We start from the raw sequence: 72,089 nt of genomic DNA, 5'->3' as shown, positions 1-72,089 counted from the left end.
CCTCACCAGCTCCCGCCCCCGGCTCCGGTTCAACCCTTACCAGATCCCCGTGTCTATGGCCCAGAGCACAAGTCTATTCACCACCGGCCTGCCAGGTGGCCTAAACCCCAGCTCCGAGTCGTCCAAATCGGGCAGCAGGGAGACGAGTCCCGTGCCTGAGCTCCACAACCACAAAGCGGGGTCGAGTCATAGGACCAGCTCCCCCAAATCGATGAAGGACTCTATCAATGAGCTCCAAAACATCCAGAGACTAGTGAGCGGGCCTGGAGAGCCAGAGAGAGACGTACCCCCCGAGAGACTCTCCTAAGTGATCTCACTAATGGAATAATATATTCCACCACGACTTGGCTTGAAATATCAGAGGACTTTATTAGAAATTTTGTACAGCACATTACGCGAGGAAATGTCAATACAGGCCTACCTTTTCGCGCGCCTGGACTGAGAAAAGAGGCAGGGAATGAAGGAGAGAGAACCAGCGTCGTCACTTACTGTTTCTGTGTGGGGTACGCTTTCAATATTATAGGAAATTGAAGCATCGAAATAATATGAAAACCAAAAGTGGGCACTGAATTTTTAGGCGTCTGGCTAAAACTTGAGCACACTAAGAGGAGGAGGATTTCCTAAGGAGGAAAACCTACTAACAACATTCTTCATGTAGAGCATATTGATGTTAAACGAAAGGTGGCAACGTCGTGGCATTGTTTTTAGGGACTGAAGAGAGAACAGTTTCAAACTATAATCAATAGACGTGCTTTTTTTAATGATGAGAGCACTACAGCAGCATAAGTACTGAATGAACACTGGTGCGCGTTTTGCCCGCATTATGGAGAAGGTGCAACCTGTAAAAACGACAGGAAAACAAGCTACATCCCAAACGTTTTTAAAACATAGGCTATTATTTCTAAAGGGATGGATAAAATCAACGTTCCGTGAAAAATAATTGATAGAAGAACGCTTAGGCCTATCATTTCAGATTTTTGTTTGAATTATTTATGTGATTAAAATAAATTCTGTAAATAAGCTATAAAGGAATCCAAGAATATGCAATTGGTATTAATTTATTTAAGACTGTACATTGACGTGTATATAATATTTAGAGTTTAACTCGTTTGCTTTTTATTCTTTTTTATTTCACATGAACGTATTCTGTAAATGAAAGCTATTTAGCGCTTGTTGGTTTGAACCAGAAAGTCTTTATCTGTAATGCATAGCTGATTATCTGCCTGTGACACGTGAAGGAAACAATCATGTGTGCCATGTTTATCTGCAATCTCTGTCTGCAAAAACTAATATCAGAAAAGAGAGAAAATAGAGATAGATAAAAAGAAAGCTGCCTATTTGTCACATTACCTGACTATTATTCTGCAGGAGAGGCAGAGATATAGGAAAACCTCAGGTCATTTCTCTCCAACACAGGAGAGAATGATAACACTTCTCTTTAAATGGGGCATAATGCATATCTCTATATATATAAATATATTTACAATTGAAAGCATATCTCGCTTATGCTGGTTGTGATTTTTTGTTGAATTATCTCACCATTTCAATAAAAAAACTATGTGTTAAGTTGTGTTCACTCATATTTTGTATCTACTGGATACAGTTAAAGTACCTACTGGATACAGTTAAAGTACCTACTGGATACAGTTAAAGTACCTCCTGGATACAGTTAAAGTAGCTACTGGATACAGTTAAAGTATCTACTGGATACAGTTAAAGTACCTCCTGGATACAGTTAAAGTACCTCCTGGATACAGTTAAAGTATCTACTGGATACAGTTAAAGTACCTACTGGATACAGTTAAAGTATCTACTGGATACAGTTAAAGTATCTACTGGATTACAGTTAAAGTATCTACTGGATACAGTTAAAGTACCTACTGGATACAGTTAAAGTATCTACTGGATACAGTTAAAGTACCTACTGGATATAGTTAAAGTATCTACTGGATACAGTTAAAGTACCTCCTGGATACAGTTAAAGTATCTACTGGATACAGTTAAAGTACCTACTGGATACAGTTAAAGTATCTACTGGATACAGTTAAAGTATCTACTGGATACAGTTAAAGTATCTACTGGATACAGTTAAAGTACCTACTGGATACAGTTAAAGTATCTACTGGATACAGTTAAAGTACCTACTGGATACAGTTAAAGTACCTACTGGATATAGTTAAAGTACCTACTGGATACAGTTAAGTATCTGTTTCTGTGTGGGGTACCTACTGGATACGGTTAAGTATCTTTGAAATTCATAATAATAATACTTTAATTAATATTAATAATGTATATATGCTACCTATTATTATATTATAGCTTTATTATTATTATTATTATTATTATTATTATCTCCCAACATCAGATGAATGAGGCCTCTAAATGAATGATAATACCCCTAACAAATTGAAATAAGACCTGTTGTTCTCTGAGTGTATGGTGCCCCCTGTCGGCAGTATGTTTGAGGATAAATTAAAATTTTTCAGCCCAGTATTTCTCTAGTTCTTTGTCAGTGATTATTGTGTAACAAATTCAGACGAATTATTACATTATACCATCTTGAAAAGGCAAATTTATTTATTGTAGGTTTCTGTTCATAAGAACAATGTAGAATGTATAACTGTCATTAGTTACAAGTCAGTTTATTCTCATAACAATTAGGCCTATAATTGTCATATTTACATTGCGATGCCGTTGAATAGAGGAGCGTGAGTGATGACATTCAAGCCATCTCTTTTTAAACGGAGCTACTGTTCGTGTTTCTATCAGTGTTTCCTGTAGTATTGTCTGTATTCTACTATTAATAGAACTAATAGTAATATAGGAGTATTTATAGGAGGGCGCGACAAGGAACTTCCGTCTCCCCTTCTCCCCTTCAACCGTATATTTCCTCTGCACGTTCAGTAGCACTTGGCCTATAGACGCAGTTAACTGTTTGAGTGAATGAGAAAAACTGTATGACACACACATACAGTAGCCTAGGGTAGTCCATAGGTCTACTCAAATCAACAAGAATTGACATTTAAGGAGGGTCAAATGAATAATAATTTTCCTTAAGAAATTTGCCACAAATTAAATTTAACAGTAGCGCCCAACATGTCATAGGACTTATAAGCTTTTTTGTTGACGAATGGCTTACAGAAACTGAAGGCATAACTTTCCATAAATTACGCAAATATTGTCTTCACACGAGCTAGTACAGATGAACACTTTGTTATTGTATGGACATATTTTATGCGTGAGAGAGATGCCTTGGGTGGGGACAAATTGTCCCGTATCACCGTGAAAGGGTTAATTAAACACCACAGCTCAGGCTGGGAAGTTTGGGAGGATGGGTGCTTGGACGCCTAGTCCCTTTGGCAGCAGACATCCCTTTGTCCAGCAACCGGCGCCTGTCGCCTGCCTGCCGGCCACACAGCCTCCCCACACCCGCGCACAATGGCAGGGGGAGCAGGGGGAGCGGGGGAGCGGGGGGGAGCGGGGGGAGCAGGGAGCAGGGGGAGTAGGGGGAGCAGGGGGAAGGGGAGCAGGGGGAAGGGGAGGGGGGGGGGAGCAGGGGGAGGGGGGAGCGGGGGGAGCGGGGGGGAGCGGGGGAGCGGGGGGAGCGGGGAGGGGGGGAAGGGGAGGGGGGGAGCGGGGGGGAGGGGGGGGAGCAGGGGGAAGGGGGGGAGGGGGGGGGAGCGGGGGGGAGCAGGGGAAGGGGGGGGGGGAGCGGGGGGAGGGGGGGAGCAGGGGGAGCAGGGGGAAGGGGAGCAGGGGGAAGGGGAACAGGGGGAAGGGGAGCAGGGGGAAGGGGAGGGGAGCGGGGGGAGCAGGTGGGTAGCAGGGGGAAGGGGGGGCGGGGGAGCGGGGGGGAGCAGGGGGAAGGGGAGCAGGGGGAGCGGGGGGAGCGGGGGGAGCAGGGGGAGCAGGGGAAGGGGTGGGAGGCAGGGGGGCGCGGGGGAGCAGGGGGAGCGGTGGGGGCAGGGGCAGGAGGAGCAGGGGAGCAGGGGAGCAGGGGGTAGCAGGGGAGGGGGGAGATCCCACCAGCCACGGTTCTTCTAATTAGAGCACCCCTTCTGTTTCTTTTCTTTCTCTGCAGCAATAATCACAAAACTCTCATTCTATTATGGGGCCATTGTTGCCCACTCTGTTATCTTCAATTAAAAGAGTGAGCTACTCGACCTCGCACTCTCGGATAACAACTATTTGTCTAAAGCAATCAGTCAATGACTGATCAATAGGCTCCTTTAGCAGACCTCATGGATCGCAACTAATGATTGTTGGCAGTTCGGGGTTAAAAGGCCAAGACTATTCACAACTTTGTTCACTGATCAGTGTAGGCTACTATTTTTCTATTGTTTCTACAAAATACATGAACGGAATCTCTACCGGGCCTGGTGGAACGAAATCAAATAATATGTGTGCACGAGTTAATTAAAAGTGTGTGCATGATTCAAAAGAGCACAAGAGAAGCCTAAACCGAGATAACTCAAAATCTCTTGCTCATCTTAATTAGGGTACAATTATTTATACGGTCATATACGGTTATTCATGTAATGTTTTTGCTTTGTAAAAAAAACAAAAAAACAGCTACAGTAATTGAATATTGAGTTTTGACCACATTTTCACATGCATTCCATGGGTATGAGAAACTGTCGTTCTTCCTGATATCAACCAATCAACCCAGCATGACTCATGATGAGTAGACAGACTCCTTTCACTAAAAGCAGGGCCAGACAATGACATGATGATGCTAATCTATTTGTCCATCACAGTTGAGATATGTGTTCTGTGTGCTTCTGTAGATTCACTGATGTTTACCCACAGGCGGCTGGTGGCACCTTAATTGGGGAGGAGAGGCTCATAGTAATGGCTGGAACAGAATACATTGAATGGTATCCAACACATCAAACACATGGTTTCCATGGTTTTGATGCCATAGCCTATAGAATAGCTTTAGTGTATCAACAAAAAAATGCATTGGTCTCGTTCCCCGCTCAGACATTGCATGCATCAACCAATGTTTGCGTGGGATTGCTATAACAAAACGATGTGATTAGCAGATACTTAAAATACCTATCCAGGCGTTGTAAGATCTGGCATGTGTCAGCAACACCTGGGCATAGGAAAGCACCCATTATCTGTTGTCTGTTCTACTGAATAGCAGATAATTAGGGGAGACCGGTCACAAAGTAACATGTTCAGTCTTTAGCATAATTATGAAAAGATCATTTGAGTTAGATTAATAATATTTTTATACAAACAACATATACCATTTAACACTGTAACTGCAAGGTGCATGTGTAAACAACAGGCCATAGATATAGAGGACTAATCTTTGTATCTGTGCCATTATCGACAGCATGGACAGCGCCATTTTAAAGTAATACATCTTCTATTGCTGATTGCTCCCAACTCAACTTTCCACAACTGATATAATCTGAATTATATTATGTTACAGAACTAGTACTTCTAGCCACTGGTGATTAGCAGTCTGTGACACAGACAACAGACAAGTTATTGATTAACTTGCAAAAGTAAACTTAAAAACGTTCTTTTAACAAACATCAAGATTCCAATCAGTTTAAATTAAGTACACAAGCTGGTAATTATCTTGGGGGCAAGAGGAGTCCCTCCTCCATCCTATCTCGTGCCTCATGCCTTGGCTATCTCAGAACGTGAGCTGGGTGAGAAAAAGGACAACCCACCACTGGAGGAGTGGAGACAGATCTCCTGGCAGAGATAAAAAGCAAGGAAGCAGATATCAGCCCAGAATAGACCGGCAAGGAGGGAGAGAGCCTTCGCTGTAAGCTACTAAACATTTCCTTGGAAGCTCTCACCTACTCTGCGGTCTGAAAAGACACATGCCATGACCTTTCATTCCATATATATATATATATATATATATATATATATATATATATATATACACACAGTACCAGTCAACATTTTGGGCACACCTACTCATTCAAGGGGTTTTCATTATTTTTTGCTATTTTCTACATTGTAGAATAATAGTGAAGGCATCAAAACTATGAAATAACACATATGGAATCATGTAGTAAGCAAAAAAGTGTTTAACAAATCAAAATATCTTTTATTTTTGAGATTCTTCAATGTAGCCACCCTTTGCCTTGATGACGGCATTCACACTCTTGGCATTCTCTCAACCAGCTTCATGAGGTAGTCACCTGGAATGCATTTCAATTAACAGGTGGCCTTGTTAAAATTAATTTGTGGAATTTATTACCTTAATGTGTTTGAGTCAATCAGTTGTGTTGTGACAAGGTAGAGGTGGTATACAGAAGATAGCCCTATTTGGTAAAATACTAAGTCCATATTAGGACCTCTCTCCGGTCAGGAGACTGAAGCAGCACCTCATGGCAGAGGTGTAATGCCCATTCTGTGACTCATGGGATGTGGTATTTTGTATTGACCAGGGACAGCTCAAATAAGCAAAGACAAATGACAGTCCATCATTACTTTAAGAAATTAAGGTCAGTCAATCTGGAAAATTTCAAGAACTTTGACATTTTCTTCAAGTGCAGTCACAAAAACCATCAAGCACTTTGATGAAACTAGCTCTCATGAGGACCACGAAAGTAAAGGAAGACCCAGAGTTACTTCTGCTGCAGAGGATAAGTTCATTAGAGTTAACTGCACCTCCGATTGCAGCCCAAATGAATGCTTCACAGAGTTCAAGTAACAGACACATCTCAACATCAACTGTTTAGAGGAGACTGCGTGAATCAGTCCTTCATGGTCAAATTGCTGCAAAGAAACCACTACTAAAGGACACAAATAAGAAATAGAGACTTGCTTGGGCCAAGAAACACGAGCAATGGATATTAGACCGGTGGAAATCTGACCTTTGGTTTGATTTTTGGTTCTGACAGCCATGTCTTTGTGAGACGCAGAGTAGGTGAACGGATGATCTCCACATGTGTGGTTCCCACCGTGAAGCATGGAGGAGGAGGTGTGATGGTGTGGGGTGGTGACACTCTCTGTGATTTTTAGCTACCTCAGCATTCTGAAGCGATACACAATCCCATCTGGTTTGTGCTTAGTGGGATTATCATTTGTTTTTCAACAAGACAAATAGACAAGGGCTATTTGACCAAGGAGAGTGATGGAGTGCTGCGTCAGATGACCTGGCCTCCACAATCACCCGACCTCAGCCCAACTGAGATGGTTTGGGATGAGTTGGACCGCAGAGTTAAGGAAAAGCAGCCAACAGGTGCTCAGCATATGTGGGAACTCATTCAAGACTGTTGGAAAAGCATTCCTCATGAAGCTGGTTGAGAGAATGTCAAGGGTGTGCAAAGCTGTCATCAAGGCAAAGGGTGGCTACTTTGAAAAATCTCAAATATAAAATATATTTTGATTTGTTTAACACTTTTTTGGTTACTACATGATTCCATATGTGTTATTTCATAGTTTTGATGTCTTCACTAATATTCTACAATGTAGAAAATAGTAAAAATAAAGAAAAACACTTGAATGAGTAGGTGTGTCTAAAATGTTGACTGGTACTATATTTTTTCTCTAATTGATAATAGCATATATGCCTGCTATTTACGCATGGAACACATGCTATTTTACGCAAGGCAAATACTTTTTAAGCCTGGCACAAATGCTTGGATTTCAACGTTCTTGGTAGTACAGTACTTCATGCCTGCCTCACAGTCAGTAAAGTGTGTAGAGAATGAGGGAAGTAGAATTGTTTGACAGGCACTGTTTCACAATAGAAAGGTGCCTGTCTAAGTTACAACAACGGTTTTATTTCTGCTTCTAGGGCTTCACAGTTGAATAGAAAGCAAATAAGCCCCCATGGACAGTGCATTCGCAAGCCATCTCCCCCTCCTGGCCACAGATTTATGAAATTAAGTAAACTCCACAGAAACTTCAAAATGGAATTTGCTATATTTCTGTCCTTTGTAGGTCCCCTGTAATTCTTACACCATTACCACTATGTTATTGGCATAAAATATAATCACATCTTAATATAACCATAAATATCCTATACACTTCATTATTATCACCTGCGTACACATAATGTGGTCTGGAGCTGCCTCTGGCTCTGGCTTTCTGCTTGTTCTTGCCCTTCTGAGTGGACCTGCACAAAACACTTTTAAAGTACCACTATTCACCACTAGATGTCCCAACTACTTACCTTTGAAAAACAACCCGTTTTTGGGGGAAATATCAGTATGAGATCAAATAATTATTTTACCTCCTAGTGAAGCATTCTTCCGTGATATGTCTTAGGTACATGTTATAAATATTAATCAAAAGTTATGAATTCTAACACATTAGTGATGGGTCCAATTCATTCAAACTTTTCCAGTATTGAGAGTTAAAGCCTTGAAATTAAAGAAGAGTACATCGACCTAATATTGTGTGAGTGTGTGTGTGTGTGTGTGTGTGTGTGTGTGTGTGTGTAGGGAAAAGCAATTGGCTAGGTAGTGCTCTGTTTCAGCTGTCGTGGGCAGCCTATCTGTTTGGAGGAGGTGCTTTCCTTGAGTGCCATGCATACAGGGACCTTTGAAATGTTTGGATCCTTTTTTTGTAAATTGAATTGGTGGATTGAAATGTAAAATGTGTGTGTGTGCATGCACCCAACAGTATGTATAGCCATACTTATTGACAAGGATGCCTTAAGGAGGCCCTGAGCAAAGACTACCTGCCATGTTTTGTTATGTAACGCATGCTACATTGTTAATGTACAGACAACTATACTTGAAAAGGACAGTGGTGAAAAAAGTACTCAACTGTCATACTTGAGTAAAAGTAAAAGTCACCCAGTAAAATACTACCTGAGTAAAAGTCTAAAAGTATCTGGTATTAATGTAGTAAAAAGTACTAAATGTTCAAAGTTGAGTAAAAGTAAATTCCTTATATTAAGCAATCCATACCTCACACATTTTCTTTTACGGACAGAGGTGCACATCCCAACAGTCACATCATTTACAAACACAGTCGTTAGTGAGTCCGCCAGATAAGAGGCAGTAGGGATGACAATGCTTTATATTGATACCGTAATTCTGTCCTGCCTCAGCATTCAAAATGTAACAAGCACTTTTTGGTGTCAGGGAAAATGTATGGGAGTAAAAAGTACATATTTTCTATTACTAGGCAAGTCAGTTAAGAACAAATTCTTCTTTTCAATGTCAGCCTAGGAACAGTGCCTTGTTCAGGGGCAGAATGACAGATTTGTACCTTATCAGCTCAGGGATTTGATCTTGCAACCTTTTGGTTACTAGCCCAACACTCTAACCACTAGGCTACGCTGCCACCCCAAAGTAAAACAGTAAACTAAAGTACAGGAACCCAAACAAATGACTTATGTAGTACTTTAAAGTATTTTTACTTAAGTATTTTACACCACTGGAAAAATATGTGTATAAACTAAAATATTACAATAGGGAAACCAGTAAATCAATGATAAATCAAACAATGTTATAAAGATATGTGAGCTTTGAACCCAAGGTTTTGTCCCAAATGGCACCCTATTCCCTACATTGTGACTATGGGCCATGGTCAAAAGAAGTGCACTATATAGGGAATAGGGTGCCACTTGGGACGAAGGCCAACTCTCAGACACATGCTCCATGCATCCTGTAGGACCTGTAGGGTAGACAGAGTAGACGTCCAAAGCGTCCTTTGATCTCCTGGGTCCTCGAGGACATATTTAAGAAGACATAAAACACTGCAGAAGAGGGTTGAGGGATTTTCAGATCTGACCCGGGAGAAATCATTTGCTCCTAGCACGCAGCGCCCCTGGTCCTGACACAGAGATGAACATAGGAGATTCATTTAGACTAACAGAGTTTGTCATGATGAACGGAGGGAGCGCAGGGCCTAGCTGACTAAACCAGACAGCTCTTCTAAAAACATACAATCCTCTCACACAACCCCGGGTTAAGCAAAGAGAGAAACAGTCACAACGGCTGACGGGGAGATAGTGCACACACAGACACAGACATAGGGCTTGATTCAATCAGATTCACGCTAGCCGACACCCACATAGCTGGTGTTTTCACGGGTTAGAGGTGGAACCGCGTTGGAGCTGTCAAATCCTAGCCTAGCATAGCTATCGCGGACATTGGCTGCACGGTCGCATTAGTACACCCTTAGAACAAAAGGTGCTATCTAGAACCTAGAAGGATTCTTCGGCTATTCCCATTTTGAGAACCCTTTAAAGAACCCTTTTGGGTTCCATGTAGATCCCTTTCCCCAGAGGGTTCTACATGGAACCTAAACGACTTCTACCTGGAACCAAAAAGGGTTCTACCTGGAACTAAAAACAGTTCTCCTATGTGGACAGTCAAAGAACCCTTTTGGAACCCTTTTTTCAGAGGTGGAAAAAGTAGCCAATTGTCATACTAGAAAATGACTTAAGTATAAGTGAAAGTCACCCAGTAAAATACTACTTGAGAATAAGTCTAAAAGTATTTGGTTTTAAATATACTTAAGTATAAAAAATACATGTAATTGCTAAAATATACTTAAATATCAAAAGTAAAAGTGTAAATCATTTATAATTCCTTATATTAAGAACATTTACAGATAGCCAGGAGCACACTCCAAGACTCAGACATAATTTACAAATTAAGCATTTGTGCTTAGTGAGTCCGCCAGATCAGAGGCAGTAGGGAGGACCGGGGATGTTCTCTTGATAAGTGTGTGAATTGGACCATTTTCCTGTCCTGCTAAGCACTCAAAATGTAACAAGTTTTTGGGTGTCAGGGAAAATGTATTGAGTAAAAGCACATTATTTTCTTTTGGAATGCAGTAAAGTAAAAGTAAAAGTAGTCAAAAATATAAATAGTAAAGTACAGATACCCCCCAAAAAATGTTAAGAAGTACTTTAAAGTATTTTTACTAAAGTACTTTACACCACTGACTTTTTCCAAAAGTGTTGGAATTCCATGCAGCTGTGTTTAAAAGTTCGAACACTGGAATGTGTGATATAATCTAGGCCTACACCTTGATTAGGTTGATAGAAATCCTCATTATTTTGTTGAATGATTTTCAATTTGAGCATAATTATTTATATATAGCCTAGGCCTATTATTTATATGTATTATTCATATACATTATTTATATATAGCCTACACTTTATATATAGTCTAGGTCTCACCACGATAAATCCACGATAATTGATCATTTCAATAAGCATTTTTCTACGGCTGGCCATGCTTTCCACCTGGCTACCTCTACCCTGGTCAACAGCTCTGCACCCCCCACAGCAACTTGCCCAAGCCTCCCCCATTTCTCCTTCACCCAAATCCAGATAGCTGATGTTCGGAAACAGTTGCAAAATCTGGACCCCTACAAATCAGCTGGGCTAGACAATCTGGACCCTCTCTTTCTAAAATGATCTGCCGAAATTGTTGCAACCCCTATTACTAGCCTGTTCAACCTCTCTTTCGTATCGTCTGAGTTCCCCAAAGATTGGAAAGCTGCCGCAGTTATCCCCCTCTTCAAAGGGGGAGACACTCTAGACCCAAACTGTTACAGACCTATATCTATCCTACCCTGCCTTCCAAGATCTTCGAAAGCCAAGTTAACAAACAGATCACCGACCATTTCGAATCCCACCGTACCTTCTCCGACTCTGTCAATCACTGCATTCTTATCGGCAGACTCGACAGCCTTGGGTTCTCTAATGACTGCCTCGCCTGGTTCACCAACTACTTCTTAGACAGAGTTAAGTGTGTCAAATTGGAGGGCCTGTTGTCCGGACCTCTGGCAGTCTCTATGGGGGTGCCACAGGGTTCAATTCTCGGGCCGACTCTTTTCTCTGTATACATCAATGATGTCGCTCTTGCTGCTGGTGATTCCCTGATCCACCTCTACGCAGACGACACCCTTCTGCATACTTCTGGCCCTTCTTTGGACACTGTGTTAACAAACCTCCAGACAAACTTCAATGCCATTCAATACTCCTTCCGTGGCCTCCAACTGTTTTTAAATGCAAGTAAAACTAAATGCATGCTCCTCAACCGATCGCTGCCCGCACCTGCCTACCCGTCTAGCATCACTACTCTGGACGGTTCTGACTTAGAATATGTGGATAACTACAAATACCTAGGTGTCTGGTTAGACTCTAAACTCTCCTTCCAGACTCACATTAAGCATCTCCAATCCAAAATTAAATCTAGAATCAGCTTCCTATTTCGCAACAAAGCATCCTTCACTCATGCTGCCAAACATACCCTCGTAAAACTGACTATCCTACCGATCCTTGACTTCGGCGATGTCATTTACAAAATAGCCTCCAACACTCTACTCAGCAAATTGGATGCAGTCTATCACAGTGCCATCCATTTTGTCACCAAAGCCCCATATACTACCCACCACTGCGACCTGTATGCTCTCATTGGCTGGCCCTCGCTTCATATTCGTCGCCAAACCCACTGGCTCCAGGTCATCTATAAGTCTATGCTAGGTAAAGCCCCACCTTATCTCAGCTCACTGGTCACCATAGCAGCACCCAGCCGTAGCACGCGCTCCAGCAAGTATATCTCACTGGTCACCCCCAAAGCCAACTCCCCCTTTGGCCACCTTTCCTTCCAGTTCTCTGCTGCCAATGACTGGAACAAATTGCAAAAATCCCTGAAGCTGGAGACTCATATCTCCCTCACTAATTTTAAGCATCAGCTGTCAGAGCAGCTTACAGATCATTGCACCTGTACATAGCCCATCTGTAAATTTCCCACCCAACTACCTCATCCCCATATTGTTATTTTTTTGTTGCTCTTTTGCACCCCAGTATCTCTACTTGCACATTCATCTTCTGCAGATCTATCACTCCAGTGTTTAATTGCTCAATTGTAATTATTTCGCCACTATGGCCTATTTATTGCCTTACCTCCCTAATCTTACTTCATTTGCACACACTGCATATAGACTCTTCTATTGTGTTATTGACTGTACGTTTGTTTATTCCATGTGTAACTCTGTTTTGTTTGTGTTGCACTGCTTTGCTTTATCCTTTCCAGGTCGCAGTTGTAAATGAGAACTTGTTCTCAACTGGTCTATCTGGTTAAATAAAGGTGAAATAAAACAATTAAAATACTTTCTCGTTCTGAACTTCTAACGCAAGTGGAACTGGTGTTACTTCGTTACAATCACAAGAGCAGCTGCTCACCAATGTGACAGCTCCAATGCAGTTACACCTCTGACACCGCCAAAACATCAGCTCTGTGGGTGTTGGCTATCACCGGTTAATGCTTTATCTGATCGAATCCGGGCCATATACAGAACGACAGAAGTTTAAAAAGATATTGGTTCACTGTGTTAGTACATAAACATACGCACATAGTTCTATTCAATAGCTTGCATGTTGTCATGCACTTATATGCACCCATGCAAACGCACATTCACGTGTTCACACACATCTCACAACACGTCATCCCTGCACACTGATGGGGTATCAATGTCACCAGTACGCTTACAGTGTGGGCGTCCCATGTTGCTTTCTTCCCTGTCTAGTGTCTGTCTCCTCTAGTCCAGGTGTTTCTGTGTATCGACGACCCTCAACGCTTCTCTTCCCTCGAGAACAAAGGCTAAGTACCCGGGAAGTCTTTTGACATACATTTTAGATGACCACTGACAAGTTAATCGCACCTAATAAAAATGGAGGGAACCAGCTAAGTGTTGTATGACAAATGGCCTCCCTTATGCCATGTATATAGAGCAGAGAGCAACACAAAGAAGAGAGGGGTTAGGAAAGTAGTCCCATCACCCAAAGGCTAACCAGAACCAAACCATATTCAATTACTATACTAAAAGAAATGCAGGGTGCGTCCCAAATCACACCCAATTCCCTATTTAGCCCCCATAGAATGACAATGCCCCCATCCACAGGGCACGAGTGGTCACTGAATGGTTTGATGAGCATGAAAATGATGTAAACCATATGCCATGGCTGGCATATGGGAGATTCTCGAGCGATGCCTGAGACAGCGTTTTCCACCACCATCAACAAAACACCAAATGATGGAATTTCTGGTGGAAGAATGGTGTCACATCTCTCCAATAGAGTTCCAGACACTAGTAGAATTTATACCAAGGTGCATTGAAGCTGTTCTGGCTTGTGGTGGCCCAATGATGTTAAGGAAAAGGACAAGGAAGATGTGTGTTTTAAAAGGAGTCTAAGGAAGGGGCCGTCAAGTTAAAGGGGGATTCTGGGATGCTGGAGGCTCCCTGGGAGGTCCAAGCAGCACGGCATGCACACACAGCGTGTGGAGCTGGCCTAGCCCCACAGCTTCTGTAATGTTGGACGGCCAAACTAGGTCCCATGTCTCCCCTGTCACATGGCTGGGGATCAGAGAGCGGTGGACAGGAGGAGGTGTTACAGTGTGTGTGTGTGTGTGTGTGTGTGTGTGTGTGTGTGTGTCACAGTGTGTGTGTTGTGTAAGTAAGTGTGTGTGTCGTGTTAGTGAGACTATGGGGCTTGCTTGACCGGATCCTGAATGGGACAGCACTTGATGTCTACATACTGACCACGAGTGAGAGCCGAGAGAGCTACTAAACTGGACTAAACACACCAATTAACCCTGACACTAATGTTTCATAGCACTGCCATGAACTGAGCGCTAACAGTCCAAACCCCATCTCACGTCAAAGCTTGAAGGGCTTACCTCAGAAGAACAGAGGGCATGGCACTTTTGACTTTTCTAGTAATAACACTGGCTAAGGATCTTATGATGGTGATGTAATAGAGTACTGATGGCAATACCACCAAACGTGAATGGTTTCACAGAGACATGTACAGTTGTGCTTGTTTGTATAGCGGATTATATGAGTGGTTCTGTTGAGTGACCTTTCGCTTTTTCTCTCGTAGCTTAGATGTAGGCCTCTTTACACTTCAGAGACTAGCTAACTAAAATCAGCTTCATGAGTTACGTGATCAGTCTGCTCATTCGGTTCACAATCAACATTGAGCTGTTCCAACTAGAACAAACAAAGGATTGCAAGTAACAGGATACCAATATATTCAACATTTTCTCTCCCTACACAGATTGGCCATGATCAGAGCCATATATTTATTATTATAAACCGGGTGGCTTGAGCCCTGAATGCTGATTGGCTGAAAGCTATGGTATATTAGACCGTATACCACGAGTATGACCAAATATTACTTTTTACTGTTCGAATTCCGTGGGTAACCAGTTAATAGTAGCAATACGGAACCTCAGGGTTTGGGGTGTACGGCCAATATACCACGGCTGACTGCTGTATCTAGGCACTCCGCGTTGCATCGTGCGTAAGAACAGCCCTTAGTCGTGGTATATTGGCCATATACCACACCCTTCGTGTCTTATTGCTTAAATATATATTGAATGAAATACATTGCTCTGGCAGAGATGTAACGTGGTCATTTGTACAAGTCCAGTACCTCCACACTCAGATAGGAATGTGAACCTTGCCCCTCCACTGCCTCTGCCTGAGTCTGAAGCTAAACAACCTAGTGGGTCTCAACTGAGATTTGTAGCACGACACCCTCGGCTAGCTGACAGCCAGGGCTCAGTGGTTCATTCGCTTTGGACAGCTCTGAACCACGTGTATAAACTGTCCATTTGCCTTGACAGAAGGCCAAAAGATGTCAACTGCACTTGAGTTACTTTCCCCATGTGGGGTGAGCCCCAGTTTCTGCTCTTATCCAAATGTTTCCCCATACTGGTCATCAATGGCTCTGTTTTGGTTTGTGATTTGTATGTAAGCAGGGCTATTCAGCGCCTGTGCAAATGTCAAGGCAGTAGCTTCATCATTAAATATTGTCAATGGGAATGACAACTTCTGAGAAGTATATGAAAACATAGGAATTATATGATGATTTATTATACAGCAGGGATCATCAACTAGATTAAGCTGTGGGACGATTATTTCCTGAGCGGATGGTCGGGGGGCCGGAACATAATTAAAAATCATTTGTAGACTGCAAATTAATCGCAAGAAGCCAAAACAAATTTAAAATTTGACTAAAACATCATCATTTCAAACCTTGCTTGCATTTGTATACGATCATTTGTCTTTTGTCTATTATGCGTGGGAATAATTGAGAACAAATTTCCAAAAAGTAAATCCCTTGGAACTGATTTCTTGGTGTTTTTACTGTACAGTGCATTCGGAAGGTATTCAGACCCCTTGACTTTTTCCACATTTTGTTACATTACAGCCTTATTCTAAAATGTATTAAATTGTTTTTTCCCTCATCAATCTACACACAATACCCCATAATGACAAAGCAAAAACTGGTTTGTAGAAATTGATGGAAGTTTATATATATAAAAAAAATATCACATTTACATAAGTATTCAGACCCTTTACTGAGTAATTTGTTGAAGCACCTTTGTGTCACGACTTCCGCTGAAGTCGGCTCCTCTCCTTGTTCGTTCGGCGATCGACGTCACCGGCTTTCTAGCCATCGCCGCTCCATTTTTCTATTATCCATTTGTCTTGTCTTGTTTCCATACACACCTGGTTATCATTTCCCCAATCAATCTACTTGTAATAAACCCTCTGTTTCCCATCAAGATTTGTGTGTAATTGTTTCATGTTTTTCGTGGTGTTTGATTTACGCGCTTTACTTTGGTTATGTTCCGTGGTTTTGAGCGCATTTTTATTTATGTAGTGCTCTCGTATTTTGGAACTATAATAAAGTGCGCTTGGTTACATTTCGCTTCTCTCCTGCACCTGACTTCGCCTCTCATACACCCGACATTGACAGCATTACACACCTACCATGGAGTCAGCAGGAGCAGGTAGCCCGGTTAGAGGAGTTGAGGAGCGCGTCCAGGAACATTCGGCCATGTTACATCATCTTGGTGCCATGATGGATCACGTTGTCCAGATCATGGACCGCTGGGAGAGACAGGAAGTCTCTCCAGTGCCTCGAACAGCACAACCGGGGTTGTCACCACCCGTTCCATCCGGAATGAATTCCAGTGGGACGCGTCTCTCCCTTCCCAGGGAGTATGATGGAACGGCAGCACAGTGCCAGAGATTTCTCTTACAACTGGATCTCTACCTGGCCACTGTGCACCCAGCTCCCTCAGGAGGGGAGAGAGTGGCCGCCCTCGTCTCCTGTCTCACAGGAAGAGCGCTGGAGTGGGCAAACGCCGTGTGGAGAGGAGACACGGCGCCAGACCACTTCGAGCAGTACACCCGTCGCTTCAGGGCCGTCTTCGACCATCCACCTGAGGGCAAAGCGGCGGACTTCCCTCTGGAATTCCGGACCTTGGCAGCCGGAGCAGGCTGGAATGACAGGGCCCTCATCGACCACTATCGATGCAGCCTACGAGAGGACGTCCGATGTGAGTTTGCCTGCAGGGATGCCACCATTTTCTTTGACCGACCGGTTGAATTTGTCCATCCGGTTGGATAACCTGCTGGTCACCCGCGGACGTCCAGAGGGTGCTCTGTCGGTTCCATCATCCAGCACCCCCCCTCCGGTGCCCATGGAGCTTGGTGGGGCTGCGCATAGGGAGACTGGAGGAGGATCCATCACGTGCGACATCTGTGGCCGCAGAGGACACACTGCCGGTCGGTGCCGTGTTGTTTCCTCTGGGAGTCGAGGCAACAGGCAGGGCACTCTGGCGTCACCCCAGGTGAGTTTGCACCACACTCATCCAGAGTCCTCTGTTGATCAACTGTTTGTGCCTGTTCGTTTCCCTGAGTTTTCCCCACATTCCCAGCACAAGGTGCTCGTCGATTCAGGCGCAGCTGGGAATTTTATAGACAGAGCATTAGCCATTAGGTTAGGGATCCCCATTTTTCCTATAGTTAGACCCTTCCGGGTACATGCTCTAGATAGTTGACCGTTAGGGTCCGGGCTAATCAAGGAGGCCACCATCTCCTCGGCTATGGTTTGCAGGGGAGTCATGAGGAGAGAATTAGTCTCTTCCTCATTGACTCTCCTGAGTTTCCTGTGGTACTAGGCCTTCCTTGGTTGGCTCCGCATAACCCCACTATTTCCTGGCAACAGAGGGCTCTCACGGGTGGTCGCGAGAGTGCCCAGGGAGGTGTATAGGGGTATCTGTTGGTGCTACCACGGTGGAAAGTCCAGACCAGGTCTCCACCGTGCACATCCCCCCAGAATATGCCGATTTGGCTCTCGCCTTCTGTATAATGAAGGTGACTCAATTACCACCTCATTTACGGGGGGATTGTGCGATAAATCAACTGGCAGACGCTGTGCTTCCCAGGAGTCACGTGTATCCCCTGTCGCAAGCAGAGACGGTGGCTATGGATACATATGTCTCTGAATCCCTGCGTCAGGGGTACATTCGGCCCTCTACTTCACCCGCCTCCTCGAGTTTCTTTTTCATGAAGAAGAAGGATGGAGGTTTACGCCCATGCATTGACTATAGAGGTCTCAATCAAATTACGGTGAGGTACAGTTACCCACTACCTCTTATCACCATGGCGATTGAGTCAATGCATGGGGCGCGCTTCTTCACAAAACTGGATCTCAGGAGTGCGTATAACCTGGTGCGTATCCGGGAGGGAGACGAGTGGAAGACAGCGTTCAGTACCACCACAGGGCATTATGAGTACCTCGTCATGCCGTACGGGTTGATGAATGCTCCATCAGTGTTCCAATCCTTTGTAGACGAGATTTTTAGGGACCTGCACGGGCAGGGTGTAGTGGTGTATATCGATGACATTCTGATTTACTCCGCTACACGCGCCGAGCATGTGTCCCTGGTGTGCAGGGTGCTTCGACTGTTGGAGCATGACCTGTACCTCAAGACTGAGAAATGTCGGTTCTTTCAGCAGGCCGTCTCCTTCCTAGGGTATCACATTTCCACATCAGGTGTGGAGATGGAGAGGGACCGCATTGCAGCCGTGCGTAATTGGCCGACTCCCACCACGGTAAAGGAGGTGCAGCGATTTTTAGGGTTTTCCAATTACTACCGGAGATTTATCCGGGGTTTTGGTCAGGTTGCTGCACCCATTACCTCACTGCTGAAGGAGGGTCCTGTAAGGTTGTGGTGGACGGCTGAGGCGGACAGGGCTTTTGGGCAACTAAGAGCTCTGTTTACTTCGGCTCCAGTGCTGGCCCATCCGGATCCCTCTTTGGCATTCATAGTGGAGGTGGACGCGTCCGAGGCTGGGATAGGAGCCGTGCTCTCACAGCATACGGGCACACCACCGAAACTCCGCCCCTGTGATTTCTTCTCGAAGAAGCTCAGCCCAGCGGAGTGTAACTATGATGTGGGGGACCGGGAGTTGTTGGCTATGGTTAAAGTGTTGAAAGCGTGGAGACATTGGCTCGAGGGGGCTAAACACCCTTTTCTCATCTGGACTGACCCCCGCAACCTGGAGTACATCCGGGCAGCGAGGAGACTGAATCCTCGTCAGGCAAAGTGGGCCATGTTCTTTACCCGTTTTGTGTTTACCCATCCTACAAACCAGGTTCCCAGAATAAGAAGGCAGACGCACTGTCCCGGCTGTATGACACAGAGAAGCGAGCCATGGATCAGACTCCCATACTCCCGGCTTCCTGCCTGGTAGCGCCGGTCGTATGGGATCTGAATGCGGACATTGAGCAGGCGTTGCGTCCAGAGCTCGCTCCCCTCCAGTGTCCCGTTGGGCGTAAGTACGTTCCGTCTGCTGTCCATGACCAGTTGATCTCTTGGGCCCACACATCTCCCTCCTCTGGTCATCCGGGGATCGGTCGGACGGTGCGCTGTCTGACTGGGAAGTACTGGTGGCCCACTTTGGCTAAGGACGTGAGGGTTTATGTCTCCTCCTGCTCTGGGCAGGCTCCAAGACACCTGCCCAGAGGTAAGCTACATCCCTTACCCGTTCCACAACGACCTTGGTCACATCTATCCGTGGATTTCCTAACGGATTTTCCTCCCTCACAGGGAAATACCACGATCCTGGTCGTTGTGGATCGTTTTTCTAAGTCCTGTCGTCTCTTCCCTCTGCCTGGTCTCCCTATGGCCCTACAGACTGCGGAGGCCCTGTTTACACATGTCTTCCGGCACTACGGGGTGCCTTAGGATATATTGTCGGATCGGGGTCCCCAGTTCATGTCGAGAGTTTGGAAGTCATTCATGGAACGTCTGGGGGTCTCGATTAGCCTTACCTCAGGTTTTCACCCCGAGAGTAACGGGCAGGTAGAGAGAGTTAACCAGGATGTGGGCAGGTTTCTGCGGTCATATTGCCAGGACTGGCCGGGGGAGTGGGCAGTGTTTGTGCCCTGGGCCGAGATGGCACAGAACTCGCTTCGCCACTCCTCCACTAACCTCTCCCCCTTTCAGTGCGTACTGGGGTACCAGCCCGTTCTGGCACCGTGGCATCAGGGTCAGACCGAGACTCCTGCAGTGGATGACTGGTTTAGGCGCGCGGAGGAGACATGGGAGGCTGTCCGTATCCATCTGCAGCGAGCCGCGTGTCGCCAGAAAGCCAGCGCAGACCGTCACCGCATTGAGAACCCGGTGTTTGCACCGGGGGACCAGGTCTGGCTGTCGACCTGTAACCTGCCCCTCCGCCTGCCCTGCCAGAAGCTGGGTCCGCGGTTTGTGGGGCCATTTAAAGTCCTGAGGAGGGTGAACGAGGTATGTTATAGATTACAGCTTCCCTCTGATTATCGTATTAACCCCTCGTTCCATGTGTCTCTCCTCAGGCCGGTGGTAGCTGGTCCGCTCCAGGAATCTGAGGTGCGGGAGGTCCCTCCGCCCCATTTGGACATCGAGGGAGCCCCAGCGTATATTGTTCGTTCCATCCTGGATTCGAGGCGTCGGGTGGGGGGCCTTCAGTACCTCGTGGAGTGGGAGGGGTACGGGCCGGAGGAGAGGTGCTGGGTTCCGGTTGCAGATGTTTTGGATCCTGAACTGCTGCGGGAGTTTCACCGTCGCCGGTCGGATCGCCCTGCACCTCGTCCTCCGGGTCGTCCTCGAGGCCGGTGTCGGTGTGCCGCTGGAGCCGCGCGTCAAGGGGGGGTACTGTCACGACTTCTGCCGAAGTCGGCTCCTCTCCTTGTTCGGGCAGTGTTCGTGATCGACGTCACCGGCTTTCTAGCCATCGCCGCTCCATTTTCCTATTATCCATTTGTCTTGTCTTGTTTCCATACACACCTGGTTATCATTTCCCCAATCAATCTACTTGTATTTAACCCTCTGTTTCCCTTCATGTTTTGTGTGTAATTGTTTCATGTTTTTCGGGGTGTTTGATTTACACGCTTTCCGTGGTTTTGAGCGCATTTTTATTTATGTAGTGCTCTCGCATTTTGGAACTATAATAAAGTGCGCTTGGTTACATTTCGCTTCTCTCCTGCACCTGACTTCGCCTCTCATACACCTGATATTGACACTTTGGCAGTGATTACAGCCTTGACTCTTCTTGGGTGTGACGGTACAAGCATTGCACACCTGTATTTAGGGAGTTTCTTCTCTGCAGATCCTCTCAAGCTCTGTCAGGTTGGATGGGGAGCGTCGCTGCACAGCTATTTTCAGGTCTCTCCAGAGATGTGCGATCGGGTTCAAGTCCGGGCTCTGGCTGGGCCACTCAAGGACATTCAGAGACTTGTCCCAAAGCCACTCCTACGTTGTCTTGGCTGTGTGCTTAGGGTTGTTGTACTGAGCACTCTGGAGCAGGTTTTCATCAAATCAAATCAAACTTTATTTGTCACATGCACCGAATACAACAAGTGTAGACCTTACCGTGAAATACTTACTTACAAGCCCTTAAACAACAGTGCAGTTCAAGAAGAGTTAAGAAAAGATTTACCAAATAAACTAAAGTAAAAAGAAAATAATAATTACAAGTAACATAACAATAACGAGGTTAAATACAGGGGGTACCGGTACCTAGTCAGTGTGCGGGGGTACAGGTTAGATGAGGTCATTTCTACATGTAGGTAAGGGTGAAGTGACTATGCATAGATAATAAACAGCGAGTAGTAGCAGTGTACAAAACAAATGGGGGGGGGGGTCAATGTAAATAGTCCGGTGGCCATTTGATTAATTGTTCAGCAGTCTGATGGCTTGGGGGTAGAATCTGTTAAGGAGCCTCTTGGTCCTAGACCTGGTGCTCCAGTACCACTTGCCATGCGGTAGCAGAGAAAACAGTCTATGACTTGGGTGACTGGAGTCTCTGACAATTTTATGGGCTTTCCTCTGACACCGCCTATTATATAGGTCCTGGACGGCAGGAAGCTTGGCCCCAGTGATGTACTGGGCTGTATGCACTACCCTCTGTAGCGCCTTATGGTCAGATGCCGAGCAGTTGCCATACCGGGAGGTGATGCAACCAGTCAGGATGCTCTTGATTGTGCAGCTGTAGAACTTTTTGAGGATCTGGGTACCCATGCCAAATCTTTTCAGTCTCCTGAGGGGGAAAAGGTTTTGTCATGCCTTCTTCACGACTGTCTTGGTGTGTTTGTACGATGATAGTTTGTTGGTGATGTGGACACCAAGGAACTTAAAACTCTCGACCCGCTCCACTACAGCCACTTCGATGTTAATGGGAGCCTGTTCGGCCCGCCTTTTCCTGTAGTCCACGTTCAGCTCCTTTGTCTTGCTCACATTGCGGGAAAGGTTGTTGTCCTGGCACCACACTGCCAGTTCTCTGACCTCCTCCCTATAGGCTGTCTCATCATTGTCGGTGTTCAGGCCTATCACTGTTGTGTCGTCAGCAAACTTAATGATGGTGTTGGAGTCGTGTTTGGCTACAAAGTCATGGGTGAACAGGGAGTACAGGTGGGGACTAAGTATACACTCCTGAGGGGCCCCAGTGTTGAGGATCAGCATGGCAGATGTGTTGTTGCCTACCCTTACCACCTGGGGGAGGCCCATCAGGAAGTCCAGGATCCAGTTGCAGAGGGAGGTGTTTAGTTCCAGGGTCCTTAGCTTATTGATGAGCTTCGTGGGCACTATGGTGTTGAACGCTGAGCTGTAATCAATGAACAGCATTCTCACATAGTTGTTATTTTTGTCCAGGTGGGAAAGGGCAGTGTGCAGTGCAATTGAGATTGCGTCATCTGTGGATCTGTTGGGGTGGTATGCGAATTGGAGTGGGTCTAGGGTATCCGGGAGGATGCAGTTGATGTGAGCCATGACCAGCCTTTCAAAGCACTTTATGGCTACCGACGTGAGTGCTACGGGGAGGTAATTATTTAGGCAGGTTACCTTCGCTTCCTTGGCACAGGGACTATGGTGGTCTGCTTGAAACATGTAGGTATTACAGACTCGGTCAGGGAGAGTTTGAAAATGTCAGTGAAGACACTTGCCAGTTGGTCCACGCATTCTTTGAGTACACGTCCTGGTAATCCGTCTGGCCCCGCGACTTTGTGAATATTGATCTGTTTAAAGGTCTTGCTCACATCGGCTACCGAGAGCTTTATCACACAGTCATCCAGAACAGCTGGTGCTCTCGTGCATGCTTCAGTGTTGCTTGCCTCAAAGCGAGCATAAAAGGAATTTCGCTCGTCTGGTAGGCTCACATCACTGGGAAGCTCGCGTCTGGGTTTCCCTTTGTAGTCCGTAATAGTTTTCAAGCCCTGCCACATCCAACGAGCGTCAGAGCTGGTGTTGTAGGATTCAATCTTAATCCTGTATTGACGCTTTGCTTGTTTGATGGTTTGTCTGAGGGCATAGTGGAATTTCTTATAAGCATCCGGATTAGTGTCCCGCTCCTTGAAAGCGGCAACTCTAGTCTTTAGCTCGATGTGGATGTTGCTTGCAATCCATGGCTTCTGGTTGGGATATATACGTACGGTTACTGTGGGGGCGATGTCGTCGATGCACTTACTGATGAAATCGATGACTGAGGTGGTATACTCCTTAATGCCATTGGATGAATCCCGGAACATATTTCAGTCTGTGCTAGCAAAACAGCCCTATAGCGTAACATCTGCGTCATCTGACCACTTCCGTATTGAGCGAGTCACTGGTACTTCCTGCTTTTGTTTTTGCTTGTAAGCAGGAATCAGGAGGTTAGAGTTATGGTCAGATTTGCCAAATGGAGGGCGGGGGAGAGCTTTGTATGTATCTCTGTGTGTGGAGTAAAGGTGGTCTAGAGTTTTTTTTCTTCCTTTGGTTGCACATGTGACATGCTGGCAAAAATTTGGTAAAACTAATTTAAGTTTGCCTGCATTAAAGTTCTTCTTCTCCACAAAGAAAAACCCTGCGCTGGCAGGAGATGCAGATGGATGGACGGCCCCAGTAGCCAGAGAGTCCTCTATGTACTCCTCCATAGCCTTGGTCTCCGGCCCGGATAGAGAATATAGCCGACCCCGAGATGGTGTGGTGCCTGGGAGAAGATCAATGGCACAATCATAAGGATGGTGCGGGGGTAGGGAAGTTACACGTGCCTTACTGAAAACTTCAAGTAGGTCATGGTACTCAGTGGGAATAACAAATATCTAAAGCCTTGCTGACATCCTGAGGAAGACGTCTGGGGGAAGGCTGTGCTGCTTGAAGACAGTGGGAATGACAAAATGGGCTGCAACCCATGATGGAGCTTGTGGTCCCCCAAGACAACAGGAACATGGGGAGATGCAATGAGGAGGAACTGTATGGTCTCACTGTGGTTACCGGAAATTCGCATTTGAATGGGCACAGTACTATGGGTGACTCCACCTATTGAGCGGCCATCCAGTGCCCTGGCATCCATGGGAACCGAGAGAGGTTGAATGGGAATACCTAGATCAGAAGCAAAAGTAGCATCCATAAAACTTTCATCTGCCCCATAGCACAAGCACAAAGAAAGGTGTGCGGATGATGGGAATTGGGGAACTCCCAGTCTGACTGATCAAAGTACCCACCAGAGACAAGGGTTTCCTAACAGGGCAGGTAGCTATGTAATGTCCTGCCCCTCCACAGTACAGACAACAATTGGAATTCAGCCTACGTGAGCGTTCCCCAACCGATAACCTAGCTCTTCCCAATTGCATAGGCTCAGGAGAATCCAACTCACCCGTTGTTGATAATTCACGAGGGAGCTCAGGTGGCTTCGAATCCTCTCGGGAAAACTGGCTTCGTGATCTTCCGGATTTCTTTGAAGGTGAGTGAGCCATAGCGGGTGAACCAGTGTGCCCGAGGCCAGACCTCTCACTCCTGCGTTCCCTTAAGTGTCCATAAATCTTAATGGGTAGGGTGATGAGGGAGTCGAGATCTACCGGCAATTCCCGAGCAGCTAGCTCAAAAATAAGCGAGCACTGAGAAAGAAAGCCCCGACAGGTACCAGGATCTCCAGAATATCACTCCGGAGGAGGTAAGCAGGGTTCTCGGGGAACCGGGGTAGGCTGTACCAACTCACTACTAAAAGGAACATATGCACTGGGAGGTTGGGGTCTCTCAGGGATGGCAGACAACCTATGAGTTAACTCCTTAATTAGCTCCATAGTAGCCTTAAACCCTTGGTTGTGGCGTTCTGTCAGAGAACAAAGCCCTTCCAGAAGGTCCTGTAACAGCTCCTCATGTCTCCCAATGGTGGTTCCCTGCAGGGAGACAGTCTGGCGAAGTCTGCTGGGTCTGTCATGGCCAGTTTGTACTATCATGATAGAAGGCGAGACCCAGATGCAGACACAAGAGGCAGATGGTGGGAGCTTAAGATGCTTAATAATCCAAAAAGGAGTAGGCAAGAGAATGGTCGTGGACAGGCAAAAGGTCAAAACCAGATCAGAGTCCAGGAGGTACAGAGTGGCAGACAGGCTCGAGGTCAAGGCAGGCAGAATGGTCAGGCAGGCGGGTACAGAGTCCAGAACAGGAAAGGGTCAAAACCGGGAGGACTAGAAAAAGGAGAATAGCAAAGGCAGGAGTATGGGAAAAACTGCTGGTTGACATGAAACATACAATACAAATTGAAACAGAGAGACAGGAAACACAGGGATAAATACACTGGGGAAAACAAGCGACACCTGGAGGGGGTGGAGACATTAACAAGGACAGGTGAAACAGATCAGGGTGTGACAGTCTGAGTACTTTCTGAATGCACTGTATTTTAACCCCCCCCCCACCCCCCAAAATATTGTGTGGCCAAATAAAACCACCCGCTGTCCAAATTCCACCTGTGGGTCACCAGTTGGGAAACACTGTTATACAGTATAATCATCTGCACTTCATATTCAATATTTGGGCTAATATTCACCGGAGAGAATACTGGAGTTTGTAATTTGTCACTTGGCAAAATATCTATAAATGCACCCTAAAGTGAATAGAATTGTCAGAAATTGGGGGGAAAAAGCAAGCTAACTTCTTATAATGTCAACCTCATTATCTGTGATAACCTTTGACTGCATTTAAAATGTTTTTCAACAAAGCACAACTTATACATTAATTGGCCTTTGGGGATTTATGCTCGTTTTAATCCAACCACACATTTATTTGGACTAAACTTTACCTCCCAAATTAAGGATACTTCATTTTTGACATTCAAACAACCTAATAGTGTGTGTCACTTAAAATGGAAATAAACTAAAATATTTTAAAGTCTTCTTTGAAAAAAATAGTAGGGTTAAAGTTTATTTTTAGGCTGTTGTTTCAAGGTAGACCAGCCTGCTTGTGGTTGGACTGAAACCAGAGAAGGCTGGTGGGAGGAGCTATAGGAGGATGGGCTCATTGTAAAGACTGGAATGGATTAAATGGAACAGTATCAAATCAAATCAAAGTTTATTTGTCACGTGCGCCGAATACAACAGGTGTAGACCTTACAGTGAAATGCTTACTTACAGGCTCTAACCAATAGTGCAAAAAAGGTATTAGGTGAACAATAGGTAGGTAAAGAAATAAAACAACAGTAAAAAGACAGGCTATATACAGTAGCGAGGCTATAAAAGTAGCGAGGCTACATACAGACACCGGTTATTCAGGCTGATTGAGGTAGTATGTACATGTAGATATGATTAAAGTGACTATGCATATATGATGAACAGAGAGTAGCAGTAGCGTAAAGCATATGGAAACCACATTTATTCCATTCCAGCCATTACAGTGAGCAGGTCCTGCTATAGCTCCTCCCACCAGCCCCCTCAGATTGAAACACCCCCTAGAGCGCCAAGAAGTGTTAGGGTTATAAATAAAATAAAAAATGATAAGTAATCTTAAATCAGAAGATATTGATTATATGAATAATACCATTTGATACTAGTTGGTACATTACCTAATGGAACTGCACACACAATCCATTATAGAAGGTCTACCAAACTGAACAGTCAAGGGACACTTGAGCTGTGACAATTGGGACATGGTGTGTGTGTCTCTGTGACATCATTAACATTTAACAATGAACATTTAAAGTTAACGTGATGTAACAGGGGCGTAACATTAGCCCCCCTCTACAGTTAATCTGCCCCATGTTTGGGCAGTGTGCTGGCCACTTCCGGTTTCCCATGATGCACCATGGCCATAGAGTGGAGCCTGGGGGAAAGAGAGACGGATCTATAGAGAGAGAATAGTCACTTTCACTTCCTGTGTGAGCAGCCAAACAGAACCATGGGTGGCTAATTTAGGCAAACCCCTGGTTCTGACTGGCTGCTCGCACAGGAAGTGTAAGTGACTATTCTCTCCCTGTAGATCCAGCTGGTCCGACCGGCTCTCTATCCCGCAGACTGGCCAGTGGAGGGGAAAGGATCAGTCCAATTGGACTCTGAGCAATGGTGGGTGGTGGGCACACATACAGTATACAGTACATCAGGGTAAGTGGGGGAAATAGCCTCTGTGTGCTAGCTAGCACTGTGCTAACTGCTAAACTAATAGGCATCTGAGGACTGTAGTAGTAATAAAAACAAATCCACCACTCTATCTCCGCCATTTTGACTGCACACAAATTAGCAACGAGAGGCACAGGCTGCAAGATTGAACAGTCTGTAAAAGGATTTCAACTAATTAATTATGTAATCCTTGATTTAGAAAAATATGACATATGCACACCTTATGGAGTGTGGCTTTAAAGAGAAAGAAGACAGCAATGAGAGAGGGTGTGTGTGAGAGAGAGAGCGAGAGAGAGAGAGAGGGAGAAAGAGAGATGGGGGAACACGTCGTACCCCTCTTTTGTTGTTTATTAGACCCCTCTCTCTCACCCACTGCCAGTTACACAGGAAAATGTTTTCCCAGGGAAAGAAAAACCCTGGCTCCCTCCGACATAAATCAGGCAGTGGACTACTCTGTATGCTGTGACACCAACGCTCACCCTAGTTATACAATATCACAAAGACACAACTCCAGCTAAATATGCACTGTCCTATTTTAACCCCACACCCCAATTTAAGTCCATGTCACAAAACATAAAAACAATTCTGAAGCCATAAGAGGCTGAGTGGTGTCAAACCTCTAAATAATACAATGTATGTATGGCAATATATCAGAGAGGGGAAAGGTCAACTAAATTAGTGTAAACAAGTCATTACAGAGCTCAGTCTACTTCCATACAGTCAGATGGAATAAATGGAGGGAACATGTACACTCATACAACATTGTATAAATGTTAAGAACATCAAAGAGTTTAGGGTAAAATTGGCACATATAGGAAAATATCCCATTGTTATGTACTGCATTTGTCATGTCAAATTCGTTAGAGATGCGTAACTGGTTCTGAATAAGCATCAACCAACAATATCATATACAGTTAGTGTATATCCATCCAATCACGATAATGACTAAAACATCTGCTATTCTAATCGCTGAAAATCGAAGAAAAAAATACATATCCTACAAAACACAGTAGGGTTTTAAGTATTTGCACGAAGCCTAGGTTTTTCTGCTATAAATAAATAATAATGTGTAGGTAAAATAGTGGTATACCTCCATGAAGCAAACTATTATATTCTGTGGACGCTCATAGAAATGTCATACTTACATCCTGAATTTTTTGCAAATACCGCACTTCGTGCTTGTCTACTCAAGGCCAAAGGTCAATGACATGTTCATTCATCATACATGTCTTTTAAAAATCAGTTTCTGGTTTATTTTGATATCGAAATAACGAATTAAAATGGTTCAAAATAGACTATACAAATACGACTTGTGAAAACAAGCTGATGTATGTATTGGAATTAATGTTTTGGCAACTGATGTTGTCATTATCAAACTAAAATTATGACATTAGCAAGATTTACTAATGGACCCATCAAAGCCATAGGTAACCTATTGACACGTGAATTAAAGGAAATGTCTATATATTTTTGCCTAGTATTTCTCATAAACATCAATATAGTATAACTTCTAAACCAACAAACACTATTAGTTTCGGGCCAGAGACCAAAACGCCAAGGAATCGATGTATATAATATGGGAGTTTTTAACGATGCTTGAACGTTGTCCCCTCAGCAACACCCAGCCCTGCACCAGCCCACCGCAACTCCACTGGACTCCTGTTCCTAATTTCTACACCACGTGACGGTGGGAGTGAGTCAAATTTAAACTCCTTCAGAAAGCCATCTCAATTCAGCTCCTATAAAAAAAATCAACCATTTTATAGCAGAAGCATCTTCTATACCACGGCGAATGAGGTTTGTCCTTGTGGGACTAAGATTCCCTGAAGAAAAGCACATCTAAAAGGGAGTACAGAGCAGAGGTCAAGTTCGTGTGAAGGGCAGAGCAATAACGTGGAGGTAAGAACCGCTACTTTTACATCACGTGTTATGTTTGTGAGGGCCAGTTACACAGAATTGAGTATGTGCCTTTGGTCATTTTACATTTTGCATATTTGTTGTTGGTCAATGGTCATACCATTGCTTTTTCACTTTCATGAGGTAGGTTAATATATATTTACGAGGATTTTGTGTAAACTTAACATAGCCTATGCCTTAACACAGCCTGGCGTGTTTATATGATGCAATGAATTTAGGGTCAATATTTACATGTTTTCCTAAATATGTTCTTCCCGCGCAAATGACTGATGTTTAGAGGACTGCGTTCGATCTCGGATGGACTGTATGTTCAATATAGAACAAAAGGCCTTCATGTGAACTCAAGAGGCTTTGGCCTTCTGGCGCCACATAACTAAGGAAAGATTACTGTCCCATTCAGCAAATTGGTTGATATAGCAATATGAGATGGAAGACCATAGAAAACGGACTATTCTGTATGTTTGTTCCCTGACAAAAAAAACGTCAATATTAATTCTATTGATTAATCATACAATAAAGATGACAGGCCTATCGAAAAAATGCATGTGTGCGTTCAATAATATTAGCCTATGATAATTACCCTATTAGTAAGCTATTAGTAATTGTAGTAGGCTATGTTCACATAAAGAAATATTAAAACTAGTATTCGTACAGTTTTTGTTCATTCATAAGTTAAATGGACGAACAAAAAACGAAAATCACCCCATCGACAAAGGAGATAAATTAAAGGCAGCTAGTGTATTACATTTCTGGCTATGATTTCAACAAACTGACAAATACAGTCAGCCTAGATGCACTTTATTGTCCTCAAAATGATACCAAAATCAAGCCATTTGTTAATTAGAATGCATATGAAAAGCTATATTATGAGCCAACAAATCATCAATAGGTCTCTAAAACCTGACATTAACCGATACAATACATCACCCATGTCCAAACATTCAACAGACTCAAACAAGGACCACTGTCGTTTGATCATTCGATGCCTCCTCACCAGTCATATTTTGACTAAAAAATATTGAAAGGGTTGAAAACATTGGGGGAAATGACAAACAGTCGCGGGAAGGACATTTAGGCTGTTCTCGTTCATTTGGTCATGTCACCAGTTGATATAAGTCAAACTCTCCCCGACCAACCCGACCCGCCGACTTCTATTGTTGATTTATTGGTCTTTCAGCCTCGTGCTTCGACCCATTTACTCCAAAACCACAACCATATTTCACCTGAAAATGTATGAGCGTTTTAGTGTTATTCTTTGACGGCTATTGCTGTTTTGAATGGAAACATGGTGTGCGAAATAACGGTCCAGAAATACCATCTATAACTGAACCAGACGAAGGGTAGGCTATAGGCTAGTGCACTCGTCTTCACTGTTGTCCTCAGAGGTCATTTGCTGTTTTGAAAGGAAAACATGGCCTGCGAAATAACGATAAAGAAATAAAATCTATAGCCTAACAACCAGACGATGGATAGGCTATAGGCTAGTCCACTCGTCTTCATTGTGGCCCTGGAACAGAGGAGCCTCAGTTCGACCCCAACAATCCCGATTTGGACATGGTTCACCTCACAGGTAACCCAGATCCTCACATGTGTGTTTGCACAGTGACACCTGATTGACAAAGACCCAGAGCAGATGCTTCAATGATCAAGTTGTGCTCTTCTGAGTTGGTTGAACAAATGATATCTAGTAGCAAAGGTCTATCGGGTAAATTATTTATTATTCTCAGAATAGTTTATTAATGAAGCCTATAGGTGTACTATATTATGCATATTAATAGCCTATAGGCCCTATCAAACTCTGCAGCTATATCCATTTATAGGCAACACATAGCATGGGGTTAGTATTTTTAATGATGTAACCAATAGACAGTGGGATGGCGGGGGAGATGAGGTTGTATTCATGTCATACACCACCACTATTAGTCCAATAGACGTTGGTGGAGAGATTCTGTCTCCAGAGGAGCAGTGCATCGCGCTGTAAAGTATTCTCGTTGGAAGGGGAGAGACGTCAGGTCTGCGACGGTGAGAGGGAGGGAGAGGGGTGGAACGAGCCAAATCATTCACTCGTCCCGGTGTTTTAACAATTCAAGGGGTTGAGCAAATTCTTTTTTGTGTTTCCAAGAAAAAAATCGCGCACCAAGTTCGTTCTCTCTAAAGCTCAAACCGCACTGCTAACGCGCAGAGTAGGCTACAGTTCAGTTCACGAGCTGTTGAATCACACCAAGGCAGGGTTAACACGGGCGCTCACGCGTGATCGTGGGTTTACTCGAGAACCGTTATACCGGAGAAAGATAAGCAAGTCTATTAAAATGAGATGTTGGACGACTTGCCCTAACTACGTCTCAATGGAACGTAACTTTCTGCTATTTCTTTCGTGAAGACAGAAAATTACCATTTGGAAAATAAATGGATTCAAGCTTTTAATATTTCATGAGGTAATATAATAATGTCATTGCCTATCTTCAGTGTAATCTGCCGGGCTACATGCTTTGTAAACAAGCTCAGGCATAGTGGAGTCAATCTGAAAACGGCGTAGTTGGATAGGCTCAGCTTCTTTAATGCGATTAGTGTTAGGATATACTTTCTACTTTATTTTTTCACGCGTTATTTGACTGCATTGATAGTGATGGTGAACGTGATAACGCGGTGTCTGTAGCCTATTTCAACAATAAAAGCTAAAGCAGTAAACCGTTGTTGTATGTTGCGGTATAATATTATGGAGATTAATAACAGTATATGGTCACACGGTCCATGAAAAATGAAATTATAACTGATATGAACATGTAGCCTATAGTCAAATATGAAAGTCACAATTTCTATACATTTCACCTATACTCAAAGAAGTTATAGGCTAAGTAATTATTATTTTCACAATATGATTTTTAGGTTACTGTAAATATGACGAAAATCACAACAAGTTAAGAACAGATATTTACAACATTTTAAAAAAATGCCAGGAGCCCTTGTCTGAGATTGTATTTTTCTAGATGCTGAGTATCCTAGATGCTGTGTAGAAATGACATTAAATGTCATATTAAACACCTAAATACCGGTCTGATGCATGTTTCAGGGCCCTGTGAAGGTATTCAGAGCTTATTGACATTAAAGTTATGAGAACTATGGATGCAAGGACTGACCATCCATTATATTAAAATGATAGTTTTAACCATGTTTTGAGGCTATACAGTGTTTGTTTACATTCACATTGTTTAGAAACATTGGAGTAAAAAAAGTTTTTATTTTAGGTTCTGATGGGGTAAGACAGTTGAACTAAGCTCATGAGGCATTTGTAAGTTATATTAGAATCACTGGGTGCATTAAGTCCAAAATTGATGTAGCAACTATGGATTCAAGCTTTAGTATAGAACGTTAAACAAACAACAATTCTATCTGTTCTGTTTAAGATTAAAAAGACAGTCTACTTATTAGAGTTATTATCCTTAAATAATGTTACAAATATTATTATTAGTATCATTAACCATTAATAATGATAATAGTAATTCAAATACTATCAATCTTATTCATATATTTTTTATACAGACTGACTGCCAGATAATGATTTTAGAATATGCTTTTAGATTTATATGATCACAAATTCCAAACAAATAATGTTATCTACATATGGGAGTCTAAGTAATGTCCTTTTCATTTACATTAATATAAGAAATACCAAAATACAAAGCACCCGAACAATGATGTGGGATGTCGCTAAAATGTGGACAATAATTCATATTTTATTTTTTATTTGTTCTAAACATTACATCCTGAGATGTTCTGTTAGGTAGGATACTTACATTTGTAGCCAATAAATCAACTAAACAACTGATTTAAACAGCCCTAATTTGGCGGAGGGAATCCAACATTAGAGAGCTGTTTTCCAGGTGAGAGATTTTACAGCACCATACTCACTTACTACTTTGATACCATTACATTTTTGTTGTGATAGGTCAGTTTCACATCCAGAATTATTTGCGCTAATGGTGGGCTAACAAGCCCAAAGCTCGGTGATGTGATTCTACTGACGTAGCTGAGTTGTACCTGCCAGAGACATACAACAACAAAGATGCAATGTGCTGATGCACAGTCAGACAACCCCCATCTCTCTGCAACACAACACCAGATGCATGAGACTGGCTTTTGCACAAAATGGCAGGTCAGGTTTGAATTTCTGGCAGCTGTCTCAATAACATGCATCATATCTATATTTCAGACTGGGAGGCAAAAACACAGACACACAGACAGATACAGGCAAAGACACACACACACACACACACACACACACACACACACACACACACACACACACACACACACACACACACACACAGACAGACAAATACGACACAAAATGTACTGAGATATAGATACAGTTCATTGCATGCTCTCCCCTCCATTTACTGTCATGGTATTGCTCCTCATAAAAAACTCAGGAGTTGCCTAAAAGCAACAGTTGCTAATTGAGTTTGGCCAGCCCCCAGCATATCAGACTTACCACTGAGAATAGCCTCCCTACTGCACCCAGGGCGCACACACACACACACACACACACACACACACACACACACACACACACACACACATAGGACAATCTGCCATGAATAGTTTAGTGGATTATATGTCTGGGAGTGACACAGATATAAACAGAGGGCTAGCTCAGTGTGTTTAGTTAAACAGGGTAAGTGAAAGGGCCCTGTTCAGGAGGGTAAAAAAGTACCACGGCTGATTTGCAGCGCACCTTATCTTTATTCGCTTTAGCAAATGTCTGCGTTAGTTTACAGTTGGAGCCCCTTCTCTTTCATCCTAAGAGAGAGCACTCTAATTGTTTACATGCCTGAGATTAAGGGGGGGCCGGGGTGAGTGTAAAACTCTCCGAAATGTGCACTGTAGACCTTTATATGTACTTCCAAAATGGCACCCTATTCCCCATATAGTGCAGTACTTTTGAAAAGGGCCCATAGGACTAGTAGTGCACTATATAGGGAATCAGGTGCCATTTGGGACGTAGAGCTACAGTTTGAGTCTGTATGGTAGGTAAAATGGCTGGGGGAATGGTTGCTATGGGAGAGGAGAGGGCATTGTGAAACTGAACTGTATGGAGCAGACGAGGCTATACCAGGCTGTCTGTGTGTCTGTGTCTCTCATGAAAGATGTTTGTCTTTGAGATGGGCTTAGAGCCGTGAGAAAGCGAAGCTTAGCTGGTGACCTGGACTATTGGAATGAACAGTGTTTAGGAGCCGTTACATAAAACCATCCCGCCGTAATGCTATAAGAGTAAATATTTAATCCAACTCTTCTGACGAACAATTCATCTTGACCCTGTGTGCTTAGTATTGTGGTCTCCAAGCATGCAGATTGAGTAATTAGCTTATGTCTAGAGTTTCTTATGATTTACAAGTTAATATGAAAATATATATTAGGAATTTTGTCATTTTATTTATCAAACTTAACATCAGAGAATCAAAATGGCGATGGTACCAAAATAACAGAAATAGAAGTATTCAATATGGCCGCTGGTCCACCCATCACAGAGCGCAGAGTTGAATGGGATTGTCCATTCTATGAATTCTAATTCTATGGCCAGAATGTTGCTTGAATATTTATGATTACCTAATAGTTGTGTATTTATGATGACCTAACAAGCACAACAGTGTAGTTGTATGTGGGAATAACTTCACTTGAATGGGTCCAGTAATTTGAATTCTATGTGTGGAACAACCAAGTTTGCTCACTACTATTCCATCTTTTCACATGAGTGGAGAGCAGAGCTGAGGGTATAGTATGCAGTAAACGATTCAGACGCAGGTCCTCCTGTAAACACACATGGAACCTCACTGCCAACCTAGATCAGCTCTATTTTGTATGAATGAGGGCCCATCATCATATTTGGGTCATTGTGACCAAATTCCCCCAATGGCACATGGCCCTTGCTGCAGTGATCCACCTTGAAATCACTTTGCCTACACAATTCAAAAGATATTTCTATTAACAATAGTTAGTAGCTTGGGGACAAAACAGTGACCTGGTTTCCAAGAACGGAAAAATGAATGCAGTGCAAGAATGAGGCATTGACTTCTGTGTCCTTGAGGTTTCCTTGTAAGGTTTGATACTAAATAATTGTATCTACCAGAAATGTTTAGAAATGCATCTTTCAATATAAATAGTAATTCATAATTAAAAAAAAAAGTTTTCTGTAAATAACAGAGACACATTAAAGTAGACTTGTCTTTTACACAGACATGAATTCCATTGAAGAACGTCATTCAAGGTGTGCGATGACGACAATTCATGATCTGATCAGTATATTTTTACTGTGTCCACTTTAGTTCATAAGTTTAGTTTTTTCCTTCCATTGGTCATACTACAAATGTTCATTAGAAAATATTGAATTAATTAGAAGCTTTCCAGTAAAATGTGTTCAATTTCCTTACAGTATTAATAGGGATTATTATTGTAGAAATACAAAATGAATAGCAATTGCTATACAAGTAAATTATATAAATGTACTTAAGGTCAATTAGTAGTTGAAAAAGTAAATAATAGCTAAATATTTTGTCATGATGAAATATTAGACTACTTTTTTTTGGGGGGGGGTCAACTTTGTAGCTTGAAGGGATGTTACATTTTGTTCGTGCACAGTGTATTTCGTTGGAACATATTTTGTCCAGTCCATTTTATGGGAATGTGATATATTTAAGTATTTTAAGAGACCGTGTAGTATTGGTTTAGAGTCTGTCTGTGTATTGTAAGTCTGTTATTATCTGTAGAGATGCTTTGTTTTATTTTAGTATTATAGTAAGTCTGTGTCACAGATATTCTATTACATTACTATATAAGTTCCATATAAGTTCTATATGTAATTCTATGGTCCATGTATTGTAAGTCTGTGCATTGTAAGTCTGTGTATTGAACTGAAGCCGTTGTTCATCTCATAGAGATGCTCCAGGAGAAGGCCTCAGCTGTGACGGATGACAGTGTGACTGGGGTCCAGCCTGGAGGGCCTCCAGACCTCAGCCCTGACTCCTCACACTTGGGCCTGCCTACAACTCCCAGCACCCCCCAGGGCAATGAGCCAGACCAGGTAATCATGGGTATTGTAGGCTCTCAACACAGAGCCAGAACCACAACTGCAAAGGTATTGTATGTTCAGAAGTTTCTTATTCTTGGAAATGGCCAAATGGGTATGTGTCCTTGCTCTCGATTTCAATAAATGTCGACTTGACTTGACAAAATTATTGGCCGTATTAAATCGTGGGTGTTTTTATTTCTAGTCGGTGGATACCCTATCAATTGGGAATGATTTATTGAGAATGAACTGGTTTAACTTAAAAAACGCAGATGGTATAATCTGAGTTGTCTATAAACCCACAACAGGTTGCCAACCCTCATGGCTGTCACTACCTTTCTCTATTTAGAATATTGAGAACATCAAGGTTCTTCTTCATGAGAGGGAGCTGTGGAAGAAGTTCCATGAGGCGGGAACAGAGATGATCATAACGAAAGCAGGCAGGTGAGTACCTACAGTTCATATATCACAGCAATACAAGGGCTATACCATATTAGTAGACTAGCACTACACATTATATACTATACTATACTACACTATGCTATGCTAAACTGTACTAGACTCATCTGAGACTCTCCAAAAATATGGGTTACTTTTGCTAATTGCGTAGCTGCTTTCAATAGTGTTAAAATGTAGTCATTACGGCACCTCCATTTTGAGCAGCTATGACCATCTGTTGGAGCTAGTCAACCAATTACACCATGCTACAGATGTGGCACCCTGGGTCTCAGGTAGTGGTAGAGTCGTCATGTCTGCCCCAGTGAATATCTAATTGAAAACACAAATCCACAGCCCTGCTCTGTGTGTTAGATTGAATGCCGCCCCGTGGATTAGACAGTCTGGCCCTTAACCTGGACTTTAACCAGAAGATGACAAGATGCTTTCTAACCAACCTCCGCCCACCCCTCATTCCTCACAGGGGCTTTTTTTCCCAGTCCAAAATGTAAAAGGTCACCACAATTTTTCTTTAATGCCGCATCACTGTGAAAGATGGGCTTTCCCTTGTCCAGCTGATAAAGTGTGCTGAGAATTCCTTAAAACCTTTGAAGGGCCCGGCCTCAGAGTGACGCTTAGCTACGCAGCTCCGCCAGCTGCACTCAGCTGGAAAACCTGACTGACTGACTAGGCTTATCCAGTCAGTCAGCCTGAGAAGCCAGAGAAAAGCAGGGCGGCGTCCCAAATGGCACCCTGTTCCCTTTATAGTGCACTACTTCTGACTCGAGCCCATGGTGAGCATGAATAGGGTGCCATATGGGACGCACACCAGGTTTATGTTGCTCGGTAATGGAGCAGGGGCAGCTACAGTACGTAATTCAATAATTCTAAGAATGAACTCTGTCTGAACTGATGTATAACATGTTATTGAACATAAACATTTATTGTAAATTTAACCAGTTGTAGGCCACAACACAGTGGGCGAGAGTTGGTTTTGTTGAGAATGCAATAGATAAACTATAGGTGCCAAAATCGTAATCTGAATCTCTATGCAAAAATGATGAGTAAATATAGCAAGGCTGCTTCACTGCTACACCAGCTCTAGCTAGAATTTTGCTCTACATTTTGCTCTCTAACAGACATATTGTTGTTCAAGTTGCAGCTGAGACTGCCAAAACAATTCAATGCCAATTTATCCCAACAGAGACTTTTTCATAGAGCAATCTGGAAGGAGCATCAAGCAGTAGTGCTAGGTGCCGCTAGATGCTAAAGGATCTGATGAGCTAGCAGGTTTTAATCAGTCTCAGTACATGAAGGATGAATGAATGAACAAATGAATAAATTAATGAATGAAGGTTCTCAGGAACATTTTCCCTTGGAAGGGACGACAGTGAGAGGTCAACACCCTATAGAGGGTGGGCAGTGTCCGGTCAGCACTCCTTGGAAGGGGCAGAGTGGCAGGGCTAGGAAGAAGTTATGGCTGTGTCTTTAGACTAGACCATGGCTTGGGAAACATACTGCCAGTTTAGCCCTTCAGCCTCTTACAGTGCAGCTTGGCCTTCAGCCTCTTACAGTGCAGTTTGGCCCTTCAGCCTATTACAGTGCAGCTTGACCTTCAGCCTATTACAGTGCAGCTTGACCTTCAGCCTCTTACAGTGCAGTTTGGCCCTTCAGCTTTTTACAGTGTAGCTTGGCCCTTCAGCCTCTTACAGTGCAGTTTGGCCCTTCAGCCTCTTACAGTGCAGCTTGACCTTCAGCCTATTACAGTGCAGCTTGACCTTCAGCCTATTACAGCGCAGCTTGACCTTTAGCCTATTACAGTGCAGCTTGACCTTCAGCCTCTTACAGTGCAGCTTGGCCCTTCAGCCTCTTACAGTGCAGTTTAGCCCTTCAGCCTCTTACAGTGCAGTTTGGCCCTTCAGCCTCTTACAGTGCAGCTTGGCCCTTCAGCCTCTTACAGTGCAGCTAGGCCCTTCAGCCTCTACAGTGCAGTTTGGCCCTTCAGCCTCTTACAGTGCAGTTTGGCCCTTCAGCCTCTTACAGTGCAGCTTGGCCCTTCAGCCTCTTACAGTGCAGCTTGGCCCTTCAGCTTCTTACAGTGTAGCTTGGCCCTTCAGCCTCTTACAGTGTAGCTTGGCCCTCTTACAGTGTAGTTTGGCCCTTCAACCTCTTACAGTGTAGCTTGGCCCTCTTACAGTGTAGCTTGGCCCTTCAACCTCTTACAGTGTAGCTTGGCTCTTCAGCCTCATACAGTGTAGCTTGGCCCTTCAGCCTCATACAGTGTAGCTTGGCCCTTCAACCTCTTACAGTGTAGCTTGGCCCTTCAACCTCTTACAGTGTAGCTTGGCCCTTCAACCTCTTACAGTGTAGCTTGGCCCTTCAGCCTCATACAGTGTAGCTTGGCCCTTCAGCCTCATACAGTGTAGCTTGGCCCTTCAACCTCTTACAGTGTAGCTTGGCCCTTCAACCTCTTACAGTGTAGCTTGGCCCTTCAACCTCTTACAGTGTAGCTTGGCCCTTCAGCCTCATACAGTGTAGCTTGGCCCTTCAGCCTCATACAGTGCATTCAGTGAACTCCTGACTGAGGAACGTAGATGTAGTTTGTTATTGTGAGTGCCACAGTCTCAGTCTTAATCCTTGCTCTTTAACATACGCAGGCAGTGCTCCAACTCTCCCCTCTCTCCCTATCTGTACACACGGTGCTCCTTCTCGCCTCTCTTTCTCTCTGTACACAGTCCGTCAGTGGGAGAGGTGGTGGAGGGGTGATTAGAGGACCCCGGCGCCCGCTTTCAGCAGCGTCTAGCGGGGCCTGGAACGCTCCATCATCCCCCTGCCGCTCCTTTTGATCTCCCTCAGTGCTGGAGGTTCCCAGAGACTGGATGGGAGTCCCAAATGGTACCCTATTCCCCATGTAGTGCACTACTTTTGACCAGAGCCCTATGGGCCTTGGTCAAAAGTAGTACATTATAAATTAAATAGTGTACCATTTGGGACAGAGCTTGGATAGATCCCTGGACTTGAGGGCCTCGGAGGCAGGGAGGCTCATAGTGCTGAGCTGCTAGGAAAACAGCTGGCTCACGCCACACAAACACACACCCACACACTGACATTGATATCATACACATTCTCCATCTCCATTTCTCATTTTCTCCAGTCCTCTACACACACAAACAGTCTCTCAGACACGCACGTGAACAGAAAACGCATGCCTTGGGAACATGTGGCAATCAGCTGGTCCTGACTGCTCCTGAGTTTTGACAGGCACTCGCTCTAACAAATGAATCCCTATTCTATTGTTCATGCATTGTCATATTCTGTTTTGGATGACACAAAGGCATGTTTCCGAGTAAAGTTCTGCAAGTCCTTCAAGGGGATGGACAGTACAACTTGGATATGGCTGTTTGACAGCTTTGCCATGGAAACCACAGCATCTGTCATCAGGCAGGGCTGAGGTGGCTGAGCAATTGAGGTCCCCGATTAGCCATTAGACATGCTATGTGATCCAGTGTGGGCCCCTCGCAGAGCTGTGCTGTGTTACCCCTTCATGGAGCTGAGTCTTTTGGTAATGGACTCAGCTAGGGAGATGGTAATTCTAGGGCCCGATCGAACAATGTTTCCACAGTAACTGAGGGGTTACTGTTCACCACTATTTCAATCGAGTCATGTCTTTGTGGGAAAATGGAATCATGGATGTGCTGAAAAGCCAGTAGCAATAATGGTAGGCTGGGTTACATAGAAATAGCCTTATATCTTCTAGAGACCTCCTGATCTATTGACACAGGCCTCAATATGGGCCTGGTTGGAGGGTGTGAGTGGTGCTGGGATGAGCTGCAGGTCTGTTTTGGATGTTCCCCTCAGATTAAAATGTCTTTCTGTGAGCCTGACACCAGGACTGATCTCCTCACTGATTGGATTTGGAGCCTGAGAGAGACGGAGAGAGATTACCTGCCTTCAATCCCCTCTACCATACGGGGCAGGTTGAGTATTTACAGTAATGTGATCCATGAACAAAACTTTAGCTAGGGCTCCTGTCAGGCCAGAAAGATCTGGGATGGGTCCTTTGAAGCCTTGTGCGTTAGCAACAGATAGAGGCTGAGTCCCAAATGGCACCCTATTCCCTACATAGTGCACTACCTTTGATGCACACAGAGCCTTGGCCTGCTTAGGGGGCCAGCTATCTGCCCGCTCTTACACTCATCTATTCAGAGAGCATGTCACTGTCAGCCTTTCACAAGTGTGTCTCACACTCCCACTATTTTAACCGGTTGTCAGGAGAAGGGGAAGCAGCAGATCAACTGTACTGGAGTACAGACCCTTTGACCGACCCTACTCTCGGGGGGTGATGCGGTACGATGACAAGTCAGATGTACAAAGTGCTGTCCGATCCGAACCGCCATTAAAAAGCACTTAGGGGTTTATAAGGGGTGCTGCAGATCCCTTTGCAACTTTTTGCTTTGCAGATGGGATGAAAAAGAGAGCCGTTTCACAGGGAAGAGGTCACGGAAGGTAGGGCTATTCATGTGTTTTATGGCCTTGTCTGCTATATTAGCATATTCTGTCTATCATTCCCGAGTCTCTCTCTCTGAGACGGATGAGAGCAGAGAGCTCTTTTTATGGCGGTGCTGCCGATGCACTCTCAAAAACCATCAGGTGAAATGTAGGAACATGCCACTGGGCACACCACGCCATTTCAACGTGGAAATGTGGGTAGTATTTGGTTGAAATGTTGGATCAATTAAATTTCAACCTTTATTCACCCACTCAAAAAGACAGCCATAAGTTTGTTGAATTCCCAATGTGTTATCACTATGCTTTCAACCATCTAAAAGCACAACCAAATTCCAATGGAAAAATAATGTCATATTTTCCGTCGCTGTTATCTAAATGTATTATCACTGCGCTTTCAACCATTTAAAAGCACAGAAAGTTCAAATAGGAATACAATGTCAGATATTTTGTATTTATACAACTTAATGTATTATCACTATATTTAATCTAATAGCACAACCAAATTACCTGGATTGCGGTTGAGATTACATAAGAAGTACATCAATGCTGATGGAGATTCTGCACAGATTAATATAGAAACTGTGTCGAGCTCCACAGACCTGCTATCTTTCTATGATACATTTTACTAGGCAAGCCAGTTAAGAACGAATTCTTATTTACAATGACAGCCTCCCCCGGCCAACACTGCACGCCACCCTACGGGACTCCCAATCACAGCCAGATGTGATGCAGCCTGGATTTGAACCAGGTACTGTAGTGACACCTCCTGCACTGTTTTAGACCACTGCGCCACCCGTAAGAACACAAGATGACATTTATAGTTACTGTAGACTAACCTCAAAATGTGGCCATGGATATGTTACTTGTTTTAAGGTTGAATGAAAACTGTTACATTAGTTTGTAAGATAGCTTTAACTTTAGTCTGTATTACCGAATTACAAAAGTAATATTGAATTGTGTTTGGTGGACAACACCACCAAATATCAACATTTTATGGATATCTAATGCTTGAATAGTGGATAGTTTCATCTGAGCCACTGGCTTAATCTTATTCTTGAACTTTTATTTTTGATTGAGTTGGAGACGTGAATCCAACATATCATTTGTTAATTTATTGACAAGTTAATAGGCTATTTACTGTATTACAAAAGTGAAAGGGCCCGATTCCGATTTAGGAACACCTTTCCTACACACTGCTCAGTAGTTAGTATTCAGACTTACCTTGTGTAGGTGTGTAACAGGATTTGCAGGCGTGGTTCACTTGTGTGCGCTGAATAAATGGAATTAAACCGCTGAAAACCCTCCCACTTGCTGGCCAACAGATTTTCTTGTGGAGTTTTCATTCAATAGGGTTTTCAGTACATTTACCTTAAGTCATCTTTTTAAATACAGTGTACCTTTTAGTTTTAATTTTATTCACAGACTCACTAGAATATATCCAGAGAACGGGTTCAGAATATTAGAGATCATGAAAGAAAGTCATCTAAATATATGCATGTTCTTCTACGTTTCGGCACTAATTGGTAAATAAAAGAATACTCTGATCTTATAGATTATTTAGGGTTAGGAAGGATTTAGGAATCATAAAAACAGGATAGGAGAGCATTTATGCACGAAAGAAAAAAGACAGTGCTTAGATTAATTCTGAAAATGTTCACATTCAGTTCTTCAACCCATGGTAATGTTGGAAGATTAGTGTACATAGAATTATAATAGGGAGAATAGTGTAGAATAGTAGGCCATACCCTCATCTATTGTCTGCACTAACCATGGAATTGTGTGATGACACAGCCAAGTATTGCACCATGCATCAGGTTCAAACTGTTACGGCTTGGTCTGCGTTTTACTCCATAACAATTTAATTAGCCTACATGTCTTTAAAAAAATATATATATATATATATATTATCAACTGTTACCAATGATCCTCAGCAACAACCACACGGCTGTAAACAAAACAATGTAATTAAATGGAATGATAAAGGGAAGTAACAGTAAATTACCCAGTAAGTGGGTAATATTTAACCTGATAGAAATAGGAAACAGAGAAAGTCGGGTAGCCTATAATTAAGACATTTGAGAGTGCCCATCTCTGCAAGTTAAAATGTCTTACAATTTAAATTCTACATTTCATAATCTTTAGTGTGGGAAAGTTGATATGTTGATATGTTTCAGTTTGCTGCCATATGACTGGTTTCACATTTGTTTCCAGCGATTATAAGGTAAAATATATCATTTATATTTACAATTCTCTGATTCAAACGGATTACTAATTTACCTAGTTCTTATCAATTGCTCTCATCAAATTGTAAATTACAGTGCATGGAGAATGGTGTTATTTGTATTGGAAAAAAATGATGTTTTTTCCACTTGGAACCGATATGTTGGCTAGACATTATTTATGGTTTCTTTGCACGTAAAGGTGGTGGAATTCTGAGGGAATTAAGTCAAGGTCAGAATATGGCTTATCAGACACACCTTCATTTATTCCATCCCCACCCAAATAATAGTGGGGGAATAGCATGCTATTCTCATGCTTAAGTTCAATGTCAGTATACGCATAGAGAGAAAAGGGCATAAAAAGGGAATTATGTTCCATTTACACGCGCTTAACTCAAGTTGGAATCGGCCCCATATTGAATTGTGTTTGGTTGTCAATGCAACCAAATATCAGCATTTTAAGGAAATGTATATTTTGTGCCACTGACTTAGTCTGGCTTTAATTCCAGTTTGTCTACAAATTAATTGATTTGTTGGATTCACATCTCCATCTCAACCAAGAATCAAATGGAAAGAATAGGACTAAATCAAATCAAACTTTATGTAAAGTGCATTTAATTTTTGACTTGATTTCAAATCAAATCTAATTGTATTTGTCACATGCGCCGAATACAACAGGTGTAGACCTTACTGTGAATTGCTTACTTACAAGCCCTTATCCAACAATGCAGTTTAAAGTGTTAACAAAGTTCAAAAAGAAGAAAATAGAAAAATAACAAATAATTAAAGATCACCAATAAAACAACAGTAGCGAGGCTATATACAGGGGGTACCGGTACAGAGTCAATAAGCGGGGGTACAGGTTAGTCAAGGTAATTGAGGTAATATGTACATGTAGGTAGAAGTAAAGTGACTATGCATAGATAATAAACAGAGAGTAGGGGGGGGGGGTGCAAATAGTCCGGGTAGCCATTTGATTAGCTGGTCAGGAGTCTAATGGCTTGGGGGTACAAGCATTTTGGACCTAGACTTGGTGCTCCGGTACCGCTTGCCATGCGGTAGCAGAGAAAACAGTCTATGACTTGGGTGGCTGGAGTCTGACAATTTTTAGGGCCTTCCTGCCTTTTGTCATATTCTTTAAGTTAGATTTTTGGTTGAGGTGGACATGTGAATCCAACATATCAATGATTAATTTGTAGAGAAACTGGAATTAAAGCCAGACTAAGTCAGTGGTACAGATGGACCTATCCAAGCAGAAGATACATCTCCTTTAAATGTTGATATTTGGTTGCGTTGACAACCAAAGACAATTCAATATCCAGTTTGTCTACAAATGAATAATTGATATGTTGGAGTCACTTCTAATCATTAATATGTTAGATTCACGTCTTCATCTCAACCAAAAATAAAAGTTATAAAATAGGACTAAATCTAGTCTAATCAAACTTTACATGCACTTTAAAAAAAAATACGATTTGATTTAGTCCAATTCTTTAACTTTTATTTTTGGTTGAGATGGAGACGTGAATCTAACATATTAATGATTCAATTGAAGATTACATTTGAAATCAACTAAAGCTTGAAACTCTAGGCCTATATGTATTAGATATTTAAGCAATAAGGCCCATGCAGAGTGCCTGGACACAGCCCTTAGCCGTGGTATATTGGCCATATACCAACAACTCCAGAGATGCCTCATTGCTATAATAAACTGGTTACCAACGTAATTAGAACTGTAAAAATAAATATTTTGTCATACCCATGGTATACGGTCTGTTATACCACACCTTTCAGCCAATCAGCATTCAGGGCTCGAACCACCCAGTTTATAATTTTAGTTGAACCCTGGGTTGAATTTAAACAAAAGCTGTTGATGACTTTGCAAATGCTATATAGGCCTAAATAGTGTAATTGATGATATACAGTATGACTTATAAAGTATGGGTACAATTTATTTGCTCTGTTAAAGCTATCCCTTGGAATGACTTTGGTAGCAACAGTGAATAGATTTAGTTATTTAGAGATCTCTCAGTATTCATTCTCATGATAGCACATTGGTAGTAGCCAGTGACACATATCAAAGCTAAACAGGGCTGGGCTTGGTTAAAACCCTGGATGGGAGACCAAATGAATAGCAGTAGATAAATTAACTCTCCAGTAGGAGGTACTACCCAGCTTATAGTCTTCTTTCTGATAGTGGATATAATGTTTCAAACTTACAAATTCAACATATTTGATACAAGGTTTGTCTATGTTGATCATTGGTTACAATGATGACAATACTGTGGTTGAATTTCCACCCTCAAAACATACTTTTACATTGAACTTTTTTCAAATCCAATGTATTTTCCACGTAGATTCCACATCACAATACGTTGACAAATAACGTTGATTCAACCAGTTTGTGGTTACATACCTCCCTCAACTCTGTGATCTCCTGTGACCTCTCTAGCTCCTTACTCGTCCCAATCAGTCTCTAAGCCTGGCTTCAGCCGCTTTCTGAGTGCTAATCGTCCGTTCATCTGCCGCGGGGAGAACACTTTCCGTGCTGATGCTACACTCAGGGCTGGCTAAAACCCTCCTGCAAAGCCGGAGAAGAGCCTCTTATGCATGTCTACCCTTTGCCCTCAGCCCCATGGAGAGACACCTTGGGGCTAAAGCCGATTTTCATTAGCTCATCTGAAGAGGGAAATATTTTCCAGTGTAAGGTAGCTAGGTGAGGGAAGGTACTTAGGTGCTCAAAAAGCTTGGGTGACATCATTGCCCAAAGTGCCTTATCACCTTGATTCCCGTTCAACATCCCTCAAAGCTCCAAGGTGTGAGGACAGCACGAAGACATAAGGCATTAAATTAACCTCCGTATTTACGGGTCTTACGATACTAAAGGTGCTTAGAAGCTAATGGCAGGTCTTTCCAAATTGGATCAGGATGAGGTGACTTTGTCACCAATAACTAAACACCTGCTGACCCAATTCGTGTTTGAGTGAGTTGGGGAGCGAGCATTAGGTCTAGTGGGTGAAATCATCATTAGGGGATGTCGAATTTAATGTAAGACCCTTTTCTTGTTTTCCTTCACAGGAGGATGTTCCCCAGCTACAAGGTTAAAGTGACGGGCATGAACCCGAAAACAAAGTACATCCTCCTCACAGACATTGTCCCCGCCGACGACCATCGCTACAAGTTCTGTGACAACAAGTGGTGAGTTTAGTCAGAGACACATTTAAGAAAATGTGATCCTTTATTTAACTTGGAAGACCTTTGAGATAAGGAATCTACTTTATGAGGGAAACCTGGTCACCAAGACAGCAGCTATACAGTCAATACAAACATTTACAGTTGAAGTCGGAAGTTTACATACACCTTAGCCAAATACATTTAAACTCAGTTTTTCACAATTCCTGACATTTGATCCTAGTAAAAATTCCCTGTCTTAGGTCATTTAGGATCACCACTTTATTTAAGAATGTGAAATGTCTGTCACGGTCGTGATAATGGACGGACCAAGGCGCAGCATGTGTTGAGTTCCACATCTTTATTAAAAGTGAAACTTCTCAACAAAAACAATAAACAAGCAACGAAACGTGAAGTAACATAGTGCAACAAGCACATACACAAACAATATCCCACAAAAGCAGGTGGGAACAGAGACACCTTAAGTATGATCCCCAATTAGAGACAACGATAATCAGCTGCCTCTAATTGGGAACCATACTCAATCCCAGACATAGAAATGAATCGACTAGAACACCCCCTAGTCACACCCTGCCCTACAACACCATAGAGAACTAAGGGACCTAACCTATGGTCAGGGCGTGACAATGTCAGAATAATAGTAGAGAGAATGATTTATTTCAGCTTTAATGTCTCTCATCACATTCCCAGTGGACCAGAAGTTTACATACACTCAATTAGTATTTTGTAGCATTGCCTTTAAATTGTTTAACTTGGGTGAAATGTTTCGGGTAGCCTTCCACAAGCTCCCCACAATAAATTGGGTGAATTTTGGTCCATTCCTCCTGAGAAAGCTGCTGTAACTGAGTCAGGTTTATAGGCCTCCTTGCTCGCACACTTTTTTAGTTCTGCCCACAAATTTTCTACAGGATTGAGGTCAGGACTTTGTGATGGCCACTCCAATACCTTGACTTTGTTGTCCTTAAGCCATTTTGCCACAACTTTGGAAGTATGCTTGGGGTCATTATCCATTTGGAAGACCCATTGGCGACCAAGATTTAACTTCCTGACTGATGCCTTGAGATGGTGCTTCAATATATCCACATAATTTTCCTTCCTCATGATGTTATCTATTTTGTGCCATCTACCAGTCCCTCCTGCAGCAAAGCACCCCCACAACATGATGCTGCCACCCCCGTGCTGCACGTTTGGGATTGTGTTCTTGGGCTTGCAAGCCTCCCCCTTTTTCCTCCAAACATAACGATGGTCATTATGGCCAAACAGTTCTATTTTTGTTTCATCAGACCAGAGGACATTTCTCCAAAAAGTACAATCTTTGTCCCAATGTGCAGTGGCAAACCGTAGTCTGGCTTTTTGGCAGTTTTGGAGCAGTGGCTTCTTTCTTGCTGAGCGGCCTTTCAGGTTATGTCGATATAGGACTCATTTTACTGTGGATATAGATACTTTTGTGCCTGTTTCCTCCAGCATCTTCACAAGGTCCTTTGCTGTTGTTCTGGGATTGATTTGCACTTTTCGCACCAAAGTACGTTCATCTCTAGGAGACCAAACGCGTCTCCTTCCTGTGCGTTAAGACGCTACGTGGTCCCATTGTGTTTATACTTGTGTACTATTGTTTGTACAGATGAACGTGGAACCTTCAGGCGTTTGAAAATTGCTCCCAAGGATGCACCAGACTTGTGGAGGTCTACAATTTTTTTCTGAGGTCTTGGCTGATTTATTTTGATTTTCCCATGATGTCAAGCAAAGAGGCACTGAGTTTGAAGGTAGGCCTTGAAATACATCCACAGGTACACCTCCAATTGAGTCAGATTATGTCAATTAGCCTATCAGAAGCTTCTAAAGCCATGACATCATTTTTGGGAATTTTCCAAGCTGTTTAAAGGCACAGTCAACTTAGTATGTAAACTTCTGACCCACTGGAATTGTGATACAGTGAATTATAAGTGAAATGATCTGTCTGTAAACAATTGTTGGAAAAATGACTTGTGTCATGCACAAAGTAGATGTCCTTACCGACTTGCCAAAACTATAGTTTGTTAACAAGAAATTTGTAGAGTGGTTGAAAAAATTGTTTTAATGACTCCAACCTAAGTGTATGTAAACTTCTGACTTCAGCTGTACATATTAAAAACAGACAATACAGCAATACACACAACAGACCAATAAAGAAAATATACATAGACAATTGTAAAATCCTGCCAAAAACCTTGTCAGAATGGTTCTTCCAGTTTGCAGTATTGCTCAAGTTCTTCTCTAAGCTCAGGGCTTAGATGAGTAACATCCTTAATGGTTGTTATGAGAAATCCACCTACTCGTCTCTGCCTCAGATGCTGCTTGGCTTTAGACCTCAGGAGTCAGGGACGTTTTGAAATGGAAAGGGGGGGTCAAGAAATAGGGAGGTTAGGGAGGGTGGGGAGGGAGCGGTGAGCTTAAGGAAGGTGAAAGTAGCTATTATCTTCTCAACCCCACAGCTTCACCCCCACAACTCAGCAGAGGCCTTCCTCTCACCATAGGAAAACAATCACCAACGCTGTAGAGCAGACAGTAACGGTGGGTGCAAATGAGAGAGACATTTAACACTCTCAGACAGTTTTATATGCTTGAGGTGATGCTGCCTCCCACATACAGTATACACACAGACACGCAGTACACACACAGACATGCACACACACACACACAGACACGCAGTACACACACAGACACAGACACACACACACACACACACACACACACACACACACACACACACACACACACACACACACACACACACACACACACACACACACACACACACACACACACACACACACACACACACACACACACACACACACACACACACACACACACACACACAGACACGCAGTACACACACAGACGCACGCACACACACACACACACACACACGCACACACACACACACATCCCAGGCGGAGGGCCCTTTCCTCGGCAGGCTCTTGAACAAACACTTTACATGCTGTGACATCATTATGCAAACCAAATTAATGGAAGGGTACAAATTACCATGTTTTCTGCATTATATTCTTTATTTAAACCCCCCACCCCTTACAAATGTCATGTTGGATAATGTAACGTTGTTTCATGTGGAATCATACAGCACCAAAAAGGGTTGTAACCATAGCGGATCCCTTTTTTTGTGCTATATAGAACCCTTTTTTGAAGGTTCTATAAAGAACCATGCTAATACAGTTCTAAATGGAAGCTTTATGTTGCTATAAAGATCCCTTTCCTATAAAGCACTATAAAAGGTTCTATATAGCAGAGTCCTTTTTGGTGTTATGATTACAACCCTTAATGGTTCCTTATGGAACCTATATGGAGAAAGGTTTTTTATAGAACCATTCTCAATCTCAAAAGTTCTCCAAATAACCTTTTGAAGAACCATACAGGGTTATTTTTTTCTGGTTAGCCATATTATAGGTTTTAAACTTGTGTTCATTGACAAGCTTAATCAGGTGTGCTAGCTCTGGAATGGCAGGGGGTCCTTAAGGAGAGAATTGAGAACCACTGACTTAAGCAACAGTTCTCAATTGACACAAGGCCATACATGAGTCTTTCACAAAACACTGTCATTGGCCATAGTCATTTTCAATATGGCATAGCAAAAAAGATGAGATAAACTGTAATCACACTCGGTTTTACAAAAAGAGCAGTGCTCAAACCACGCCCCAAAATATTCTAATGATCCGCCACCCCTACATTTTAATTATCACTAAAAGAGGAAAGAACCCTTTTTTGACTCTGCAATCTACAAATAACCATTTAACGTCTTGAAGGGTTCTTTGGGTCAGTATGGTTCCACATAGAACCATCACCTTTCACAAAGAACCCTTGAGGAACCCTTATTTTTGTCTGTGTATTGGTTAACAACATTTTCTTTGTGTTCAAGACCAACGTGTGATGTCCATCTCCTACTCATCTGTTAATTTGTTCATTTGTATAGATTCATTGATGGAATGGAGAGCTGGAGTATGAGTCCAGGCTCTTGCTGCCTTCAGTCATGGAAGGCCTAAATTGAGTCTGTTGTGGTTGAATAATGAGGAAAACTGACAGGTTTCTGTCAGTTTAATCATTGCTCTTGTGAAAAGGAGCGCCTGGCTGCAGAGAAAAATCACCACTTCTCAGAACGAGAGAGAGAGAGGACACAAAAACAATATGATGATCATCGAAATCTTTAGTACTGTAATATTTTTAGTGACAAGTCTGTCCACAGACAGCTTTGTTGTTATTGAGGTCATGTTATAATATTATGCCATGCCATGCATGCTCCTTTGTTCTTTTAGAGCACAGCAAGAGCAGTGCCTCATGTCTCAGTCGCTGCGCTAACTAAACTGTAGCTGCGGATTGTCATTAGCAAGCTGCCTGCTGGGCTGTACCCGCTGTCCTTCCAGTGACCCTATACTTTGGGTGATGCCGGTTTTGACTAGATGGGATACAGCTTATGTCAGAATTGATCAGAAAGAGGGCCTCCCGAATGGCGTGGTGGAATAAGGCACTGCACCACAGTGCTATCTGTGCCACCAGAGATTCTGGGTTCAAGTCCAGGCTCTGTTGACGCCGGCCATAACCAGGAGACCGATGGGCCCAGCGTCGTCCTGGTTAGGGGAAGGCTTGGTCGGCAGGGATGTCATTGTTCCATCGTGCACTAGTGTCATTGTTCCATCGTGCACTAGAGCAAACACTCACCAGGTGTACAGTATTTGCTCTGACACATTGGTGTGGCTGGGTTAAGTGGGCATTGTGTTAAGAAGCTGGTTGGGTTGTGTTTCAGAGGATGCATGGCTCTTGACCTTTGCCTCTCCCGAGTCCGTACAGGAGTGTAACTACCAATTGGATACCATGAAAAAGGGGTAAAATAATTGACTTTTCGTAACAGGGTAGGAGAACTTACGCAGCAGGTTAGGAGAATTAGGTTAGGGTTAGCTAAAATGCAAAACAAAATCTACTTTTGAAGTCAATTTGACATAAACTGTATTCCTCTAGCCATGACCAGTGATGCCACCACAGCCTGCATCTGCCACTGCCCACCGGAGCGGCATCAACCATTAGCACTGTCGGCTGTGCAAATGACAAAACAACCATATCCAGGGTAGGGTATACTGAAACCAGAACCCTAGTCACGCCAAGAAAAATCTACGTCCCAAATGGCACCCTAATCGCAGGGCCCATAGTCAGAAGTAGTGCACTATGTAGGGAATAGGGTACCATTTGAGACTCAGACAAAGCCTCCATAAAATGCCCCACCGTGCTTTGCTTTCTCCAGCAGCCATGTTATATTTTTTTTAACAGCCATTTGTTCCAGATCTTTGTGGGATGGCCTGGGAGGGCCTGGAATCCCAGCGTTTGCCAGCGTGGGGTTCTGGATTCTCTCAGCGACACCTTGGAGGAGCGTAATTAACAGTGATGTTACGGTTGAAGCAGCCACCAGCACCTCCAGTCTGGGAGAATGGTTCCTATAGCCCATAGTGTGAGGGCTGAAACGGCTGCAATTTTTTATGATTACTGACTGTAGCTACATGTGTTTGGTGTAAAAAGGGATCCTTCAGTCTCAGTGGCCTATCAGTGAGCCTGAATGGAGTCGTGTGGCTGCTGGAAGATTTGGCCATGCTGTGACAATATGGTTTGGTAGATCACAGGGCTGCTGGGTTGTATATGGCTGCAGTCATCTTGGCAGAGTAATGGCCGTTGTTTGCTGCTAGCCAAGGGGTCTTTATGAGGATGATGATGTTGCACCTTAATTTGTCTCTTCATCTCCCTCTCTCCTTCCCACTCTCGTTCTTCTCTCTTCTCCTCCTTTTTCTACCCAGGATGGTGGCAGGCAAGGCAGAGCCGGCCATGCCAGGGAGGCTCTATGTCCATCCAGACTCCCCGGCTACAGGAGCCCACTGGATGAGGCAGCTGGTGTCTTTCCAGAAGCTAAAACTCACCAACAACCACCTGGACCCCTTTGGGCATGTGAGTGACCCTCAGTCTACCCACCCAGCACACAGGCTAACATTCACTCAAATCAGTGGCGGTTGGTGCCATTTAAGATGAGGGAGGATTATATATATATTTTTAATGAGCACAGCCTTATTTCTATTACAGCATATTGGATTACTGTCATTCATATTCCATTCACCCAGTTCAATGTAACAGTGATCAGTTTAGGGTACTACATGATACTCAAATTTTCCCTGTACCCTTCATGACGTAGGTGCACAGGTTGAGAGATATTTGAGTAATCAAGGTGACAGACAGTGACACATGCAATACTGCCTTGCCTGCATCTAGATGATCTAGGGTGTAATCATTAGTCCAACAGTTGCAAATTACAGTTTCTGTTGGACAAATTCAGGTATGTTTATCACTGTTTCGTTCCGTTTGCTTCCATTTAAGAAACCTTTTTAAACAGAATCGGTGCAATGAATACACCCCTGATCACACGCAAACAGTTCACTTTCATAGCACACGTGACACACCTTTTCCCTTCGCTTGTGGACTTCAGTGCACAGCACATCAGCTGTCTGACACCAGATGAAAAAAACCTTCATATCATGACTGCTAAACCGCTACACACAGCCAACATAATTGTCACGTCATAGTCAACTAGAACTACAAGAACTAATGCGTTAGTAAACCCAGTGTATAGTAAGAAAGTAGTTTAGCAGTTACACCAGCAGTGGCAATAAATTTATAAAACCAAAAGCTTACCTTGACTTGGAAGAGTTCCAGTGTTGGATAGCCATAGCGATAGCCAGCTAGCTGACATAGCATCCCTCTCTGTTTGAGTAGGTTAAACTAGCTAGCTGCATTTGCTAGCTAAGTGAAATAAAAATAAAAAATACAACCAAATATAGCTCTCTCTCTCGCTTCTCCTTAATTTTGGAAGAAATTAATTTGTTCAAAACTGTTCAACTATCGTGTTTCTCTTTGAGGAAACTACTCACCACATTTTATGCACTGCACTGCAGTGCTAGTTAGCTGTAGCTTAAGATTCAGTAATAGATTAATTCTCTGATCCTTTGATTGGGTGAACAACATGTCAGTTCATGCTGCAAGAGCTCTGATAGGTTGGAGGACATCCTCCGGAAGTTGTCATAATTACTGTGTAAAGAGCCTCTTAAGTTTTGTATTGAAGTCAATGTACCCAGAGGAGGACAGAAGCTAGCTGGCCTCCGGCGCTGTGTTTTTTCAATATTAATTATTAACCTATCATCATTAATATAATATTTTATTTACAATGTACTAATAAAACTAACGGTTCTTTTTCTTTTCTCGTTTTTGGAAAAAAGTAAACATCCAGAGAGCCTCTGTATTGCCCAACCCTCCCCCCTAAAGAAAAATCTGGCTCCCAAAAATGAAAAGAAAGACAGGAGAGAAAAGAAAGGGAGACAACATGCCACCCAATTTTTTACAAAGGAAGGTGGGTGTAGTCCGTGAGTGGTGGAAATGAACCTGTTAGCTTAGTCCATTTGCTCCCCGAACATTAGTTACTTAATATCTTCACAGAAAATTCTGAGTGTTTACATTTCGCTCCTCTTTTAGCCGACATTTAATCAATGCAGGCAAACTTTTAGCAAGCTATTCATACTAAATCAGTTGTCCCCGCCAATGCCTGGTGCCAGGCCCAACAGATTTTTTTTTTTTTTCACCTTTATTTAACCAGGTAGGCAAGTTGAGAACAAGTTCTCATTTACAATTGCGACCTGGCCAAGATAAAGCAAAGCAGTTCGACAACATACAAAAACACAGAGTTACACATGGAGTAAAACAACATACAATCAATGATGCAGTAGAAAAAAATAAGACTATATACAATGTGAGCAAATGATGTGAGATAAGGGAGGTAAAGGCAAAAAAATGCCATGGTGGCAAAGTAAATAAAGTATGGCAAGAAAAACACTGGAATGGTAGATTTGTAGTTTGAAGAAAGTTAAAAGTTAAAATATAAATAATATGGTGCAAAGGAGCAAAATAAATAAAATAAATAAATACAGTAGGGGAAGAGGTAGTAGTTTGGGCTAAATTAAAGATGGGCTATGTACAGGTGCAGAGATCTGTGAGCTGCTCTGACAGCTGGTGCTTAAAGCTAGTGAGGGAGATGTGTTTCCAGTTTTAGAGATTTTTGTAGTTCGTTCCAGTCATTGGCAGCTGAGAACTGGAAGGAGAGACGACCAAAGGAGGAGTTGGCTTTAGGGGTGACCAGAGAGATATACCTGCTGGAGCGCGTGCTACAGGTGGGTGCTGCTATGGTGACCAGTGAGCGGAGATAAGGGGGGACTTTACCTAGCAGGGTCTTGTAGATGACCTGGAGCCAATGTGTTTGGCGACGATTATGAAGTGAAGGCCAGCCAACGAGAGCATACAGGTCGCAGTGGTGGGTTGTATATGGGGCTTTGGTGACAAAACGGATGGCACTGTGATAGACTGTGATAGACGATGCAGCTTCAGGCTCAGCAGCCCTGTCACCCCATCCCCATACCCCTGAACCAGCCCTACTCCCAACTAAAGGAGGTCAGCATTGTGTTGAATGACATGTCAGTTGGCATAATTGCAGGTACTGCAATGCATTGAGGACAAGAATGTGATTCTCCAGTCAGGAAAAATCTCACTTGACACAGAGGCAGCCAATATCAGAGCCTTAAAGGAAGAGATGCAGGATCTTAGAGATGGATGGGAGTCTCTCCTGTCTGAGGCAACACTGATTGCTACACAAATGGATGTTGCACCTCAATTTAGCAAGGAACACAGCCGCCAGAGGAAAATGAAGAGATTCCATGATGAGACCTCTCAAGAGGAGACAGCTCAGGACAGTGCAGCAGTTTTGGAACACTGTTCTTTACTGCTATGGACATCATAAGTGACTTGGACACTAGGTTCCACAACAGTGCAAAAATTGTAGAATCATTTTCTGCTGTTCTGACAGTTGGGCATATTAGTGAGGATAAAGTCCCTTCTGTGTGCCAACCACTGATCATGAAGTATTCCAGAAATCTTACACCTGAGTTTCAAAATGAAATAAGACACCTGAACACTGTATATGCTGCCCCTTTCCCCCCAACTTGTTCCCTCTTGATCTCCTAAATCCAATTTGTAAGATGCAGCTGCAAAGCATTTTTGGAGAAGTGTGCATTGCTTTACGTATATTTTACACACTGCATGTTGCTGGTGGCGAGAGAGCTTTAAGTAAGCTAAAAACTATTTGAGGTCCACTATGTCCCAGGACGGGCTTTGCAGTCTTGCCATGCTGTCCATTGAAGGTCAGTTAGCTAGAAAGCTGGACTTGCTTATTTTCTCGTTGGTATGTATACTTAGTTCAAAAATCTGCTGCTGATTTGATTATTTTGTTTGTTATATTATTCTATAGATGATAATGTTAATTTTTTTTATTTGAAGAGGTTAATGTATATTTAAGTTATATTTATTTTAAGTTATTCATTAATGATAAGAGAATTCGCCATTCAAGAATTGTACCATTAACATTACATTTATACTGTAAAATATGGCCTTTAGCTAATTTCTTATAGAGGGTATCAGTTTTGCATGAAATAGTGAATTCCACTGTATGCAGAATGTTGTGTGCATGTCTGCACAGTGTTATATTCTCACAGCTCACTGTCAGTAAATATTGTACTGTAAATATTGGACTACAAGATAGTTGCAAGTCTGCAAAGGTAGAGTTATTTAAAGCTTTGAATGGGTTGATTGGGTTCTGAAGGTGTGTGGTTACAGCAATTGCGCAGGGTTGGTATGGCCTGTGGTGGTGTGGCCCAATGTGGTATCTTTTCATTGGGCCCAAAATCCCTGGCGGCGTTCCTGCCTCCGGCTACACCATGGTGCTGCCCTACAGAGTGCTGCAGAGGCTACTGTAGACCTTCATTGCAAAACAGTGTGCTTTAATCAATAATTTGGTGGCGTGAATACATTTAGTATAGTTTTATCTAAAATGACTAACTTTAATGTTTCACTATTTAGATTTTCAAGAAATTCACTAAGGAGGATGGTCCTCCCCTTCCTCCTCTGAGGAGCCTCCACTGATCAAATATACTAAAAGTACATGTACAGTTGAAGTCGGAAGTTTACATACACCTTAGCCAAATACATTTCAACTCAGTTTTTCACAATTCCTGACATTTAATCCCAGTAAAAATTCCCCATCTTAGGTCAGTTAGAATCACCAGTTTATTTTAAGATTGTGAAATGTCAGAATAATAGTAAGAGAATGATTTATTTCAGCTTTAATTTCTTTCATCACATTCCCAGTGGGTGAGAAGTTTACATACACTCAATTAGTATTTTGTAGCATTGCCTTTAAATTGTCTAACTTGGGTCAAACGTTTTGGGTAACCTCCACAAGCTTCCCACAATAAGTTGGGTGAATTTTGTCCCATTCCTCCTGACAGAGCTGGTGTAACTGAGTCAGGTTTGTAGGCCTCCTTGCTTTTGTAGGCCTCCACACTTTTTCAGTTCTGCCCACTAATTTTCTATTGGATTGAGGTCAGGGCTTTGTGATGGCACTCCAACACCTTGACTTTGTTGTCCTTAAGCCATTTTGCCACAACTTTGGAAGTACGCTTGGGGTCATTGTCCATTTGGAAGACGCATTTGCGACAAAGCTTTAACTTCCTGACTGATGTCTTGAGATGTTGCTTCAATATATCCACATAATTTTCCTTCCTCATGACGCCATCTGTTTTGTGATTTTTACCAGTCCCTCCTGCAGCAAAGCACCCCCACAACATGATGCTGCCACCCCCGTGCTTCACGGTTGGGATGGTGTTCTTCGGCTTACAAGCCTCCCCCTTTTTCCTCCAAACATAACGATGGTCATTATGGCCAAACAGTTCTATTTTTGTTTCATCAGACCAGAGGACATTTCTTCAAAAAGTACGATCTTTGTCCCCATATGTAGTTGCAAACTGTAGTCTGGCTTTTTTATGCCGGTTTTGTAGCAATGGCTTCTTCCTTGCTGAGCGGTCTTTCAGGTTATGTCGATATAGGACTCGTTTTACTGTGGATATAGATACTTTTGTGCCTGTTTCCTCCAGCATCTTCACAAGGTCCTTTGCTGTTGTTCTGGGATTGATTTGCACTTTTCGCACCAAAGTACGTTCATCTCTAGGAGACAGAATGCATCACCTTCCTGAGCGGTATGACGGCTTCGTGGTCCCATGGTGTTTATACTTGCGTACTATTGTTTGTACAGATGAACGTGGTACCTTCAGGCATTTGGAAATTGCTCCCAAGGATGAACCAGACTTGTGGAGGTCTCCAATTTTTTTTCTGAGGTCTTGGCTGATTTATTTTTATTTTTCCCATGATGTCAAGCAAAGAGACACTGAGTTTGAAGGTAGGCCTTGAAATACATCCACAAGTACACCTCCAATTGACTCAAATTATGTAAATTAGCCTATCAGAAGTTTCTAAAGCCATGACATCATTTTGGGGATTTTTCCAAGCTGTTTAAAGGCACAGTCAATTTAGTGTATGTAAACTTCTGACCCACTGGAATTGTGATACAGTGAATTATAAGTGAAATAATCTGTCTGTAAACAGTTGTTGGAAAAATGACTTGTGTCATGCACAAAGTAGATGTCCTAACCAACTTGCCAAAACTATAGTTTGTTAACAAGAAATTTGTGGAGTGGTTGAAAAATTGTTTTAATGACTCCAACCTAAGTGTATGTAAACTTCTGACTTCAACTGTAACAGTACACAACTAAAATATGGGTGTATGCTGGACAATTGCCCAATAACAACAGGTACTTTGGCCATGTGACCTCACACTTGGCCCTTAAAGCCACTTAGTTCTTTGTCACAGAGCGAAGTACTCTGCCTGTCACATCACTTGGCCCTGCTGATGCAACTGATCAACAGCTTGACTGCTCTGAATAATGTCAACAACGTCTATAAACTTTAAGCTCAATTAACTGTAAAGGAATAGAGAGAGAGTGAGAGAGAGGGGGATGGTTAGCTACTGAGGCCTCACAATGTAGGTCAATCCACATCCCAGGAAGGCACTGGGTCATTTCACACAATACAGCTTCTCACTTCTCCTGGCCATGTAAAACAAGAGAGGTGACTGGATACGGCTCATTTAGTAAAAACTACACAGTGGATGAGAGTTCAATAGACTGGTGTTAAAGCAACAGCAGGATAGAACGTTTTTTTAACAAGAGACTGAGTCATGAAGCTGTCTTTATGGAAAGAGAGGGAGATAGGAGAGTGAAACAGGGAAAGAGGGAGAGAGGAGAGAGGGGGAAGGAGTCGAGAAAAGGTGGCCAGAGTGGAAAAGGAACAGAGGGTGAAAGAGGGAGTGAAGAGGAGGGAGTGACAGAGAGAGAAGAGAGGGAAAGAGAGAGAAAGAGAGAGAAAGTGAGTGTCTTGCCACAGAGGGAAGTGAGAAGTGTGACGGTGGCGGCAGTGCTGCCCAGAGGAACTCTGAGCAGGCTTGTCCAAAGCCATCCCGTCAGAAGGAGAACTCATTAGGAGAACTCATTAGGAGAACTCAGAAGGAGAACTCACAGAGGGAAGTGAGAAGTGTGACGGTGGAGGCAGTGCTGCCCAGAGGAACTCTGAGCAGGCTTGTCCAAAGCCATCCCGTCAGAAGGAGAACTCATTAGGTTCATAACCTCTGGGATCAGCGGCAGGGCCCGCTGTCAAGTTGAGTCCGCCGCCTGGATAGTGATAAGGGCGAGTAATGAGGACAGAGAGAGAGAGAGGGGCCAGGTCTTACTGTCCTGCTGATGGCCATAGAACAGCCCACGCCAGCAGGGGAGCCAGAGAGCCTCTCCTCCCTGCCCTGCATAGCACTGGATCCACCACCCACCTGACCCACTAAATCAGGGGTGTCAAGCATACGGCCCATGGGGGGTTAAATCCAGCTCGCTAATAATCACTGAAATGAAAGCTAGACAGTCAGGGAGCATTGAAAATATTTTAAATGCAGCCCTCCGGACCTCATTGAAGACCGAATGTGTCCCCCGGTGAAAAATGACTTTGACACCACTGCTCTTAACTGACCCACGGCCGAAATAAAACAGCCTGTGAAGTGAGCTAATGACAGTCAATGACAGACTCTGTTGTTTGTGCATTGGAGAGTGTGTCTTTTCAAGTGTGTTTATGTATGTGAGAGTATGCGGTCTGCATGACTGTGTGTGCAAGTATGTGGGTCAGCATGGCTGCTAGTCCAGTCCAGAGCAGGATGGCCGTCAGCTTGATTCAACCCAGGGGTCTCATATCTATGACAGACCTTCCCCTTTCTGACCATCCCCCACAAACTCTGCCCTTCCCTTCCCTTTGCTGCTGACCTGCTCAGCATCAGCAGTAAAAACACTATCACTGATCTGGGATCTGGGCTCCCACTGACCCATGCTACTGTTGACCAAGAGATGGTCCAAGGAATCACTCCTGAAATGCTGTCACTTCCCAGCTGTCACTGAGTGAGGCAGTGTGTCTTGGTTTATAAACCAGTTAGCAAACTGTCTGGGGCTGGCATTTTCACCCACAAGATCAAAGAGAAAATGCATGATTTGGTTCTGGGTTGATCCAAGGAAGGCTTGTCCTGCTCAATGCAACCAGACAGCACAGAGAGAGTCAGACTCCTTCCTGCGCTTCCTCCAGACAGACACTGGCCAGACTAGCAGACTAGACAAAGGTCATCACCAGAGAGTCTCCAGTCAACCAACCAGTAGCTTATCTCTATCCGTTATCTGCCTCAGGTCACCACAGTCTCTAGGCAGCCAATGAACCAATTGCTTATCTCTGTCCGAACCTTGCCTCAGCAAAAGGGGGCAAAGGCATGTGAGCATTGGGCTGTTCAGGGTGCAACTATGACCCCGGCTGCCTGTGCCCTGATAGCACAGGAGGCTGCTGAGGGGAGGACGGCTCATAGTAATGGCTGGAATGGAGTGAATGGAATGGTATCAAACACATGGAAACCATGCGTTTGATTTTATTTTTTCTTTCATCTTTATTTAACCAGGTAGGCCAGTTGAGAACAAGCTCTCATTTACAACTGTGACCTGGCCAAGATAAAGCAAAGCAGTGCGACAAAAACAACAACACAGAGTTACATATAAACAAACGTACAGTCAATAACACAATAGAAAAATCTATGTACAGTGTGTGCAAATGTAGAAGATTAGGGAGGTAAGACAATAAATAGGTCATAGAGGCGAAATAATTACAATTTAGCATTAACATTAGAGTGATAGACGTGCAGATGATGATGTGCAAGGAGATACTGGGGTGCAAAAGAGCAAAAAGATAAATAACAATATGGGGATGAGGTAGTTGGGTGGGAAATTTACAGATTGGCTGTGATCGTTAAGCTGCTCTGACAGCTGATGCTTAAAGTTAGAGAGGGAGATATAAGTCTCCAGCTTCAGTGATTTTTGCAGTTCGTTCCAGTCATTAGCAGCAGAGAACTGGAAGGAAAGGCGGCCAAAGGAGGTGTTAGCTTTGGGGATGACCAGTGAAATATACCTGCTGGAGCGTGTCCTACGGGTGGGTGTTGCTATGGTGATCAGTGAGCTGAGATAAGGCAGCGCTTTACCTAGCAAAGACTTATAGATGACCTGGAGCCAGTGGGTTTGGCGGCAAATATGTAGCGATGCGTTCAATGAGTTCAATACCATTCAATTTATACTGTTCCATCCATTACTATGACCCCATCCTCCCCAATTATGGTGAACCAGCCCGCCTGTGCTTGATAGTCTTAACCCCTCTCTGTGGTAGCCTCCTGGAGGGGCTCACCTGTTAAGACAATGCCCTGGTACTACTGGGCCGTGAGTCTAGAATGTAGGAGAGGAGGGGAGGTGGGAGTGGGGGAGAGCCTGATGCTCATCGGCCCTGACAGAGCTGCACTGGAGATAACCCTTGCTCCAACCCTGCTGACACTCCAGTGAGCATGTGGCTAGGCTACTAGGCTACTCTGAGCAGACTGGTGCCGATGTGCTGACCTAGCCGCCCCCCCCAACCCAAACATTGAGCACGCACCATACGTGCTGATTGATGCACTATACAGTTGCAACTCTTGTGTGACAAAGGGGTGCCCACTTTTCAGTATCAACACATTGAACTACAGTATATTGACAAATTTCCACATTGTATGGACAAAGTTTGGCATTGTATGCCCACTAATGCTGACTCCAATAGCAATGTCTTCCCTGTGGCTCAGTTGGTAGAGCATGGTGTGTGCAATGCCAGGGTTGTGGGTTCCATTCCCACAGGGGGGGTACAAAAAATGAATACAATTTTTTTTAAATGCGTGAAATGAAATGTATGCAGTCGCTCTGGATAAGAGCGTCTGCTAAATGACGTAAATGTAAATGTAATTAAAATAGGCCTACCTGCTAAAAAGGCTAGCCATGGAAAACCTGAGCATCTTAAGCACCCCGTTCACACTATGAGTCTATTCAAGTCAATACAATTGCATCACTTGGAATTTAACATCTAGGCCAGGGACAACCATTCATTTAAAGGAGGAAAAACTAGCCTTAAAAAAGAAATAAGAACATCTTAAAAAGTCTTAAACCTGTGGTGGTGTCTGGTCATTCACTGGTGCCACTAAAAGGACAGTGTGCTGTGATCGACTCAGCTGTCGTTCGTCTGACCCTGTACTTTCCATTTTTCCCCCTGATAGATCATCCTGAACTCGATGCACAAGTACCAGCCTCGGCTCCACATCGTCAAGGCCGACGAGAACAACGCCTTTGGGTCTAAGAACACAGCCTACTGCACTCACGTGTTTCACGAGACAGCCTTCATCTCTGTCACCTCCTACCAGAACCATAAGGTACAGTATAAGTGCCACCCATGTAGTTGTCCACCTGCTATCTGATGTTCAACGTCTGCTGCACACACAGTCTGACTCGTTTCTAAAGTCAGTAATACGAGAGCATGTCTTCAAAACACTATCTATCTGCAGGAGAAATGTTCCAAATCATAGAAAGACAATTTTTGACTGAACCTAGCTGCACATTTCATGATGAGTCTCAAGTGCAGTGACAAGAAATGTTGCTGTCTTCTCAGATAACTCAGTTGAAGATCGAGAACAACCCGTTTGCCAAGGGTTTCCGTGGCAGCGATGAAGGGGACCTGCGTGTCTCCAGACTCCAAGGGTATGTTCTGTATGTTTATGGGAATGTGCCACACAATAAAAAGTATATGGAATACTTACTTTATCATGGAAACAATTCTTCTTTTGGGGCAGTACATCATTCATTGGAACCATTTGTTCCTTTTGGAACTTGTTCCATTTCTTCCTTTATCTGTGCTTGCTTCCTTAAATACATCACTCTCTCACTGCTAAGTAGAATCTGTAACGCAAGTATTGGGAAGTAGTGAACTACATTTAGTTCAACTAGTGATTTAATTATATTTTGCAGTAGCTTGGTCGTAGTTAATTTGTAAGTCGCTCTGGATAAGAGCGTCTGCTAAATGACTTAAATGTAAATGTAAATGTAGTTGAACTAAATTCAAATCTTGGTAGTGTTTTACCATGTAGTGGTGTAGCTAACTACTGGAACTACAGACAACTTTTTTAACAAAAATAAAATATTGGTGAAGTAGGCAAGAATTGACTTTTTTTATTTTTTACATCAGACCTGCCTAATTCTCACTTTTTGTGTTTAATAGGTTAAATTACACATTCTGTTAACATCTGGCTCCAGAGTGAACTGTTCTTGCAATTTGTAGTCTATGACATTTCAGATTTAGAAGTAGTTTGGATGTAATTAACCACTTTTTCTAAGTAAATTTAGTTAAGTAAGCTATATTTTTCTTAAGGGTAGCTTTCATGTAGCTCAACTTCTTCCAGTATGAAGTAATTAGTAGCTTGATAAACTATATTTTCAGAGTAGCTTCCCCAACACTAACATTAACGCTAATCCTTCTGTTCTTGTTTTCCCTTCTTCCTCTCCGTAGAAAAGACTACCCAGTGATTTCTAAGAACATGGTTCGCCAGAGGCTCCTCTCCTCACATGGTCACCGAACGGGGAAGCTGGGAGCTGGGGTACACCTGTCGGGGCACCCCCAGGTCCTGTCCCACTACCAGTACGAGGGTGGGGTGCCCCTGGGGAACTCAGACCACCAGGAACACATCTCCAATTCCTTCCCTCCAAGCCGAGAGCCCAGCCTGCTCTACCACTGCTTCAAACACAGAGGTGGGTTAGCTACAGACCTACCTGAACATCTCCACACCTGTCAATCACAGAAAATGGGCAGTCCTCATTAGTCTTTCAGAAAACTTTGTTGTCTTGCAACACATCTTTTGGTGCTACACATCAATATCACATAATATAAATGGCTTTGTGCACAGTTCCAAACAGTATGAAGAAGCATCATAGGTCAGCAGGGTGATACATTGAGTTTTTACACTCAGTGATGATGATTTAATCTTCATTTCTTTACAGATAACACCAGGCACTTGGAACTGGGTTGTAAACGGCCATATCTGGACACAGCGCTTCCAGCAGTCTCAGAGGAACACTACTTCTGTTCTCCTCCCACCTACGAGCCTCCACTGCTGTCCCACCCCTATTGTGGTGAGGCCATGAGCTCCAGGGAGGCCTGTATGTACGGAGGGATGGAGGGAGAGAACGGCCACGGGGCTGTGGGTGCTGACGACCTGGCTCCCCCCTCTCTGAACTGCAACATGTGGGCGTCGGTGCAGCCTTACCCGCGGTACAGCGTGCAGACAGTGGAGGCTGTCCCCTACCAGCCCTTCACTGCTCACTTCCCCAGTACTGCCACCGCCACCTCCGTGGTGCCCCACCACACCCCCACCGGACCCCCACGCCCCCAGTCCGACATAGGAATTTACAGTCCAGCTACAGCACAGCGAGGCCTGGCCACCATCCCCTCGTCGTCCTCCATCTCGTCTTCCTCTCCACCGGTTCCTGGTTCCAGGGGTAGCAGGCCGGTGGTCCATCCTCCTCTGTACCACAGGAAGCCTGGGCCTGGGTCTCCTCTCCGGCCTCACAGGGAGTTCTCGGCCTTCCCAACACAGGGCACCCCCCCATCCATCCGGGACCCGTCCTACCAGTACCAGATGGGTCAGAGCAGTGTAGGGGCCCACTGGAATGATAGCTAGGGCTAGGGAGTGCTGTGTGGCTCCTGAGGCAGCGGCGATGTCCACCCATCCGGTCAGTTCAGAATCAGCCAGCCAGCCAACTTTGAACTGCCTGTGAGGCATCTGAAATGAGATTATGTTGAAACAGCCATGATGACCATGATGAAGCCATAGTAGTTTAGCATGAGGAGAAGCAGATCAGAGTGACCAAACTCCAATAGAAGCCTACATCTGCCTAAAAGCTCTGCGCCTTCAGATCCATGTTATCCTGACTGGAGGAGCATTGTGACTGTGATGATGATAATGAGTATTCCAGAGGAAGAACCCCTCTATAGAATTATGCAAAAGCGTGCCATATAATGGCTTAAAAAAATTATCCAAAACGTTCAATGTCAAACAATGCCAAAAGGAGATGTGTTCAGCAAAGTGAAAAATATTCATTATGCCTTTGAAGTAGTGTGTTTATGGTTAAGATGGACACGTACCAGTAATGAATTGATTAACGTTTCTAAGAAAACCATTTAAATGCAAAACTTGATCATATTATTATCAGCAAATGAGGGAGTGGGACATGGATGTGTATGTGTAAAGAGATTTAAGTAACAGGCCAAGTGTTTTGTTGAAACTTTGAGTAAATCCTTCATTTCATTTTGCCATCTCTGCTTGTATTGAGATACTTTGCCAGTTAGAAATCTGTTGAACTTGTAAACATGGGCTGCAGGTGAGCTACACAACAAGCCCTCCCATGCAGTCCATTTGAGCAGAGCTTAAGTGTGTGTAGTTCTAGATCTCATCTTCAGCCATACTCCTCTGCTAGCCATATTGTAAGCTAGCGTGACACCACTAAGCATGAAGCCAAACGGCCCTTAGTTAGCGGTCTTTGAACCACAATAGGGCAGTAATCACTTAGCACTTTGGCTCCAAACCTGCGGTCCGTTCCGAAGCAGCGTTCCCGCCTGTTGAAGTGAGACTTCAGAGAAGGTCCCTGGCCAACCAGATGGGAGCTTAATGAATCGTTGTTAAGCCAACGCTAGTGCAGAACACAGAGCTCCGCACAAATCCCAGCCCCAAATGACTGCGTTGGAAAAATCCTTACAAGACTGCAAATGTAAAACAGCCCGAGTGGGGCGGGCGAGGAGCCACATTGTGAAGTCAAGCTGAGCTGAACTGAAGCAGGGACGACTGGGTAACATACAGCCCGGCCTGTCTGACCTTGATAAGTAGGAATGGGTAATAATAGAACAATATGGTCTATTACCTGGCAGACCCACGTTATCTCTTCATTATTACATTTTTTTTCTCGATATAACTTCTTTGAATATTTTTTTCTCCCAAACATGATGAAATAAATATTTGAATGCCTCCCATTGTTGCTTTGCGGATGTATTGTACTGGTAATAATAATGGTAATGGTTATTACCTTGGCTATCTTGGATTCCGTCTGAATTTAACTTCTGTCTATCCTCCACTAGCACTTACTTGTCATTGGTGATCTAAGACACATAGGCACTCATCAATCATTACGGGCGGCAGGTAGCCTAGCAGGTTAGAGCGTTGGCCCCACAGAAATATAAATTATATTTCTATTGTTGGGCCAGTCACCAAAAGGTCGCTAGTTCGAATCCTCTAGCCCGACAAGGTGAAACATCTTTCGATGTGCCCTTGAGCAAGGCACTTAACCCTAATTGTTCCAGGGTCGCCATTGATAATGAAAAATCCTGACCATGACCCCACTCACTGAGGTTGTCTGTGTAATAGGACAAATAAGCACCCACCAAATTATTATTATTAAAAACCAATCAAGCTATCAACGACATTATTAAACATAAACAACAACTACACCCTCCTAAATGGCATCAAACCATGAACATTGACTGGGTTAGTTAGTTATCTGTCAAGTGAAATAATTTGTGTGTGTGTGTGTGTGTGTGTGTGTGTGTGTGTGTGTGTGTGTGTGTGTGTGTGTGTGTGTGTGTGTGTGTGTGTGTGTGTGTGTGTGTGTGTGTGTGTGTGTGTGTGTGTGTGTGTGTGTGTGTGTGTCAGGGCAGCGTGGCTGTGCAGTACAGTATGTAGATGAATGGGTGAGGTGCAGGACGACATCCCAGGGCATACATACATACCGGTACTGTAGCCCTCTGCTTTCTCACACACAGCAATCATTAGGGTCCTGAGTTATGGTTCTGCCCTGGCTCTTGTCAGTGCCTCCTCTCTCTCTCTCTTCCTTGTTCTCTCTCTCTTGCCTTCATTCTTTCTCTCGCCCTCATTCTCTTTCTCTGTCTCTAGGAGAACTTCCCACTCCAACAAATCAATGTTCCGAGATCTAGGGTCTTCAAACAGGATGAAATGTCTACCATGTCAAACGGTGAGTGAGAACTTATAATGGCGATTAGACCTTTCTTTGCCTGATAAGAGAGGCGCTTATATTTTTGTAAAAAGAGATCATGTTAGTATCTTGAACATGAATTATATTTGTACTTAAAATGACAGTGGCTATGCATGTATTTTCTCATATGCTGTATGGGCAACTTAGGTTATGTATACACTTTTACTGGTGTGACAAACATCCCACAATACATACACCACAGATAAAATAAATAAAGATAATTTCCTCTCTGAAATGGATGTAGAAATTATTGGATGTGGGGCCTTGCAGTGTGTCTACACAAGAGAACCTAACCATTGTGGGTACAAATCATCATTTTACCATAAGAAATATTTACACTAATATACAATATATAATATCTGGTCTAATTGGGCTTCTGAGTGGCGCAGCGGTCTAAGGCACTGCATCTCAGTGCTAGAGGTGTCACTACAGACCCTGGTTCGATTCCAGGCTGTATCACAACCAGCTGTGATTGGGAGTCCCATAGGGCGGCGCACAATTGGCCCAGTGTTGTCCAGGTTAGGGTTGGGCAGGGGTAGGCTGTCATTGAAAATTTGAATTTGTTCTTAACTGAGTTGCCTAGTTATATAAAGGTTAAATAAAAATATATCATTAATTAAGAGACATATGTACGACATAGAGCATCATACAAATCACATGTATGACAAAAATTTGATACAGGATATCATTCAGCAATAATGCCTGAGGGGGTGTGGTATATGGTCAATATACATACCACGGCCAAGGGCTGTTCTTATGCACGATGCAACGCAGAGTGCCTGGATACAACCATTAGCTGTGGTATATTGGCCATATATAACAAACCCCGATGTGCATTATTGCTATTATAAACTGGTTTCCAACCTAATTAGAGCAGTAAAAATAAATGTTTTGTCATACCCGTGGTATACGGACTGATATACCAAGGATGTTAGCCAATCAGCATTCAGGGCTCGAACCACCCAGTTTATAATTAATAATAAACCATGTGTATTGTAATATACACAAGTGTGTTCTTCTCACATGTGCAGACCAGGAGGAAATATGGTTAGGATGGCTGTGTATGTGTGGAGGATATGGTGGTTGTGAAGTTGAGGATTTAGACTGACCTCCATGTGTCTATGGAGGATGTCCAACTGAATGCAGGTGGTTCTACTGGGCGGGACAATAGGTCTGGAGTATTGAGCAGAATTGGACGATTTTATAATCAGAAAACTAAGTAATTCCGACTTAGTCAAGAGTCATTTGATGACAAAATCATTTTCTATTGTTTTGATTGTATACGATGGCTGAGAGGCCAACGATGGCTAACAGAAACCGTGCTATGGTGTGAGAGGTGAGGACAAAGAAATAAAAGCATCATGTGGTTTGAACAAAAAAAACTGTAAAACAGGAGACACCCAAAAGCCACTCTTAAGAACCTACTGGGAAAAAAGGTTAATTCTCATTCTTAAATTTATGATGACCTTTTTTCGGCTGTAGCTAGCTCGAATAGAGCATAAAAAGACAGACGTAGCAGTAGACCTACATTTATACTAACTTTCCACATAAAACGCAGTCTATCTCTATTATAAAGAAGCCAGGTTTAAGCCCCTTGCAGAGCACAGTGTATCCTCACTCTAGAGCTGCAGAGGTATGGCAGTGTATCTAAACTCAGCAAAAAAAGAAACGTCCCTTTTTCAGGACCCTTTCTTTCAAAGATAATTCGTAAAAATCGAAATAACTTCACAGTTCTTCATTGTAAAGGGTTTAAACACTGATTCCCATGCTTGTTCAATGAACCATAAACAATTAATGAACATGCACCTGTGGAACGGTCTTTAAGACACTAACAGCTTACAGACGGTAGGCAATTAAGGTCAGAGTTATGAAAACTTAGGACACTAAAGAGGCCTTTCTACTGACTCAGTGAGACGCCTAAGACAGCGCTACAGGGAGACAGGACGGACAGCTGATTGTCCTCGCAGTATCGGATCGGTACATCTGAACATCACACCTGTGGGACAGGTACAGGATGGCAACAACAACTGCCCGAGTTACACCAGGAATGCACAATCCCTCCATCAGTGCTCAGACTGTCCGCAACAGGCTGAGAGAGGCTGGACTGAGGGCTTGTAGGCCTGTTGTAAGGCAGGTCCTCACCAGACATCACCGGCAACAACATCTCCTATGGGCACAAACCCACCGTCGCTGGACCAGACAGGACTGGCAAAAAGTGCTCTCACTGACAAGTCGCGGTTTTGTCTCACCAGGGGTGATGGTCGGATTAGCGCTTATCGTCGAAGGAATGAGCGTTACACTGAGGCCTGTACTCTGGAGTGGGATCGATTTGGAGGTGGAGGGTCCGTCATCGGTCACAGCATCATTGGACTGAGCTTGTTGTCATTGCAGGCAATCTCAACGCTGTGCGTTACAGGGAAGACATCCTCCTCCTTCATGTGGTACCCTTCCTGCAGGCTCATCTTGACATGACCCTCCAGCATGACAATGCCACCAGCCATACTGCTCGTACTGCAAGACAGGAATGTCAGTGTTCTGCCATGGCCAGCAAAGAGCCCGGATCTCAATCCCATTGAGCACGTCTGGGACCTGTTGGATCGAGGGGTGAGGGCTAGGGACATTCCCCCCAGAAATGTCCGGGAACTTGCAGGTGCCTTGGTGGAAGAGTGGGGTAACATCTCACAGCTAGAACTGGCAAATCTGGTGCAGTCCATGAGGAGGAGATGCACTGCAGTACTTAATGCAGCTGGTGGCCACACCAGATACTGACTGTTACTTTTGATTTTGACCCCCCCCTTTATTCAGGGACACATTATTACATTTCTGTTAGTCACATGCCTGTGGAACTTGTTCAGTTTATGTCTCAGTTGTTGAATCTTATGTTCATACAAATATTTACACATGTTAAGTTTGCTGAAAATAAACGCAGTTGACAGTGAGAGGACGTTTCTTTTTTTGCTGAGTTCGTGTCTCCGTCCCAAATGGAATCCTATTCCCATTATAGTGCACTACCTTTCAAAAGTCATTTAGGATGCAACCTATCCGTGAGAACCTGACAGGGGGCCTAGGGTTCCATCTGGAACTCATTGGTGCTGAGATCTGGCTGTGCCGGTGCCTCTTTCCCCTGCCTCTCTACGCTCCACGCTGCCCTTTCTTTCCCATACCGCTGTCATCCCATAATCCCGTCTGAGAGCTGCCTGGTGGTACGTTCCAAATGGCACCTGATTCCCTATATAGTGCCCTACTTTTGACCAGAGCCATATGGGCCCTGGTCAAAAGTAGGGCACTTCATAGGGAATAGGGTGATATTTTGAACACACACCTGGCCTGGGTGGTACCCACTCTGACCCACTCTGATGGGCTTAACTGGGCTGCCTTGTAAAAAATCTCCGACTCCTTCTCTCCTTCAGCCCAGCCCAGCACTCTGAAAACACGCTTTAAATAGTGGAGGGGGGATTTAATAACAAGTCCATTACGGTCTTTCTGGTGCCCTGTAAATAGTCAATTAGTGGATGATTCTGATTTGATCCACATGCAGAGAGATCCGCTGTGGGGGAGGAGGGAGGGAGGAGAGAAGAGGACGGTGGGAGGAGTGTGTGTGCAGCATGGTTTGGCGTGTTTCCCTCAAGCCACTGCCATTGGAGCTGGTGGGGTGAGATAGAGACCACCAGGTAGGGTAGGGAGGTAGAACATGTAGGAGGCCAGTAGAGTGTTGGCGTTGGGGCATCATTCCACATCCTCCTCTAACTCATCTAGCTACCCATTTTGAGGTCAACCTAATACACCACACAGAGGGAACCCTGGAAACTCTCAATTCTTCCTTCTGAAGGGTGTATGTAGGTCTGTTGGGAGTGTATGTATGTGCATGTATGTGATGTGTGTGTGCTGATGGGGGGGGGGGGGGCTGCGGCGGGTTCAACTCTCTGGTGGTGGGACACTTAACTGTGGCGGTGTCCCTTGATCAAAGGTAGGGCCTACATCTGGTGGGCTCCACTAAACCCCACTGTATGAAACTGGGCTCCCACTTTAATAAGTGGCTTTGGATAAAAGCATCAGTAAAAATGAACAATTATATTGTGAGTGCTCCCTGGATTAGGGCGTTAGGGATGAAATGGGGGGTGTGGATTAAGTGTTTTATCCAGCAGATTAAGTAAGAGTTCCACGAGCTTTGTTGAGATCGCTGAGTTGTCGCTGTGCAACGTGAGTAGAATGATGGTGATGGCAGTGGAACACAGAACAAACAAGCTCTAGAACCTTTAAGAACTAAGATTGAAACCCTCTGCTTTAGCATTACGGCTCAATCTAATTGGCCCTAAAACCAATCAGAGCACAACACTTATAACGTGGTAGAAGCGGGTTGCCATCCAAATCCATAGTTACCTCAGCTCAGTGAAATATGCACGTTGTTGGAGGGAGCAAACAGAACAGGATGTCATTATGGGCTGTTGTGGTGGAAGGAGGCTCTGAACTGCTTTGATGATGCAGATGCATGGTCTGAAAATGACCTCATCTTTCTCCGCATAGCTCTGATTAAAGCCAGTGTTTATCGAAGTGAATGTATTGTGTGTGTGTTGGAATATGTGTGTGATGTTGCACGAGTATACACTGTGTTGGTGAGACATTCATTATCA

At 43.6% G+C, this 72,089-nt stretch overlaps 1 protein-coding gene, 1 long non-coding RNA gene and 1 pseudogene across 3 annotated transcripts; all 3 read left to right on the top strand.

Moving 5' to 3' along the window:
* LOC115206810 (T-box transcription factor TBX2b-like) overlaps positions 1-537 on the top strand; it is a 3,964-nt pseudogene extending 3,427 nt beyond the window's left edge.
* A 26,943-nt stretch (positions 538-27,480) lies between these two features.
* Positions 27,481-29,409, top strand: LOC115204931 (uncharacterized). The gene is made up of 2 exons (XR_003880529.1): positions 27,481-27,604; positions 29,274-29,409. It is a non-coding gene; the product is annotated as an uncharacterized LOC115204931 (long non-coding RNA).
* Positions 29,410-31,395: 1,986 nt separating this feature from the next.
* On the top strand, positions 31,396-66,437 carry LOC115206260 (T-box transcription factor TBX4-like). Of its 2 annotated transcripts, XM_029773012.1 has the most exons (9): positions 31,396-32,010; positions 36,508-36,653; positions 36,988-37,082; positions 46,880-46,999; positions 52,825-52,972; positions 62,646-62,798; positions 63,035-63,123; positions 63,929-64,167; positions 64,417-66,437. In XM_029773012.1, the coding sequence occupies exons 2-9, from the start codon at positions 36,510-36,512 to the stop codon at positions 65,094-65,096; spliced, it is 1,668 nt and encodes a 555-aa protein (XP_029628872.1). In that variant the 5' UTR covers positions 31,396-32,010; positions 36,508-36,509; the 3' UTR covers positions 65,097-66,437. The 2 variants fall into 2 exon arrangements, with proteins under 2 accessions (XP_029628872.1, XP_029628873.1); XM_029773013.1 differs by lacking the exon at positions 31,396-32,010 and having other exon boundaries at positions 36,440-36,653.
* Positions 66,438-72,089: the final 5,652 nt, after the last annotated feature.

The sequence above is a fragment of the Salmo trutta genome, chromosome 13, assembly GCF_901001165.1.
Source record: "Salmo trutta chromosome 13, fSalTru1.1, whole genome shotgun sequence".
Lineage (NCBI taxonomy): Eukaryota > Metazoa > Chordata > Actinopteri > Salmoniformes > Salmonidae > Salmo > Salmo trutta.
This window is presented reverse-complemented; position numbering and strand designations above follow the sequence as displayed.

Excerpts from the sequence above, each read along its gene's own strand:
- LOC115206260 (XM_029773012.1), top strand. The coding sequence starts at position 36,510 with ATGCTCCAGGAGAAGGCCTCAGCTGTGACGGATGACAGTGTGACTGGG. Across the intron at positions 52,973-62,645 it reads ACCTGGACCCCTTTGGGCAT|ATCATCCTGAACTCGATGCA; the intron begins GTGAGTGACCCT and ends TCCCCCTGATAG. Across the intron at positions 63,124-63,928 it reads CGTGTCTCCAGACTCCAAGG|AAAAGACTACCCAGTGATTT; the intron begins GTATGTTCTGTA and ends TCCTCTCCGTAG.